Below are 61,273 nucleotides of genomic sequence, written 5' to 3' on the forward strand. Positions count from 1 at the left end.
AAACAATGTAAAAAAATAAAAAATAAAAATACCAGTCAAATGTTTGGACACACCTACTCATTCCAGGGTTTTTCTTTATTTTGACTATTTTGTATATTGTAGAATAATAGTGAAGACATACAAACTATGAAATAACACATATGGAATCATGTAGTAAGCAAAAAAAGTGTTAAACAAATCAAAATATATTTTATATTTGAGATTCTTCAAAGTGGCCACCCTTTGCCTTGATGACAGCTTTGCAACTCTTGGCATGCTCTCAACCAGGTTCATGAGGTAGTCACCTGGATGCATTTCAATTAACAGGTGTGCCTTGTTAAAAATTAATATGTGGAATTTCTTTCCTTCTTAATGTGTATGAGCCAGGAAGGGGTGGTAAACAGAAGATAGCCCTATTTGGTAAAAGACCAAGTCCATATTATGGCAAGAACAGCTCAAATAAGCAAAGAGAAACAACTGTCCATAATTACTTTAAGACATGAAGGTCAGTCAACGCGGAAAATGTCAAGAACTTTGAAAGTTTCTTCAAGTGCAGTCACAAAAACCATCAAGCGCTATGATGAAACTGGCTCTCATGAGGATCGCCACAGGAAAGGAAGACCCAGAGTTACCTCTGCTGCAGAAGATAAGTTCATTAGAGTTACCAGCCTCAGAAATTGCAGGCCAAAAAATGCGTTACAGAGTTCAAGTAACAGACACATCTCAACATCAACTGTTCAGAGGAGACTGCATGAATCAGGCCTTCATGGTCGAATTGCTGCAAAGAAGCCACTTCTAAAGGACACCAATAATAAGAAGAGACTTGCTTGGGCCAAGAAACACGAGCAATGGACATTAGACCGGTGGAATTCTGTCCTTTAGTCTGTTGAGTCCAAATTTGAGATTTTTTGTTCCAACTGCAGTGTCCTAGTGAGACGCAGAGTAGGTGAACGGATGATCTCCGCATGTGTGGTTCCCACCGTGAAGCATAGAGGAGGAGGTGTGATGATGTTGGGGGTGCTTTGCTGTTGAAACGGTCTGTGATTTATTTAGAATTCAAGGCACACAGCATTCTGCACAGATACGCCATCCCATCTGGTTTGCACTTAGTTGGACTATCATTTTTTTTTCAACAATACAATGACCTAACACACCTCCAGGCTGTGTAAGGGCTATTTGACCAAGAAGGAGAGTTATGAAATGATGCATCAGATGACCTGGCCTCCACAATCACTCAACCTCAACCCAATTGAGATGGTTTGGATTATTTGGACTGCAGAGTGAAGGAAAAGCAGCCAACAAGTGCTCAGCATATGATGGAATTCCTTCAAGACTGTTGGAAAAGCATTCCAGGTGAAGCTGGTTGAGAGAATGCCAAGAGTGTGCAAAGCTGTCATCAAGGCAAAGGGTGGCTGCTATGAAGAATCTAAAATCTAAAATCTATTTTGATTTGTATAACACTTTTTTGGTTACTACATAATTCCATTTGTGTTATTTCATAGTTATGACGTCTTCACTATTATACTACAATGTAGAAAATTGTAAAAATAAAGAAAAACTCTTGAATGAGTAGGTGTGTCCAAACGTCTGACTGGTACTGTATTTCAATGAGTTAATAAAGCTGCATACAAACATTGTCTCTTTTGTTGTTTTCTTGGTTAACGCAGCTCCAAAATACAGGTGTTTCAGCCTAGCTCAGTGCTTTCTATGGTGGTGGGGCAAGCCAGCAGAAAATACGGAGTGTTGCTTCGTGATTGGCTCAGTATTCCGTCACTCATAGGGACAATACGTCACCGCCAAGTTTAAGGGTAGACCTTGAAAATTCTAGCCCCTTGAGTGCTGCCATAGAGTTACATTAGAATTGCCCATCCAAGAAGGCTCAAGGTCATTGGCCACAGATAAAATGACGTCAAATCACGTTATATCTACAGTAGCTTTGAACTGATCATGGCAACATTATACTTTCAAAATCTTAGCTAGCAGTCACCATCATGAATCAAGTAAACAATCTACTGGCAAATCCTTTTTAATCCTTGTCATATGAAGAGAAACAATGAAGAGAAATTATAGATACAACGTATCGGTGCTCATTGGCCATTGGACATAAACATTACTCAACAAGTTGGAAATCGCAAATTCAACAATGAGTGGTTTAGAAGGAATCAGTGGCTAACTGCAATCATTAGCCCGCTATTCAGTGGAGTGGCTGTGTGGTCCCAAGTCTAAGATTAAGGGTCTCTTTTCCTAGTTGAAAATAATAAACATTCAACATTGACCATTCTGTCAATGAAGCATGATTTGTGCTGCACTCAAAACAACTGTTAAGTCGGAAGTGCAAAATCTGACTTTAGTGAGTTCAAGACAATTGGGAAGTTGAGAAAAATGAGCTACGACTGGGAAAATACGTTTTGAACTTTCATTGAACTCAGAATTGTAAATCGGAAACTTGGGACTCTTTCTAGAGCTACGACCTGAAGAGCACTGACGTTATCATGATTCAACCTTTTTTTCCCAAGTTCCCAGTTGTCTTGAAAGCCCCATAAATCCAGAGAATGCCAGACTTTGATGACAAAGTTTTATGACAAAATTTACCCACGAAGGACCGCCACACATCCTTCCTGTTCAAGTGAGCACAGCACAACAAGGTGAGTCCAAAAATGTATTGTATGCTGCTTCATAAATGATGTAATATGCCAGGGAGATATGTATACTGTAGCTAAGAAAGTAATACTAAGTGTATGTTGTGTAGTAAGCTGTAAGTAGCCCATGTGCCTCACCCTAATAATTTGGTCTATTTTCAGCCTCTTAATTTCGCCTACTGTTCTGACTTGGTGGTGCACATGTAGCCCATAACCTGTTTTTGAGAAATGTAATCATCAAATATTGCAAGAGCTTTCATTGTCTGCTTATATACCTGCTTTATTTATCCTACAGTTCTGACTTGGTGTACAGGGAGAACACTGTAAGAACGGCCCATGTTCTGAATTCTTTCACCGTACATTTCAAAAGTTCTAATCAAATAGTTATATTGACTATGTCCGTCTTAGCTCGCTCATGAATGTCTTAATTGAAATTCCGGATTGCCTCTTATCTGCTTGTTGTCCCCTTATGCCATAGTTTGTACATCTCAATTGTCAGTAGAAACCACATTTGTTTAAGAAAGTCAGCCATGTCAGCTATGTTTTTTTAAAGGCAGTAAATGAGGCTGAATGAACTGTTTCGCTGCCAGACAAGGCTCCGCTGATAGCCAGGTGTAGCAGTGGTATAGTGTAATTCATGTATTGTTAATGTATTGTTTAGTGTTGTGTAGTGGCTTAGGTGGCATGCATCCCACATGTTTTTTTCCCCTACCAAGATTTACAGGCGAAAATCGCCACTGGAACCAGCACACACACACACACACACACACACACACACACACACCAAAGTGCAGTTTCAATCCATGATCCTCCACTATAATTGCAACATTGAGACAAATTATTATTGTGTCAATGTGCATAACATAGCCTCCAGGTCTTTGCAACAGACAGTAGTATTGGAGAAGGAGAATATATTCAATGTGTGTGGTGTCCGTTCACGATCTATGTGGGGCCTACACTACAGGATGATGCCTCTGAGACGATGGGCTTGTCCATAATTGTGAAAATGTCCCATTTTATCGTGCAGATCTTGTTCAGGAAATTTCCATTTTCATTATATAAGAACTGTATGTTGGGCTTTACAAGACGACAGAGAGACACACCATTGTAAAACAAGTTAATTAGCCAGACCCATGGCTTGATAGGGGAAAAGATTGCTCTTCACTAAGGGCTCGATTCAATCTGTATTGCGGAAGAGCCATGGTATAGAGCGATTTAAATGTAAAGGTATTTTCCGATTGAGCCGATATATGCAGTGTTTACCGTGAATGCAGTCTCTGTGACAAAGGGGGAACATTTTGCCTTAAATGTTTACTGCGCTATCTTCAGCGATATGGACTGAATCGAGCCCTAAGACTCATTCCAAGGCCATGAAAACATCTAACAGCACACACATTGTTGTCCATAGATGTATCCCTTTTTTGAGGACACTTTCATACACTCTGTGCACTGTCGATGGTACAATGGTGCAATTCTATAGTGCATATTCTCTTATTAGGGTCAATTGGTTACATATCAGTGGAGGCTCCTCAGAGGAGGAAGGGGATGACCATCCTCCTCAGTGAATTTCATAAAAATACACATTTTAAGCATTTTAAAAGTTATCCTTTTTAGATAAAACTATACTAAATACAATCATGTCACCAAATAATTGATTAAAACACACGATTTTGCAAAGAAGGTCTACAGTAGCCTCAACAGCACTCTGTAGGGTAGCACCATGGTGTAGCCGGAGGACAGCTAGCTTCAGTTCTCCTCTAGTTCTCCTCTGGGTACATTGACTTCAATACACAAACTAGGAGGCTCATGGTTCTCAACCCCTTCCATAGACTTACACAGTAATTATGACAACTTCCGGAGGATGTCCTCCAACCTTTCAGAGCTCTTGCAGTATGAACTGACATGTTGTCCACCCAATCAAATGATAGCTAGCACTGCAGTGCATAACATGTGGTGAGTAGTTGACTCAAAGAGAGAGAAAGACAGTAGTTGAACAGTTTTGAACAAATTAATATCTTCCAAAATTAAGGAGAAGGAGTGTCATTTCCACTTTCAGTTTCACTTACTTAGCTAGCAAATGCAGCTATCTAGTTTAGCCTACTGAAACACCCTACTCAAACAGAGGGATGCTATGTTAGCTAGCTAACTATGACTCTCCAACACAACACATGGAACTCTTCCAAGTTAAGGTATACTTTTGGTTTAACTAATTTATTGCCACCGGGGCCCGCCAGTGTAACTGCTTACTGACTGTACACTGTAACATTACTGCTTGATTGTAGCGGGTTTACTACCGCGTTAGTTCTATCTATGCTGACTATGATGTTACTTTAGTTAATATGGTGACAACGATGTAGGCTGTATGTAGCGGTTTGGCTTGGAAGGGTTTTTCACCGGGTCACATGCAGCTGATGTGTTGTGCATTGAACTCCACATGGGGGTGAGGAGGAGTTCGCATAGATGCGAGAAGGAATACAACGTGACTGCAATGAAAGTGAACTGTGTTTACGCGTGATCAGGGGTGTATTCATTCCGCCGATTCTGTTGAAAAACATTATCTACATGGTGGCACCCATGTACTACTACACACAATCAGTCGTGGGAGAAGAAAGCATTTAATCGTGAAGAAACAAATGATCTGCAACCTGCTGACCAAATGTTATACAAACACATGATTATTGTGTCATTACTGTATTCTACCAATGCTTTATTCTTTGGATCTGGTCACATGTTGAGGTGATTATTGTGGGGTGACACTTTACTTAAATAGCCTTTGGTTATAATTTACTTCAAAAGCCTGCAACTATTATGTGCATTATTATGCCATTATAATGCATTGTATAATGTATAATGTAGACTATTATAATAGCCTTATATTAATCATGACTAAATAACCAATAGCCATTTTGAGTCAGTTGAAATGTTGATACATAAGAGACATAGACCTAATATAGCCTGTTATACAGCTTATTATGAGACATTATAAAGGTTAATAGCCTATGTGCGTATAACAAGTTATAAAGCATTACACAAGCAGTCTTTAAGTGTTAGCATTTGTGGCTTTGAATATTCTTAAACTGAAGGCTACCTGAGCATTAAGAGAGATCCTGTATACCAGGCTCAATTAGGCCTAATATTTACAGCTGGTCTGAGATTAACACAAAGCCACACAGGTGCAGCAGGCTAACATCATCTACTGTAACTATGACAACACTAAATGGATTCGGAGTTGTTGAAGGTGGGAATCCGGTTAGGATGAGGCTATATAAACAATAGTTGAAATCAGTGTTTTATAGGGGAAATGATGTTAAGGTTAAAATGGTGGCTTATACTTCATTTGCAGGGGATTTTTTTTATCTTCATTTGGTCATTTTACAGCATAAAATGGAGAGTCTAAATCATTGGAATAAAAAGTCGAATTAGATCATTCCCATATCATTCAAAAATGAAAAATAGTTGTAATCTATCCTCAGTGTATGACCAAAGCACAATAAACCCTTGTGACTATAAATTATCATATAATTCTAATAATGCAGCTGGCCTCGCGCTACGGCGCACCTATGGAACGCAATTGAAATGAGAATAGGCCTAATTCTGAATTACAAAATGGCTTGCATCGACTCTCTTTGACTAAACTAAACAAATGCAACAAAAAATAATGTTATTTAACATTAGGCAGGTATGTTACAAAATAAGCCGATGTATGATTCCAGCACCTTTTCGATTTGAATAAATGATCTTAAGAATGTCTTACAACACATTAGCTTTGATTTCCAACATTTTTAAATTGTAACCCAATGGTTCCCCCGATATTCATTTATACTAAGCAATTTGAGCAAATAAAACGGTAATGTCTCCACCTGATATACGCAGAATCATACCAAAATAACAAATAGGTTGACTACGACGGCCATTTCACCTACGTCCAATAGACCCATACCTTTCTGTTTCAATTTCTGGGGTGTGAGGTCGACGTTCTCTCTCCTTTCGTTCCCTCTCTTCTCGTCAGTTCCCCAACCCCTTAACTATCCCTCTTTTTCTCTTCTCTAAATTGATTAGCTCTCTTCCACGGATGTTAGCTCGGCTCTCTTGTCTTCCGCAGCACCAACGCAACGAAGGGACTTCATACACCGGATAGCACGTTCAACATAAGCAGAACCCACAAACTACACGAACAGGGTGAAGAAACGTACACATTAACATAGTTAAATCGCTATTCAGTTCAAATAAGAACGAAATCCGTAATGGATGCATCCGAGCATCTTCTCATCCTTGGAGACGCGCGCAGGCAGCAAACGAGACGGCGCCCGTTTGGCATAGTATTTTCGCACTCCAGCATAAGCGACAGTTTACGCACATTCCGTAGGTCTGCAGCTGAATGCCACGAAGTCAGCGTAGACCTCAACATGGACCACAGAAGACCAACGAACCATTGATTAAGGAAGGGCCATGATCAAGAAACTCGTCATTGTAAATAACAATTTGTTCTTAACTGACTTGCTTAGTTAAATGAAGGTTAATATATATATATATTTGTTATGTATTCCAAGACAAATGGCGGTGATGCACTAATGTCATTATGGTCTGCAATCGTTGTGCAGCCCCTACTGTATGTTGCCGGGTGAGTGGGCTATACTCAGGTCCAGTGGATTTGAGGGAACCTAGATACATCTACGGTCAGAGTGTAAAGTGTTTGATGTGACTAAGCACTCTATTCATCGAGTCATTCGGTACATTTCAGGAAAAGTTGCACCGGATTTCTCTGCAGTGTGGGGGTCTTGAGATCAGGATATCGCTGGTTCACAGTCACATCTCACAGTTAGTGAGCATATTGCCACTGGGCCTTTTTGGCATAGAATGCTATTTCACGAACCCCCTGGACATTTTCAGTTGTACTATTGGTGCTGAAACCTTACATATCAGACCAATCAACATTGGTTTAATGCACTATGAACATTTCCTAGACATACAAAACATTGTCTTTTCAACTAGGGTTTTAAAGTTTGGTACTTTATCTAAGGTTGTGGCATCATGGCATACGGCTTATTATGATAGAGGGGCAACGGACCAATAAAAAAACATGGACCATCTGAAAAGATATGACAGCCAATGGTTTTGTGGGGACATAGCAACCTTGGACAGCAATTATGTGTATTGGGATGCCATGTGTGGCATGTGGTCCCATTAGTCTGTTTTTTGTCCTTTCTTTCTCATGCATTGGCTCCTAATCTAAAAGTAATGGAGTTTAGAATAAATAGTGACACTGCTCCACCTGGTGTATACTATGCTCCTTGACTGTTGTTATGGCCCTTCACATCACTCAACTTTAGAAACCTGTTGTACAATGCACTGGATCCTGTCACTCTGTTTCCACGCATACCATTAAGATGTGTGTTGAATTATAAAACACAAGACTATAGCTTTTCTCAGCAATAAACTGCATATGGAATTTGCTCTCAATCAACGTTCAAGCTGCACCCACATTAACCCATTTTAAGTTCAAAAGCCGTAGCTTATACAACCACACACGCACTTCTCCTCACCTCCATCCCCCATCTATCTCCACAGTACAGGAGGTGAGTATTCACCTGAAGAACCCCTCAGATATGTACCTCTCTCTCTCTCTCTCTCTCTCTCTCTCTCTCTCTCTCTCTCTCTCTCTCTCTCTCTCTCTCTCTCTCTCTCTCTCTCTCTCTCTCTCTCTCACCCTCTCCCTCATTCGTTCACCCTCTCCCTCATTCGTTCACCCTCTCTCTCACTTTGACTCCTCCCCTTCCTCTCCCTGAATGCCGTAGTGAGCATAGTTCACAATTGATAGCTTTCGCTAAGAGCCGCACAGCAATGCGGTCTCTGTGCCTTTTGCCTCTCTCTTCCTCTCTCCCTCCCCCATCTCTCTCTCTCTCTCTCCCCCTCTACCTCTCTCTCTATTAAATTTCCAGTCACACAGTGGTGCAGAGGATATTCCTTCATTCTTTCTCCCTCTTCCCGTGCTCCCTTGCATTCCCCCAAGCTCCCTTGCATTCCCCCGTGCTTCTTTTGAAATCTTAGTCCTCTCCCTTCTCGCTCTCCTCTTCCTCCGTACATCTTTATCCCCTTACAACCCTAGCGCCATTTAAAATGATTCCACACACACCACCAAAGCCCACCCCATCCCACTCCCTGCCTTCCCTCTTGCCCCCCTCTCGCTACACTCTATCCTCACTGTGTCATTGCATGTGTGGCAGTGTGTGTGTGTGTGTGTGTGTGTGTGTGTGTATGTGTGTTTGCGCATTTGCACGTGTGTGAGTGTGTGTGCGCGTCGAATGAACAAACACTCATCGCTGTATTGCTTGTGTCATCAGTACAGAGAGGCTCTCTGACAGAAATACAGTTGAGGAGACTAATCCTGCTATTGAGAGAGGGGTGTGTATGGGCGCCATCTCCAATACAGCCAAACACATGAACTCTTAATGGTGTGTTAGGATCCACATGGTAGAGAGAGAGAAAGATAGAGGGAGAGGGGGATGGAGATTTGGCAGTGACATGCCATTGCGAGACACATGTAGCATGCTGATAGCTCTGGAAAGGTGCAGCTAGGACTGTGGAGACACACAGGAAGGTGCTGCTACATAATCATAATTTCCATGACACTTTGGATCAAGGATGTTGGATAGCTGTCCATGCCCTGTCTTTTCAGATATAGCCATTTGAGATTCTACTAAACAAAATAACAGTCTGCTTGATAAGCATCTGATGTGAGCTTGCTAATGAAATGACATTTTGGCACTTTAGACTTTTGGATCTGTTCTATTTATAGAACTGTGACTGAAAAGACAGAACACTGTTCAATGTCATCTGTAATAGAGAACGAGAGAGATACTGAGATAATTTAGTGCTATTCATGGTGACAACACTGTGTGCTGTGTGAGGGAGGGAGAGAGAGAGAGCAAGAGGAGAGATCCTAGTGTCACAGTATCTTAGCAACTGCCTCCATCTCCTTGGAGACAAGACCTGACATCATTTCCCGTTTGTGAAAAATCACTTTGGTTTGTACACTATGTGTTTGTGTGTGTGCGCACGTGTGTGTGTGTGTGTGTGCAAACACTCATGTTTTTGTGCAGATATGGGCATGTTGTGATTGCGAGCATTATGTACAGTGATGGGGTGGGGATGCATTCCAAGCAATATGGGTATATTAAATAATTACTTTCAGAAAATATTTTAAAAAGAGTCTGTTAAAACAATATAATATGGCAAATGTTACCAAAAATGCCTAACCTGAAAGTAATATTATTAATTATTTCTATGAAGTTAATTAACATAAACATATTTATTACAGGGAAAAATAAACACTTTTTCTGTACAGTATATTATTTTTCCCAATCAACAAAAAATACTAAAAGATAAAATATTATTTTCTAATTTGGGTTAAACTTTATAAAAGCTGTCAATATTAAACATTATTAAAACATTGATAAAATAAATATGTATTTCATAACTTTTACAAGTTTATAAAAATGTATTAGCGTTTATAAGCAATTACAAGTTTTCAAGTTTCAAGGTTTTTTTGTCACATGCTCTAGTACAATGATAGATATAGAGCTTTTCTTGCTGTTTCCCAACAGTGCAGTAATCAATATAAGTAGAACAAAAACACGAGAAATAGAAGCAACAGCCCCTTCAGAAAGTATTCACACCCCTTGACCTTTTACATATTTTGTTGTGTTACAGCTTGAACTTAAAATTTATTAAATTGAGATTTTCTGTCACTGGCCTACACACAATACCCCATAATGTCAAAGTGGAATTATGTTTATCAACATTTTTACAAATGAATAAAAAAATATATATATTTTTTAAATGTAACCTTTATTTAACTAGGCAAGTCAGTTAAGAACAAATTCTTATTTACAATGATGGCCTACACCAGCCTAACATGGACGACGCTGGTCCAATTGTGCACCACCCTATGGGACTCCCAATCACGGCCAGTTGTGATACAGCCTGGATTCGAACTAGGGTGTCTGTAGTGACCGCTGCGCCACTCGGGAGCCCCCTAAGTGAAATGCTGAAATGTCTTGAGTCAATAATTCTTAAGCCTAGGCGTAATTCAAATAAATAATCATAAAAATAATTAATATTCATCTTTTAGGTACATACAAGTGTCTTATATCGGTTGAAAGCTTATATTCTTGTTCATCTAACTGCACTATCCAATTTACAGTAGCTATTACAGCGAAAGCATGCCATGCGATTGTTTGAGGACAGCGCCCCACGTCAAAATATTTTTCCACCGGCACAGGTTTCATAAATTCACAAATAGCAATTAAATATTCACTTACTTTTTGAAAACCTTCCTCTGATTCGTCATCCAAAGGGTCCCAGCTATAACATGTAGTGTTGTTTTGTTAGATAAAATCATTCTTTATATCCCAAAAAGTAATTTTAGTTGGCGTCATCGATTTGAATAATCCACTCATTCAACATGCAGAGAAAGGATTCCGAAAAGCTACCCCTAATCTTTGTTTCAACAAGTCAAAATACATTTCTATTTACTCCTCAGATACCCTAAAATGTAATCAAACTATAATATTTCTTACAGAATGAAGTATGTTCAATAGGATTTTAGCAGGTGCGTTCTGTCTTCATTGCGCGCGCAAACACGAATTTCCAAGACTGTGTCCCTGTACTAAAACTGATATTTCTCCTTCGTTTTGAAGTTACAAGCCTGAAACTTTGAACATAGACTGCTGACACCCTGTGGAAGCCATAGGAATGGCATTCAGGGAGCTAAGTTTCAGTATGCCCTTATACTTTCCATTGTAAGAGCATGGTCTCTCTCAAAAAAAACTCTGGTTGGTTTTTCTTTGGATTTTCTCCTACCATATCTATTGTGTTATATTCTCCTACATTATTTAAACATTTCCACAAACTTCAAAGTGTTTTCTTTCCAATGGTACCAATTATATGCATATCCTGGCTTCAGGGCCTGAGCAACAGGCAGTTTACTTTGGGCATGTCATTCAGGTAGAAATTTAGAAAAAGGGACCTAGCCCTAAGAAGTCAATAAGTATTCAACCTCTTTGTTATGGCAAGCCTAAATACGTTTAAAGTAAAGTAATACTACAAAAATGTGGCAAAGCAATTCACTTTTTGTCCTGAATACAAAGTGGTGTATTGGATTTGCAATAAAAACATAACACATTACCGTGTACCACTCTCCATATTTTCAATCACAGGGTTTATGGATATGCTTGTAACTGTTAATTAAGGACTGGGGAGTTTTTCAGGATAAAAAAGAAACTGAATGGTGCTAAAGTCACAGAGGAAAACCTGGTTTAGTCTGCTTTCCACCAGACACTGGGAGATGAATTCACCTTTCAGCAGGACAATAACATAAAATACAAGGCCAAATCTACACTGGATATGCTTACCAAGAAGACAGTGAATGTTCCTGAGTGGCCAAGCTACAGTTTTGACTTAAATCTGCTTGATATATATGGCACCAGCTGCAAATGATTGTCTAGCAGTGATCAACAACCAATTTGACAGAACTTGAAGAATTTTGAAAACAATAATGGTGCACACTCTAGGTGTGGAATGCTCTACGAGACTTACCCAGAAAGACTCACAGCTGTAATCGCTGCTAAAGGTGCTTCTACAAAGTATTGACTCAGGGGTGTGAACACTTACATAAATTAGATATTTCTGTATTTAGTTTTCAATACATTTGCAAACATTTCTAAAAACATGTTTTCACTTTGTCATTATGGGGTATTGTGTGTAGTTGGGTGAGAAAATAAATAAATACAATCCATTTTGAATTCAGGCTGTAACACAAAAAAATGTGGAATAAGTCTATGGGTATGAACACTTTCTGAAGGCACTGTATATACAGGGTCAGTTCCATTACCATATGTACAATGTGCAGGGATACTGGAGTGGTAGGGTTAGATACAGTATGTATAGGGGTAAGGTGACTAGAAATCAGGATATATGATAAACAGAGTATATGATGATTGTATGTGAGTGTCTGTATGTGTGTGTGTAGAGTCAGTATGGATGTGTGTGCGTGTTATGGGTGTATGAGCAAATTAAGTGTGCGTATTGTGTGTTGTGTGTGTGTGTGTTGGAGTATCAGTGTGAGTGTGTGTGTAGAATGTGCATAGTGTGTGTGTGTGTGTGTGTGTGTGTGTGTGTGTGTGTGTGTGTGTGTGTGTGTGTGTGTGTGTGTGTGTGTGTGTGTGTGTGTGTGTGTGTGTGTGTGTGTGTGTGTGTGTGCATAAAGACAGTGCAAAAAAAAATAGAAGGGTCAATGCAGATAGTCCATGTAGCCATTTTTTTTTTAGCTACTTAGCAGTCTTATGGCTTGGGGATAGAAGCTGTTCAGGAGCCTGTTGGTGACAGACTTGATGCTCTGGTACCTCTTTGTTCATGACTGTTTGTGTGTGGACCATTTGAAGTACTTAGTGATTTGGATATCGAGGAACTTGAAGCTCTGGACCCGCTCCAACGCAGCCCGTTGATGTGTAGTCCAGGATCAGCTCCTTGGTCTTACTGATATTGAGGGAAAGGTTGGTCACTGACCGTCATCGTCACCGGCGATCAGGCCTACCACCGTCGTGTTGTCAGCAAACCTGATGATGGTGTTGGTGTCATGCGTGGCCACACAGTCATGGGTGAACAGGTAGTCCAGGAAGGGACTAAGCACAAATCCCTGTGGGGCCCCCTTGGTGAAGGTCAGCCTGGCAGAGGTAATGTTTCCTATGCTCACCGGCGGTCAGCCCGTCAGGAAATCCAGGATCCAGTTGCAGAGGGATGTGTTCAGTCCCAGGATCCCAAGCTTGGTGATGAGATTGGAGGGGACTATGGTGTTGAACGCTGAACTGTAGTCAATGAACAGCATTCTCACATGCTGTAGGTATTCCTCTTATCTAGGTGGGTGAGGTCAGTCTGGAGTGTAATTGAGATTGCATCGTCTATGGATCTGTTGGGGTGGTATGCAAATTGGAGTGGGTCTAGGGTGGCTGGGATGATGGAGTTAATGTGTGCCATAACCTGCCTTTCAAAGTACTTAATGATTATAGAAGTGAGTGCTACAGCAGTAGTCACTGTGGCAGGTAGGCTTAGAGTTATTGGGAACAGGCATGATGGAGGCCATCTTGAAAGATGTGGGGATTACGTGAACTGGAATACCGTCCAGCTCGTGTCCTTAAGAGTGTTGACCTGACTAAAAACCCTACTCACGTCGGCCTCGGAGAGCGAAATCACCCAGTCCCCTGGTTTGGCGGGGGCCTCGTGCACGCTCTGTGTTGTTTTTGTCGAAGCGTGCATAAAATGCATTGAGTTCGTATGGTAGAGAGGCATTGTAGGGTAGATCACGCCTGGGTCTTCCTTTGTAGGCACTGCCACATATATCAGGCATCGGAGCCTGTGTTATAGGATTCCACCTTGTTCCTATATTGTCGTAGCAGGATTTCTTGTACTTCAAGACCCCTTGACTTTTCCACATTTTGTTAGGTTACAGTCTTATTCTAAAATTAATTAAATGTTTTTTTCTTCTCACAAATCTACACACAATAGCCCATAATGACAAAGCGAAAAAAGTATAAATAATAAAAATCTATTACAAATAAAAAAACAGAAATAGATTATTTACATAACTATTCAGACCCTTTGCTATGAGACTCAAAATTGAGCTCAGGTGCATCTTGTTTCCATTGATCATCCGTGAGATGTTTCTACAATTTGATTGGAGTCCACCTGTGGTAAATTAAATTGATTGGACATGATTTGGAAAGGAACACACCTGTCTAATATAAGGTCCCACAGTTGACAGTGCATGTCAGAGCAAAAACCAAGCCATGAGGTCGAAGAAATTGTCCGTAGAGCTCTGAGACAGGATTGTGTCGAGGCACAGATCTGGGGAAGGGTACCAAAACATTTCTGCAGCATTAAAGGTCCCCAAGAACACAGTGGCCTCCATCATTCTTAAATGGAAGAAGTTTGCAACCACCAAGACTCTTCCTAGAGCTGGCCGCCAGGCCAAACTGAGCAATCGGGGGAGAAGGGCCTTGGTCAGGGAGGTGACCCAGAATGCGATGGTGACAGAGCTCCAGAGTTCCTCTGTGGAGATGGGAGAACCTTCCAGAAGGACAACCATCTCTGCAGCACTCTACCAATCAGGCCTTTATGGTAGAGTGGCCAGACGGAAGCCACTCCTCAGTAAAAGGCACATGACAGCCCACTTGGGAGTTTGGCAAAAGGCACCTAAAGACTCTCAGAGGAACAAGATTCTCTGGTCTGATGAATCAGACTGGGGCAAAGGTTCACCTTCCGACAGGACAACGACCCTAAGCACATAGCCAAGACAATGCAGAAGTGGCTTCGGGACAAGTCTCTGAATGTCCTTCAGTAGCCCAGCCAGAGCTGTGCAGCGACACTCCCCATCCAACCTGACAGAGCTTGAGTGGATTTGCAGAGAAGAATGCGAGAAACTTCCCAAATACAGGTGTGCCAAGCTTGTAGCATCATACCCAAGGAGACTCGAGGCTGTAATTGCTGCCAAAGGTACTTCAACAAAGTACTGAGTTAAGGGTCTGAATACTTATGTAAATGTGATATTCAAGTTTTTTATTTTTAATACATTAGCAAAAAAATCTAAATTTAGCTCTGTCATTATGGGGTATTGTGTTTAGATTGATGAGGGGGGAAAGAAACAATTTCATGTGGAAACAGTCAAGGGGTCTGAATACTAAACGAATGCACCGTACATATTTTTGACATGGAATTAAGCATAATGATTCTGGCTCTAGATTGCAAGAAAAAGCAGTTTCAGGTTTCAGGTGTTTGAAAATACAGCCAAATACAGCCATCTTCACGTACTTTGTGCCCCCTCAGGTTTTGGGGGTGCATGACGCCCCTACAGTCATGTATTTTGTTCCTTATTTCCAAATAGGATACGTATTTCAGAATATTTCTATTCAGCACAGGCTTCCTTCTTTTCACTCTGTCATGTATGTTTGTTTTGTGTTTTTGTACAACGTTTTTGATCTAATCTATGTTCAGTTTTCTCTTATCACAGCAATTAAACTCTGTAACTGTTTTAATTGGCCTCATGGCCTCATGGTGAAATGCCTGAGCGGTTTCCATCCTGAGGGTTTTTTTGTATCTTTGTAGTGACTAATAACTTTACCATGCTGAAAAGATATTCAGTGTCTGCTTTTTCGAGGCATTGGAAAACCTCCGTGGTCTTTGTTGTTGAATCTGTGCTTGAAATGTACTACTCAACTGAGGGACCTTACAGATAATTGTATGTGTAGGGTACAGAGATGTGGATGTCATTAAATAAATCATGCAACTTATTATGTGACTTGTTAAGCAATATTGTACTCCTAAACGTGTTGAGGGTTTACCAAAACAAACCGTTGAATACTTATTGATTCAAGACATTTCAGCTTTTCATTTGTTATTAATTTCTACTGAAAAACAAAAAATTCCACTTTGACATTAAGGGGTATTTTGTGAAGATCAGTGACATCTCAATTTAATCCATTTTAAATTCAGGCGGTAACACGACAAAATGTGGAAAAAGTAACAGGGGTTGAATATATTCTGAAGGCGCTGTATGTAAGAATGACATGTATTAGCTCAGAGTCACTCTATTGTAGAGATTCGATGTACAAGGGTAGTTAAAATGGCACTTACTGTATGTGAATAGTTGGGTTGTACAATCATTAGAGTTATGATTTTTGTGATTTATTATTCCATCCAACTAATGTTCACAATCATATTTTATCCCATCTGTAACGGTCACCTGGTTGAAGGCTGTTATATCCGCAAGACGTTGTGTGTTTTTTTTAATTCTTGCTTTGCATAAACAATAAAGTACAGTACTTCTTTAATTTTGGTTGCGCAAAGGCTTTTTTTGGCATTGTTCACTATGCCGCATCAACTTAGTTTTGTTCTATAGCGCTTCATCCCGTTGATCAAAGAGCACATCATGGATTAACTACAACTAAAGAAGCGCTCCTCTCCCGTCTCTCAATCTTTAACGGCTTTCAGTAACAGATAGGCGAATAGTATACTGTAAATATATATTTTTTTGTATATCTCTGTCATCCATAAAATGCATAGCGCGTAGCGTTTTATTTTATATTAAACAAGCACACAGTGATTGTCATCTTCTTGTTGACTGGAAGCTGCAGAGTAGTCTAACCACATTTCTCCTGACCAGGAGCATTGCAGTACCTAATTGCTGTGGGACACTCCTATACTGGCAATTTACTACACTTTTAGAAGTCACTCGTTCAAAAAAATCTAAATGTTACCAGACAGATATTATTTTTATAAGATGAATTTAAGTGTAAGTGAAACTCAGTAATGTTGTAGTTTTCTCCTTTGTTCACTAGATGACAGCAGAGAACACTGCTTGTTCAGGGGAAGTAGCAGAGACTCACTGTGTAAACCATCAAATGTATACAGTACATTAACCGTCAATAGTGAAATAAAAATAATAAATTAGCACAAGATTATTATAAATAATATGAACAAAGTATTGTCAAAAGTGTTATGCTTTTTTTTTCTCCAAATAAATGGTATTTATGGTCCCAGATTTTTGGTATGCGAGAAACATAGATATCTGCGGAAGCAAATTTGGTAAAGTTCCTTATAACTTTCATGAATAGGCCATGTCAAATCCTTTGCAAAATACAGTGCATCCGGAAAGCATTCAGACTCCTTGACTTATTACAAATTGTTACTTTACAGCCTAATTCTAAAATAGATAAATCGTTTTTTCCCTGATCAATCTACACTTTTTTAAACATTTATTTAAAGCGAAAACACTACAAGCTTGGCGCACCTGTATTTGGGGACTTTCTCCCATTCTTCTCTGCAGATCCTCTCAAGCTCTGTCAGGTTGGATGGGGAGCGTCGCTGCACAGCTATTTTCAGGTCTCTCCAGAGATGTTCGATCGGGTTCAAGTCCGGGCTCTCGCTGTGCCACTCAAGGACATTCAGAGACTTTTCCTGAAGCCACTCCTGCGTTGTCTTGGCTGTGTGCATAGGATTGTTGCCCCAGTCTGAGGTCCTGAGTGCTCTGGAGCAGGTTTTTGTCAAGGATCTCTCTCTACTTTTCTCCGTTCATCTTTCCCTCGATCCTGACTAGTCTCCCAGTCCCTGCTGCTGAAAAACATCCCCACAGCATGATGCTGCCACTACCATGGTTCACCGTAGGGATGGTGCCAGGTTTCCTCCAGACGCAACGCTTGGCATTCAGGCCAAAGAATCTTGATTTCATCAGACCAGAGAATCTTGTTTCTCATGGTCGGAGTCCTTTAGGTGCCTTTTGGCAAACTCCAAGCGTGCTGTCATGTGCCTTTTACTAAGGAGTGGCTTCTGTCTCGCCACTCTACCATAAAGGCCTGATTGGTGGTGTGCTGCAGAGATGGTTGTCCTTCTGGAAGGTTCTCCCATCTCCACAGAGGAACTCTGGAGCTCTGTCAGAGTGACCATCGGGTTCTTGGTCACATCCCTGACCAAGGCCTTTCTCCCCTGATTGCTCAGTTTGGACGGTTTGCCAGCTCTAGGAAGAGTCTTGGTGGTTCCAAACTTCTTCCATTTAAGAATGATGGAGGTCACTGTGTTCTTGGGGACCTTCAATGCTGCAGAAAGGTTTTTGAGCCCGTCCCCAAATCTGTGCCTCGATACAATCCTGTCTCTGTGCTCGATGGACAATTCCTTCGACCTCGTGGCTTGGTTTTTGTTCTGTACATACACTGTCAACTGTGGGACCTTATATAGACATTTGTATGCCTTTCCAAATCATGTACAATCAATTGAATTTACCACAGATGGACTCCAATCAAGTTGTAGAAACATCTCACGGATGATCAACGGAAACAGGATGCGCCTGAGCTCAATTTCGAGTCTCATAGCAAAGGGTCCGAATACTTATGTGAATAAGCTATTTATTTGACATTTTTTGCAAACATTTCTTAAAACCTGTTTTCGCTTTGTCATTATGGTGTATTGTGTGTAGACTGATGAGGGGGAAAAATGATTTAATTCATTTTAGAAACAGGCTTTAACGTAACAAAATTGGAAAAAGCCCTAGGGGGTCTGAATACTTTCCGAATGCACTGTATGTCGCTTTGGATAAAAGTGTCTGCTAAATGTCATATTATTGTTATTTGTATTATATTATTAATAAAGTAATTCTGCAAAGAAAGTGGCAAAAAACATAACTTTTTGTCCTGAATACAAAGTCTTTATGTTTGGGGCAAATCCAACACAACACACCACTGAGTACCACTCCTCATATTTTCAAGCATGGCGGTGGCTGCATCATACAGTACAGTGGTTCCTCAACTAAAAGTTTTGAGATTATGCCGCGGGACTTAGAGGTAATTTGTGGTTTAGTACGTTACCCTGCGTCACTGCTTCATTGTTCCAGACCACCGCAAGGGAGAGTTAGAGCACTGATTAGGCTTTTGGAAGCTGTAAAAAAATAAATATATATATTCCATGATATGCTTAAGATATCTGTGTTGACTGAATATAAGCAGCAAGTGATGTTTGCTAAATAATCAAGTTGATGGCGCAGTCATATAGCCTCGGCACCTACATAAAGCTGACTCATTCATTCATGGCTTTGGATCATTCATGGCTTTGGATCAAAATAAATAAGTACCAACATTCTTTCTGATAGTCTAGAAGTGAAAAATAGAAAACAGAAGTGACTATAAAAAGTCACGACTCTACAACTGATCGCTAGTTTTGGTCTCAAATAAGCACGGTCTGTGAAGAGCGTTTAACTAAAATAAGCAATGTTTGTTAAAAAACACCAGGAATATAGACCTAGGCCTAGGAACACTTAAAAAACGAGAGTCAGGGTTAGTGCTTTGTGTATATTATTGGTTATCCTGACCTGGATGCCATGTATTATAGTCTCGAAAAGGACAAATATTACAGTCTCTTGCCCATGTCATTTTCATTTCATAATGCATCCTTTTAGAGAGATAATTTAATTAAACAGCGACCTGTTTTATAAAATGTATGAACAAAAAATATTCAATTTTATTTGGAATGGCAAGCCAGACAAAATCAAAATGGCCTATTGTCTCACCCTGTAACGACCGTTGTCAGGAGAAGGAGAAAAGGACCAAGGTGCAGCGTGGTAAGTGTTCATATTACCTTTAATAAAATACGAAACAACAAAAACGACAAACGAACAGTCCTGTAAGGTGAACAAACAAAACAGAAAACAACCACCCACAAACACAGGTGGGAACAGGCTACCTAAGTATGGTTCTCAATCAGAGACAACGATAGACAGCTGCCTCTGATTGGGAACCATACCAGGCCAAACACATAGAAATACAAAACAAGGACAGCATAGAACACCAGACATAGAATGTCCACCCAAACTCACGCCCTGACCAACCAAAATAGAGACATAAAAAGGATCTCTACAGTCAGGGCGTGACACACCCCATGTTCAAGAATGGCCCTTTTCCCCTTTATTCAGATTACAACCGCTCACTTTCAGTTATTTGAAAAATATATAATCTCCAAAATATCGTTAATTTTTAAACAAGGTCTTGAACATGAGATTGTGAACTCTGCAAACAATGTTTCCAATCCGAGAATGAGAATGGTAAATGACTATATTTAATACATTCATTCAATACACTGGAATACAAAATAATCCATCCATCCACCCATTATGGGCTATTAGCAGGACAATAGACTCTTGCCAAGAAGGAGGGTAGGGGGAGAATTGTATCGTCAATTTCTCAAGCCAAAACGTATTGATGGCCTTCACCAGTTCATCTTTGAGTTACGGATGAATGTTTTCAGTTGATGCCAAACAAGTTTGTAGGTATTTTATTTATATATTTAACCTTTATTTTACCACATAAAGGTCTACTTACTCTGCTGGCGTTTTGACCCAGTTTATGCCCTCATTTGCAATGCAAACCCAGGCGGCAGTGTGTTTTGGTCCGAGCAGACCCTTTTCCGGCTTACAGACGTAGATTTCATCAAGCCAGCTTCTTTCTATGGTGCTGCATTCACCCATTCCAGGGTTAGGACTGTAACCACCAGAGGACTTGAAAATGAGCAGGAGCTGAGAGGATCACCAAACCTAAAGCTATTTTGATTCCAGTGCATTTAAAAATAAAATGTATATAGCCTATCAATGTGTAGGCATACTGTGTAATAAAATCAATAATTGTGTACTAAAAACGTGAATGTGTTTTTGCAGAGCATACAACCATGCCGACAACCATCCGTGGAGATCAGTGGACAAAGGGCTGGACAACAAGCCGCGCCGAAAAAACGCATGGTTCCACAGAATACCAACTGGGACGGATCCCGAGGCAAATTTGGCTTCTTCATCAACATCTTTATGCTTTCATTAATAAAATAATGATAAAAATACTCTTTCAAAATGCAGCTGTTTATTTCGTTAAGGATCCATAATGAATTACTATGGGAGTAAATATCACCGAATGACAGAAATATTGGAACAAAGTAGGCTTTGATCCATGCCTGTGCCTGCAGGACGCAAGGTTCTTTGTTTGTCAGACGAATCATTGGGTCAAAACTATAGAACAGTACAAAACAAGTGAACACACATGGTTAATGTTCTGAAAAATAATATATATATTGGCTACATGGCTCCCAAGTAGCGCAGCGGTCTAAGGCACTGCATCTCAGTGGTTCGAATCCAGGCTGTATCACATCCGGCCGTGATTGGGAGTCCCATAGAGCGGTGCACAATTGTCCCAGCATCATCTGGGTTTTTCCGGGGTTGGTCGTCATTGTAAATAGGAATTTGTTCTTAACTGACTTGACTAGTTAAATAAAGGTTAAATAAAATGAAATTCAAATATATATATAAATAATATGTGTTACAGAGCCTTTCCATAAATCCACTCAAGTTTCTCCAACTGTCTTCTGACTGTAATTAGAGCGATGTTGATGTTGTGCTGTGATGCCAGCAGATTCCAGACTGCATTTGCCGATTGCCCATCATCTTCAACAATCAGTGAGTCGATGGCTTGAAAAGTCTAGCTGGAAATTGAATACAATGTAGTAATGATGACCAGCATGGTCAAATAATGAACTCAGCAAAAAAAGAAACGTCCTCTCACTGCCAACCGTTTATTTTCAGCAAACTTAACGTGGAAATATTTGTATGAACATAACAAGATTCAACAGACATAAACTGAACAAGTTCCACAGACAGGTGACTAACAGAAATGGAAAAATGTGTCCCTGAAATCAGAAGTAACCACCAGCTGCATTAAGTACTGCAGTGCATCTCCTCCTCATGGACTGCACCAGATTTGCCAGTTCTTGCTGTGAGATGTTACCCCACTTTTCCACCAAGGCACCTGCAAGTTCCTGGACATTTCTGGGGGGAGTGGCCCGTGCCCTCACCTTCCGATCTAACAGGTCCCAGACGTGCTCAATGGGATTGAGATCCGGGCTCTTTGCTGGCCATGGCAGAACACTGACATTCATGTCTTGCAGGAAATCACGCAAAGAATGAGCAGTATGGCTGTACCACATGAGGGAGGAGGATATCTTCCCTGTAACGCACAGCGTTGAGATTGCCTGCAATGACAACAAGCTCAATCCGATGATGCTGTGACACATCGCCCCAGACCATGACGGACCCTTCACCTCCAAATCAATCCCGCTCCAGAGTACAGGCCTTGGTGTAACGCTCATTTCTTCAACGATAAATGCGAATCCGACCATCGCCCCCTGGTGAGACAAAACTGCGACTCATCAGTGAAGAGCACTTTTTGCCAGTCCTGTCTGGTCCAGCAACGGTGGGTTTGTGCCCATAGGTGACGTTGTTGCCGGTGATGTCTGGTGAGGACCTGCCTTACAACAGGCCTACAAGCCCTCAGTCCAGCCTCTCTAGCCTATTGTGGACAGTCTGAGCACTGATGGAGGGATTGTGCGTTCCTAGTGTAACTCGGGCAGTTGTTGTTGTCATCCTGTACCTGTCCCGCAGGTGTGATGTTCGGATGTACCGATCCTGTGCAGGTGTTGTTACACGTGGTCTGCCACTGCAAGGACGATCAGCTGTCTATCCTGTCTTCCTGTAGCGCTGTCTTAGGCGTCTCACAGTACAGGACATTGCAATTTATTGCACTGGCCACATCTGCATTCCTCATGCCTCCTTGCAGCATGCCTAAGGCACGTTCACACAGATGAGCAGGGACCCTGGGCATCTTTCTTTTGGTGTTTTTCAGAGTCAGTAGAAAGGCTTCTTTAGTGTCCTAAGTTTTCATAACTGTGACCTTAATTGCCTACCGTCTGTAAGCTGTTAGTGTCTAAACGACCATTCCACAGGTGCATGTTCATTAATTTTTTATGGTTCATTGAACAAGCATGGGAAACAGTGTTTAAACTAGAGGTCGACCGATTATGATTTTTCAAAAACCGATACCGATTATTGGAGGACCAAAAATAAGCCAATACCGATTAATCGGCCGATTTATTTTATTTTATTTGTAATAATGACATTTACAACAATACTGAATGAACACTTATTTTAACTTAATATAATACATCAATAAAATCATTTTAGCCTCAAATAAATAATGAAACATGTTCAATTTGGTTTAAATAAAAAAAACAAAGTGTTGGAGAAGAAAGTAAAAGTGCAATGTGTGCCATGTAAGAAAGCTAACGTTTAAGTTCCTTGCTCAGAACATGAGAACATATGAAAGCTGGTGGTTCCTTTTAACATGAGTCTTCAATATTCCCAGGTAAGAAGTTTTAGGTTTTAGTTATTGTAGGAATTATAGGACTATTTCTCTCTATACCATTTCTATTTCATATACAGTGGGGAGAATAAGTATTTGACACACTGACGATTTTGCAGGTTTTCCTACTTACAAAGCATGTAGAGGTCTGTCATTTTTATCATAGGTACACTTCAACTGTGAGAGACGGAATTTAAAACAAAAATCCAGAAAATCACATTGTATGATTTTTAAGTAATTCATTTGCATTTTATTGCATGACATAAGTATTTGATCACCTACCAACCAGTAAGAATTCCGGCTCTCACAGACCTGTTCGTTTTTCTTTAAGAAGCCCTCCTGTTCTCCACTCATTACCTGTATTAACTGCACCTGTTTGAACTCGTTACCTGTATAAAAGACACCTGTCCACACACTCAATCAAACAGACTCCAACCTCTCCACAATGGCCAAGACCAGAGAGCTGTGTAAGGACATCAGGGGTAAAATTATAGACCTGCACAAGGCTGGGATGGGCTACAGGACAATAGGCAAGCAGCTTGGTGAGAAGGTAACAACTGTTGGCGCAATTATTAGAACATGGAAGAAGTTCAAGATGACGGTCAATCACCCTCGGTCTGGGGCTCCATGCAAGATCTCACCTCGTGGGGCATCAATGATCATGAGGAAGGTGAAGGATCAGCCCAGAACTACACGGCAGGACCTGGTCAATGACCTGAAGAGAGCTGGGACCACAGTCTCAAAGAAAACCATTAGTAACACACTACGCCGTCATGGATTAAAATCCTGCAGCGCACGCAAGGTCCCCCTGCTCAAGCCAGCGCATGTCCAGGCCCGTCTGAAGTTTGCCAATGACCATCTGGATGATCCAGAGGAGGAATGGGAGAAGGTCATGTAGTCTGATGAGACAAAAATAGAGCTTTTTGGTCTAAACTCCACTCGCCGTGTTTGGAGGAAGAAGAAGGATGAATACAACCCCAAGAACACCATCCCAACCATGAAGCATGAAGGTGGAAACATCATTCTTTGGGGATGCTTTTCTGCAAAGGGGACAGGACAACTGCACCGTATTGAGGAGAGGATGGATGGGGCCATGTATTGCGAGATCTTGGCCAACAACCTCCTTCCCTCAGTAAGAGCATTGAAGATGGGTCGTGGCTGGGTCTTCCAGCATGACAACGACCCGAAACACACAGCCAGGGCAACTAAGGAGTGGCTCCGTAAGAAGCATCTCAAGGTCCTGGAGTGGCCTAGCCAGTCTCCAGACCTGAACCCAATAGAAAATCTTTGGAGGGAGCTGAAAGTCCGTATTGCCCAGCAACAGCCCCGAAACCTGAAGGATCTGGAGAAGGTCTGTATGGAGGAGTGGGCCAAAATCCCTGCTGCAGTGTGTGCAAACCTGGTCAAGAACTACAGGAAACATATGATCTCTGTAATTGCAAACAAAGATTTATGTACCAAATATTAAGTTCTGCTTTTCTGATGTATCAAATGTCATGCAATAAAATGCAAATTAATTACTTAAAAATCATACAATGTGATTTTCTGGATTTTCGTTTTAGATTCCGTCTCTCACAGTTGAAGTGTACCTATGATAAAAATGACAGACCTCTACATGCTTTGTAAGTAGGAAAACCTGCAAAATCGGCAGTGTATCAAATACTTGTTCTCCCCACTGTACCTTTGACTATTGGATGTTCTTATAGGCACTTTAGTATTGCCAGTGTAACAGTATAGCTTCCGTCCCTCTCCTCGCTCCTACCTGGGCTCGAACCAGGAACACATCGACAACAGCCACCCTCGAAGCAGCGTTACCCATGCAGAGCAAGGGGAAAACTACTCCAAGTCTAAGAGCGAGTGACGTTTAATACGCTATTAGAGCGCACCCCGCTAACTAGCTAGCCATTTCACATCGGTTACACCAGCCTAATCTCGGGAGTTGATAGGCTTGAAGTCATAAACAGCTGAGCTGCTGGCAAAACACACGAAAGTGCTGTTTGAATGAATGCTTACGAGCCTGCTGGTGCCTACCATCGCTCAGTCAGACTGCTCTATTAAATCATAGACTTAATTATAACATAATAACACACAGAAATACGAGCCTTAGGTCATTAATATGGTCGAATCCGGAAACTATCATCTCGGGAAAAAATATATATATTCTTTCAGTGAAATACGGAACTGTTCCGTATTTTATCTAACGGGTGGCATCCATAAGTCTAAATATTCCTGTTACATTGCACAACCTTCAATGTTATGTCATAATTACGTAAAATTCTGGCAAATTAGTTCGCAATGAGCCAGGCGGCCCAAACTGTTGCATATACCCTGACTCTGCGTGCAATGAACGCAAGAGAAGTGACACAAATTCACCTGGTTAATATTGCCTGCTAACCTGGATTTCTTTTCGCTAAATATGCAGGTTTTAAAAAAAAATACTTCTGTGTATTGATTTTAAGAAAGGCATTGATGTTTATGGTTAGGTACAGTCGTGCAACGATTGTGCTTTTTTCGCAAATTCGCTTTTGTTAAATCATCCCCCGTTTGGCGAAGTTGGCTGTCTTTGTTAGGAAGAAATAGTCTTCACACAGTTCGCAACGAGCCAGGCGGCCCAAACTGCTGCATATACACTGACTTTGTTGCAAGAGAAGTGACACAAATAAATTCATGTTAGCAGGCAATATTAACTAAATATGCAGGTTTAAAAATATATACTTGTGTATTGATTTTAAGAAAGGCATTGATGTTTATGGTTAGGTACCTTTTTCGCGAATACGCACCGCATCGATTATATGCAACGCAGGACAACTAGATAAACAAGTAATATCATCAACCATGTGTAGTTAACTAGTGATTATGATTGATTGATTGATTGTGTTTTATAAGATAAGCTAGCTAGCAACTTACCTTGGCTTCTTACTGCATTCGCGTAACAGGCAGGCTCCTCGTGGAGTGCAATGAGAGGCAGGTGGTTAGAGCGTTGGACTAGGTAACCCTCTATAACCACTACACATTACGTGTATGATCTTCATGTCTTAACAAAAGACTCCACTATGCAAATAACCATTTTGGGTGCGTCTGAGTTTGCCAGAGCGCAGAATAACTGATGAATTTACGAACGCTCAACACCTGTTGAATATGGCCGGTGTCAGTATACGTCGGCAAAAAAGTGTGATTAAATTGTTGCCAGCAGCACAGTTACAGTCACCAACACTCTGGATAACATGACAGCAGCCTAACCAGCTCTGTTAGGGCGAGTAAAATGGTCAGAGTGTGAATGATGCTGAATGGGTGTAGACTATGAAAAGCTCTCCAGTAGATACCAAAACATTCAAAGGCCATTTTCTCAAAAGTAAGGTTACAAGTTGATCAACTTTCAAAGCAGAATTACTTTCCGATTGTCCCTGAAATGCAGTGTATGATATACATTTTGTATCTCTGTGTCTCTGCTTTTATCCAATGTAAAAAACAGAATTTCTAATTTTACTACAAAAGACAGAATCAAGGCGGTCGGTCACATATACTACAGTTCTGCCATAGTGATATGTTTGCCGTGACTTCTGTCTTTCAAATTAGTATTTTCTGTGATTTTATTAAGCAGAGAATAGAGCCCCACAATGGAGATGTCATGATACCCATAAAAACTAGCGGTCAAACACGGAAATGGTTCCAATAGTTTTTTCACAATTCAAAACATTTAAAATAAGGTCTGTGTTTCATCTAGGCTTACCCTGGCGTGACGTTTTGATAATCGTATAAATCTCTCTAGGACAAGGTGACTTTTATTAATGTATTCACCTGGAACCCCCCCCCCAAATGAAATTAGCCCACATCCCCTGTTTGACCGGAAGGTGTTATGGGTACTTTGACTCATACTGTGGTACTCTATAGGAGATAAGAAAGGCATATGAGTGAACCAGCAGTGTATTGTATGGTGCACATTTTGTAGAGTAAAACACTCAAAACCACACCCGTCATAATCATATTTCCCAGCATGCTCTACTGCAGATGGATACTCAGAATTGTTTGTTTCAATTTGTGTATTTGCACTTACTTTGATTGGTTGATTGATTGTATGCTACACCAAGATAAATAGCATACAGATTTCTAAACTAATACAATCTGTTAGTGGTTGGATTTATTGCACCCATTACTGAGATTGTTGTTCCAGTTTAGATGATCAAGGTAGTCTCCTATCTTAACCTACCCTACTTTGGCAATCATTCTGAATGCAAATTTCAAAAGTTTCAGTTGTTGGATAGCTTCAATACACATCTCTTTTCAGCCAGCATAATGTGACTTGCAGGCCTGATGTGGCCTGTAAACCAGGAGTTTCCTAACGCCACTGTGTTAGTCAATAAAAATAAAGACCTTATGATATACTGTATAAAGAGTCTAATTTGAAAGGCTAATATGGCTGTTGGAACTGTTCAAAGAGGGTTCCTATGAATAAAAGGGTTCCTGGTAGAACCATTCATAATTCAGAACCATTCATAAAGGTTTTTAGGAAGAACCCTTCAAAGATAAAATGGATCTCGGTAGAATCAAAATCAAATGAAATTGTATTAGTCACATGCGCCGAATACAACAGGTGTAGACCTTACAGTGAAATGCATTCTTACGAGCCCCTATCCAAAAATGCAGTAACAAAAATTAAAAATACAGATAAAAATAAGAAATAAAGGTAACAAGTAATAAAAGAACAGCAGTAAAATAACAGTAGCGAGACTATACAGCTACCGGTACAGAATCAATGAGTGGGGGCACCGGTTAGTTGAGGTAAGATGTACATGTGGGTAGAGTTATTAAAGTGACTATGTATAGATGATAACAACAGAGAGTAGCAGCGGTGTAAGGGGGGGGGGGGGGGGGGGGGGCAATGCAAATAGTCTGGGTAGCATTTGATTAGGTGTTTAGGAGTCTTGTGGCTTGGGGGTAGAAGCTGTTTAGAAGCCTGTTGGACCTAGACTTGGCGCTCCGGTACCGCGTGCCGTGTGGTAGCATAGAGAACAGTCTATGGCTAGGGTGGCTGGAGTCTCTGACACCGCTTGGTATAGAGGTCCTGGATGGCAGGGCGCTGGGCCACAGTGTTGACTTGGGCCGTTCGCACTACCCTCTTACGGTCGGAGGCCGAGCAGTTGCCATACCAGGCTGTAGAACCTTTTGAGGATCTGAGGACCCATGCCAAATCTTTTCAGTCTCCTGAGGGGGAATAGGTTTTGTCGTGCCCTCTTCACGACTGTCTTGGTGTGTTTGGACCATGTTAGTTTGTTGGTGATGTGGACATCAAGGAACTTGAAGCTCTCAACCTGCTCCACTACAGCCCCGTCGATGAGAATGGGGGCGTGCTCGGTCCTCCTTTTCCTGTAGTCCACAATCATCTCCTTTGTCTTGATCACGTTGAGGGATAGGTTGTTATTCTGGCACCACACGGCCAGGTCTCTGACCTCCTCCCTATAGGCTGTCTCGTCGTTATCGGTGATCAGGTCTACCACTGTTGTGTCATCGGCAAACTTGATGATGGTGTTGGAGTCGTGCCTGGCCGTGCAGTCATGAGTGAACAGGGAGTACAGGAGAGGACTGAGCATGCACCCCTGACGGGCCGCTGTTTTGAGGATCAGCGTGGCGGATGTGTTGTTACCTACCCTTACCACCTGGGGGCAGCCCATCAGGAAGTCCAGGATCCAGTTTATTTTACCTTTATTTAACTAGGCAAGTCAGTTAAGAACAAATTCTTATTTTCAATGACGGCCTAGGAATAGTGGGTTAACTGCCTTGTTCAGTGGCAGAACGACAGATTGTACCTTGTCAGTTCGGGGATTCGAACTTGCAACCTTTCGGTTACTAGCCCAACGCTCTAACCACTAGGCTACCCTGCCGCCCCGGCCCAGTTGCAGAGGGAGGTCTTTAGTCCCAGGGTCCTTAGCTTATTGATGAGCTTTCAGAGCACTATGGTGTTGAACACTGACCTGTAGTCAATGAATAGCATTCTCACATAGGTGTTCCTTTTGTCCAGGTGGTAAAGGGCAGTGTGGAGTGCCCTTTGGTGGCGGTGGGGTTATGGTATGGGCAGTCAAATCAAATCGAATTTATTTATATAACCCTTCGTACATCAGCTGATATCTCAAAGTGCTGTACAGAAACACAGCCTAAAACCCCAAACAGCAAGCAATGCAGATGTAGAAGCACGGTGGCTAGGAAAAACTCCCTAGAAAGGCCAAAACCTAAGAAGAAACCTAGAGAAGAACCAGGCTATGAGGAGTGGCCAGTCCTCTTCTGGCTGTGCCGGGTCATAAGGAATAAGTCATAAGCTACGGACAATGAGCACGATTGCATTTTATTGATGGCAATTTTAATGCACAGATACCGTGACGAGATCCTGAGGCCCATTGTCGTGCCATTCATCCACCTCCATCACCTCATGTTTCAACATAACGCACGGCCCCATGTCGCAAGGATCTATACACAATTCCTGGAAGCTGAAAATATCCCAGTTCTTCCATGGCCTGCATACGCACCAGACATGTCACCCATTGAGCATGTTTGGGATGCTCTGGATCGACAGCATGTTCCAGTTCCCGCCAATATCCAGCAACTTCGCACAGCCATTGAAGAGGGGGACAACATTCCACAGGCCACAATCAACAGCCTGATCAACGCTATGCGAAGGAGAAGTCACGCTGCATGAGACAAATGGTGGTCACACCAGATACTGACTGGTTTTCTGATCCACGCCCCTAACTTCTTAAAATATCTGTCCCAGTCATGTGAAATCCACAGATTAGGGCCTAATACATTTATTTCAATTGATTGACTTCCTTACATGAACTGTCACTCAGTAAAATCTTTGAAATTGTTGCATGTTGCGTTCATATTTTTGTTCAGTGTACTTTGTACCTCTCATTTACTCAAGTGTTTTCTTTACATTGGAATGGACAGAGGCACAAAAAATAATAAAACATAATATTTCGCAAAAACATGGAGTATAATGTTGTGGATAAAGTTCGGAATAACAGTTTCATGTGTACAACATCTAACAACCTGCGTCACTAAACAGAGCTTTGCCGTTTCGAAAAGGACGTATTTGGGTCTTTTTTGTTGTTGTTGCCTTTGTTCATATTTTTTCAGGGCCCCATACTACACAAGTTAAATCACAGAAGAGGTGTCTGAACCCTTCTATAACATGACATTTACATCACAGAGATTTGGTTCTAAAAATAAAAGGTCTCCTTTAAATCAGACATTTTAATTTGAATCTTCAATTAACTTCATTATCAAAGACTTGAAGAAAAAGAGGCCAGACGTTTATTAAATCAGTGGACAGATTCCAGTACATTACAAATAAGCAAAACCATTTCTACCTTGATTTCCAGAAATTAGCCATAATAGAAAACAATATAAAAAAAAGACAACAAACAGTATGATGCCAAAGCAGTTTAAATATTTGATAACCAGATGTTGCTTATAGCCATTTCATGATGGGAATATCCCTAAATGGAGACTTCTCAGGTTTCTGCCATACCAGGGGTCCAGACACCAGATTCTAGTTATCATATCTACAGAAAGGGAAACAGATTGTTTGTGATTGTTACATTACATAAATCCATATTTATACTTAGTATAATGTTTGTCATTTGATTGTTTTCATCTAAATTCTTTGACATGGGATTTGTTTTTTAGTCAGGTGTAAACACAAGATATGTCTGACCAACACAGGTCAGGAAGGAAACAACATATTTGTGTTAGGGTGAGAGAACTCTGGGCCCTATATTTATAATGTTTGACTTATGTGACAGGGACAGTGCACATTAAATCAACATTTCAGTGTTCATATAAATGTCAATGTGCCAGAGTTAGCAAAAGAGCTCATTTTTGTCCATAGTCCTATACCTGTTTAGAGTGTGATCGTGGTCAGTGGTCCAGCCCCCTCAGGGCAGCGATGGTGGACACCAGTCTACGGGGTAGCAGTTTGGCTGTCAGTCTGTACTCCTCTGGCTTGGCCCTCAGCAGGGTCACTATCTGCTGCAGGGTCCTGGAGGGCTGCAAGCCCAAAGCATCCATCACGTTGCTCAGATAGTCTGTGGGGAGTTAGAAGACCAACACTGTTACAGACACACTGAAAACACAGTACTAGTGCCTTCAGAAAGCATTAACAGCAACTCGTGTAGATTTGGCCTTGTGTTTATTGTCCTGCTGAAAGGTGAATTCACCAGAGTGTCTGGTAGAAAGCAGACTGAACCAGGTTTCCTTCTAGGATTTTGCTTGTGCTTAGTGCCATTCCCTTTCTTTTTTATACTGAAAAACTCCCCAGTCCTTAACGATTACAAGCATACCCATAACATGATGCAACCACCACTATGCTTGAAAATATGAAGAGTGGTACACAGTAATGTGTTTTATTGGGTTTGCCCCAAACATAACACTTTGTATACAGGACAAAAAGTTAGATTTGCCAAAAATGTTTAGGTTTCACTTTAATGCCTTGTTGCAAACAGGATGCATGTTTTGGAATATTTGTATTCTGTACATGTCACGCCCTGGCCATAGAGAGGTTTTTATTCTCTATTTTGGTTAGGCCAGGGTGTGACTAGGGTGGGTATTCTAGTTTATTTCTATGTTGGTGTGGTTCCCAATCTATCGTTGTCTCTGATTGGGGATCATATATAAGTTGTCCTTTTTCCTTTGGGTTTTGTGGGTAGTTGTTTTCTGTTTAGTGTCTGCACCTGACAGGACTGTTTCGGTTTTCCCTCTGTTATTTTGTTCGAGTGTTTTGAGTATTAAATTTATCATGAACACTCACCACGCTGCGTTTTGGTCCACTCCTTCATACGACGATCGTTACAGTACAGGCTTCCTTATTTTCACTCTGTCAATTAGTTTAGTATTTTGGAGTAACTACAAAGTTGTTGATCCATCCTCAGTGTCCTCTTATCACAGCCATTAAACTCTAACTATTCTAAAGTCAGCATTGGCCTCATGGTGAAATCCTGAGTGGTTTCCTTCCTCACCAGCAACTGAGTTAGGAAGGATGCCTGTATCTTTGTAGTGACTGAGTGTATTGATACACAATTCAAAGTGTAATTAATAACTTCACCATGCTCAAAGGGATATTCAATGTCTGTTTGTTGTTGTATCCATCTACCATTAGGTGCCCTTCTTTGCGAAGCATTGGAAAACCTCCCTGGTCTTTGGGGTTGAATTTGTGTTTGAAATTCTCTGCATGACTGAGGAACCTTACATACCTTGTGTGGGGTACAGAAAAAAAAATATGTTAAACACTATGATCGCACAAAAAATGAGTCCATACAACTTATGTGACTTGTTAAAAAGATCGGACCCTTTTTTTTCAATTTTCGCCTAAAATGACATGCCCAAATCTAACTGCCTGTAGCTCAGGACCTGAGGCAAAGGACATGCATATTCTTGATACCATTTGAAAGAAAACACTTTGAAGTTTGTGGAACTGCGAAATTAATGTACATTAGGTAAAAGATAATACAAAGGAAAAAAAAATGTTTTTTTTTGTTTTACTTTATCATCTTATATGACTTCGGAATCTAGGTGCAATTTATATTTTGGCCACAAGATAGCAGCAGTGCATGTGCAAAGTTTTAGACTGATCAATGAACCATTGCATTTATGTTCAAAATGTATCAAGACTGCCCAAATGTGCCTAATTGGTTTATTAATACATTTTCAAGTTCATAACTGTGCACTCTCCTCAAACAGCATGGTATTCCTTCACTGCAATAGCTACTGTAAATTGGACAGCGCAGTTAGATTACCAATAATTTAAGCTTTCGGCCAATATCAAATATGTCTATGTCCTGGGAAATGTTCTTATTACTTACAACCTCACACATAGATCTTAAGCACATTTTTACTCCTGAAATTATTTAGGTTTACCATAACAAAGGGGTTGAATTCTTATTGATTCAAGACATTTCAGATTGTAATTTTTAATTAATTTGTAGAAATGTCCCAAAACATAATTCCACTGACATTATGGGGCATTGTGTGTAGGCCAGTGACAAACAAAATCTCAATTTAATCTATTTTAAAATTCAGGCTGTAAATTCAGGCTGTAAAAAGTAAAGCTGTGACTACTTTGAAGGCACTGTATATTATACCTATTAATTACTACATTATTACTATATAATTACCAGTTCATCTCTTGTGGAGAAGTAACATAAATGGTATCGCAGCGTCTGTCAACAGATGATTGTGGGATGTGACGACAACGACGAACAGTTTGCAGATTTGTTTTCCGGTGCTCGCATCTTTCGAATTTCTGAAAGGGAGGGGAACATCCTATAGACTTGAAGGGGGGTGGAGAGACTTCACAAGTCACGTCCGTACCTTTCTCTAACATCTCCCCCCTGAACTTAATCGAGCATATGATGCACTTACGCAACATTTTAGTTGTGAGTTTCCGAGATTACAAATAGATGTAGAGTGTACCTGCAAAGCTTAATGATAAACTTATTGATGCTTTGGCAAGTAGGCAAGTGGAATACTTGATGATGCTCTATTACTAGCAACATCAGTGTAGTTACAAATAACTTCATACTTACAACCAATGTGTGTATAAGTATTTATTGCTTCTTGGTTTACGTTAAATCGTCTGAAAATGTTATGACTCTGTAGATAAAAACCCACAGTAGAATTAGATTTTTTCTAAACAACCAACTCCAGGTGATCAAACGGCACACAAGAAGCAATGACATACTTATAAACATGTTTGCTCCATGTACAACATAGTTCTCTAGTTCTAGATCTATCAAGCACATTTTGTAGGTAAGTGATGTTGGTCAGGTACCAATGTCGGTGGCCAGCTGTTTGGTAGAGTGGGCCGTGAGCTCTGGGATGAGCAGGATGGCGTCACAGTACGTCTGCATCGTCGCCCTGGCGATAGAGCCCAGCCAGTAGTCTGCCGTGTTGTCCAGCTCCGGAAGGTCATCACCTCAAATCAAATGTTATTTGTCACATGAGCCGAATACAACAGGTTTACAGTGAAATGCTTACTGGAGGATCAAGTTTTGAAATCAGTGGAATTTGAGTATGATGGCTAAAGAGATGTAGAAAACACCTGTCTCCGGATTATATATTCAAACTAAGAGAAACCGTGGTATGGCATTCCTGACAGGGAGACACGTCCATCATGCATGATGATGTATACAGGTAAGATAGCTAGCTACAGATGTTACACATTTCTATTTTGACAGAAAGTGGTTTCATTTCAAGCTAAAGTGTACTGTTAGCTAGCTAGCTAACGTTAGCCGGCTGGCTCCCTAGCTGACGTTGTTATTCGTATCCCAGAGCCGTTTGCTTTTCTGGTTAGAGCCTAATGTTAGCTAGCTAACATTGAACCTGGTTGGTTAGCTCCCAACAGTGTGGCATTGTTGGCACGGTTCATTGTTGTTTCAATAGCTAACATTAGCTGGCTGGCTCGTTATGTGACGTGTACAGCACCCGTTGAATATGGCCGGTGTCAGTAAACGTCTGCAAAAAAGCATAGTGAAATTGTTGCCAGCAGAGCTGGTTAGGCTGTTTTCATGTTATCCAGAGGTAAACAAATAAAATCGGCCAGAGCGTCAACTGTGCGCTCTGAACGCTCCGAGAGTGAAACGAGATGGGTGGGGCTAAAGCTTAAGAGGGTGTGAATGATGCTGAATGGGTGTAGACAAAGAAGAGCTCTTCACTAGATACCAAAACATTCAAAAAGGCCATTTTCTCAAAAGTGAGTTTACAAGTTGATCAACTTTCAAAGCAGAGTTACTTTCCCATTGTTCCTCAAATGCAGTGTATGATACACAATGTTGTTGCTCTGAGCCTCTACTTTTATCCAATGTAGAAAACACAATTTCAAAGACAGATGGAGGGAGAGACAGAAAGAGAGCAGGCGAGAGAAGAGGAGAGACAGTCACCTTGCTCAGGAGGGAAGGGCAGTTTGCCTGCATGCAGAGCCAATTCCAGTGCCGGGTCCTCTTGCGTCACAAAGGGCTCCAAGTGGAGCGGCAAAGACATGATGTACTGTCCTATCTGTCAGGGAGAAACACAGGCAGTTAGCCACCTTAACACACTCATGTCTGCTAGCCTGAACATTCATGGTACTGTAGTAACACTAACTGTGAACATTTCTAATAGAAAACCCCACTATTGTTTTCTGAAGACAGGCTATGTATTACATAATACTGTCGTGACATGACGATCATTAATCTGATTACTTATTTATTGTATCAACTAACTACGTTTAATTGTTACTCGATTAAATTAATCATTTAACAATTAACTAATTAGGAATTTGGGGCACCACGGGAAAAGTTGTTTAACGAGTTACCATCTTAAACTAAAGATGATATCTCTTACATCAATAACAGTCACTTATTAACTCAGTCTCATTCTGAACATCGCATAATCCTTGGATCTGCAAGAACCCTAGCCCTTCTGAATATCCAGTACTCGATTTAATCATTTATTTACTAACCGACTAAATAACAACACAGAATACACATACATGAGATAAAAGTCCCTAGTGGACTGACAAGATATGACGGCTTGTTACACATATGGAGAGGGAGGGGTACAACACTTGGATACATTTGGAAGCTACACTCACAGAAATATTAATACTTAGCACCCTAACCACCGCTCATTCCGATTAGAAATGCAATATATATTTACACATAGCTGTCCCTGATCGTCATCTATCCATTGAAACCAATCGATCCGTCTATGGGTAGTGGCTATATGTAAGGCTATGGTGGTCCATCAGAGGTCACAATGTCCATCTTTGTAGAGTTTCTCTGGTAGTGGAGTGCTTGTTAGACAGATACTTCAGATGTACCAATGGTCTGTGGGGATTCTCCTTCCCAACTTGTGTCTTTAGTCAAAGTTCTTGGAGCACTTTTACATGCACAGCTGCAGACTGAATGTTTCTGGTCTCCTAGGTGAGGTTATCTTCTCGTGTTGAAGTTGAGAGCTCCAGATTCTCACCATTTGAACGTGTAGACGTGTAGAATAATGGTTGATTATTCAGGGTACAGCATCCGACCACTTTACACGCCAGTAGTAACCCTGCAATGTACGGGTCTCACCATTTTCAGCCATGTAGCCACCGCTCCACGCTGTCTGGTCTTGTAGTTTTAACCATTAGTAACGTTCAGCTCACGCTGTCCGTCAGGCTGGTCTCCTAGTGGTCTCAAGGTTGATTATTCAGGTTCAGGCTCCTGACCACTTTACATGTCAGCAGCAACTCGGCATATTTTGGTCTGCTGTGTTAATTCTTAGTGAGTTCTTTTAAGCACTCTGGTCGGAAAGGCGGTTCCATCTCACTGACATGCTCTTCTGACCTCATTAGGGGCGTGGCTTAGTGTGCAAGGGACATGAAAACCATTATCTCATTAGAAGATTAAAATCACATTTCAATCTTTTCAGAAATAGTTTCATCGTTCTTCATTTTCTATTAACATCCTATTGGATGGAAACTTTAAAGCTAGAATGTGTTTACTTACTAAGTTACAGCATTTCCGTTATATAGTTTTTAATGACATCACAAAATGAACAGCAACATGACAGGATTATTCTTTAAATCCCCACAGACCATTCCTATCTTATGAATATTGTTCCAAAGTTAATTCTCTTGGAGAAAAAAGGTTTTGGCGGCAAAAGTCTCTGGAACAAAGACATTTTTGCATTCCCATACTAGAGAGCCAGAGGGAGAGTTTGTGCCAACTATTTATGACCGGCTATTAAGTCATAAAACCGTCCCAACTCCCCCCCTCTCCTAACCTGTGGGAGAGAGGGGAGGGTCTAGCTATCTGTCAGCCATGTGCAAGGCTGATCTGGCACCTGTGATCCTCATCAAGGCGAGAGAGTCATGACAATACATATAAAAAAGTATATTTTACTTTAAACTTGAATTAGCCTGTAGATGTTGAGCCCATTGCAGGAAAAACTTACATTGGTGATGTACTCCTGTGGGGACAAGCTGAAGGTAGGCAGGTCTTCAGCATAGCTCTCTCCAAAACCTCCTGCATCTCGGCTCTGATAACAGCCATGGTACAAGATGGAACATACAGTGGCAAGAAAAAGTATGTGAACCCTTTGGAATTACGTGGAGTTCTGCATAAATTTGATCTGATCTTCATTAAGTCACAATAGACAAACAGTGTGCTTAAACTAATAACACACAAATTATTGTATTTTCTTGTCTGTATTGAATACATCATTTAAACATTCAGTTTAGGTTGGAAAAAGTATGTGAACCCCTAGGCTAATTATTTCTCCAAAAGCTAATTGGAGTCAGGAGTCAACTAACCTGGAGTCGAATCAAAGAGACGAGATTGGAGATGTTGGTTAGAACTGCCCTGCCCCATAAAAAACACTCACAAAATTTGAGTTCGCTATTCACAAGAAGCATTGCCTGATGTGAACGCCTCGCCTCGAACAAAAGATATCTCAGAAGACATAAGATTAAGAATTGTTGCCCTGCATGAAGCTGGAAAGGGTAACTAAAATATCTCTAAAAGTCAGTTCACGGTAGGAAAAATTGTCTATAAATGGAGAAATTTCAGCACTGTTGCTACTCTCCCTAGGAGTGGCCGTCCTGCAAAGATGACTGCAAGAGGACAGCGCAGAATGTTCAATGAGGTTAAGAAGAATCCTAGAGTGTCAGCTAAAGACTTACAGAAATCTCTGGAAGATGCTAACATCTCGAATCTACAATGCGTAAACACTGAACAAGAATGGTGTTCATGGGAGGACACCATGGACAAAGCCACTGCTGTCCAAACAAAGGAGCACCTGGATGTTACACAGCACTACTGGCAAAATATTCTGTGGACAGATGAACCTACAGTTGTGGAGTTTGGAAGGAACACACAACACTGTGTGGAGGTAAAAAAGGCACAGCACACCAACATCAAAACCTCATCCCGGTAGCCTAGTGGTTAGAATGTTGGACTAGTAACCGGATGGTTGCAAGATCGAATCCCCGAGCTGACAAGGTAAAAATCTGTCGTTCTGCCCCTGAACAAGGTAGTTAACCCACTGTTCCTAGGCCGTCATTGAAAATTAGAATTTGTTCTTAAGTGACTTGCCTAGTTAAACAATGGTAAAATAAAAATAAAAAATCCCACTGTAAACTATGGTGGAGGGAGCATCATGGTTTAGGGCTGCTTTGCTGCCTCAGGGCCAAGTTAAGACAGACACATCCGTGACGCAACCGCGCGTGTCCTTATCCAATTCCGAGGTGCATATTGAAGATATTCATCTATAAGTCACCATAACACCCATCCATAGCACGCGCTCCAGCAGGTACAGTGGGGCAAAAAAGTATTTAGTCAGCCACCAATCGTGCAAGTTCTCCCACTTAAAAAGATGAGAGAGGCCTGTAAATTTCATCATAGGTACACTTCAACTATGACAGACAAAATGAGAAAAAAAATCCAGAAAATCACATTGTAGGATTTTTTATGAATTTATTTGCAAATTATGGTGGAAAATAAGTATTTGGTCACCTACAAACAAGCAAGATTTCTGGCTCTCACAGACCTGTAACTTCTTCTTTAAGAGGCTCCTCTGTCCTCCACTCGTTACCTGTATTAATGGCACCTGTTTGAACTCGTTATCAGTATAAAAGACACCTGTCCACAACCTCAAACAGTCACACTCCAAACTCCACTATGGCCAAGACCAAAGAGCTGTCAAAGGACACCAGAAACAAAATTGTAGACCTGCACCAGGCTGGGAAGACTGAATCTGCAATAGGTAAGCAGCTTGGTTTGAAGAAATCAACCGTGGGAGCAATTATTAGGAAATGGAAGACATACAAGACCACTGATAATCTCCCTCGATCTGGGGCTCCACGCAAGACCTCACCCCGTGGGGTCAAAATGATCACAAGAACGGTGAGCAAAAATCCCAGAACCACACGGGGGGACCTAGTGAATGACCTGCAGAGAGCTGGGACCAAAGTAACAAAGCCTACCATCAGTAACACACTACGCCGCAAGGGACTCAAATCCTGCAGTGCCAGACGTGTCCCCCTGCTTAAGCCAGTACATGTCCAGGCCCGTCTGAAGTTTGCTTGAGAGCATTTGGATGATCCAGAAGAAGATTGGGAGAATGTCATATGGTCAGATGAAACCAAAATATAACTTTTTGGTAAAAACTCAACTCGTTGTGTTTGGAGGACAAAGAATGCTGAGTTGCATCCAAAGAACACCATACCTACTGTGAAGCATGGGGGTGGAAACATCATGCTTTCGGGCAGATCAGGACTGATCTGTGTAAAGGAAAGAATGAATGGGGCCATGTATCGTGATGCAAGGGCAAGGGCAAGGGCATTGAAGATGAAACGTGGCTGGGTCTTTCAGCATGACAATGATCCCAAACACACCGCCCGGGCAACGAAGGAGTGGCTTCGTAAGAAGCATTTCAAGGTCCTGGAGTGGCCTAGCCAGTCTCCAGATCTCAACCCCATAGAAAATCTTTGGAGGGAGTTGAATGTTGGGGCTGTTGCCCAGCAACAGCCCCAAAACATCACTGCTCTAGAGGAGATCTGCATGGAGGAATGGGCCAAAATACCAGCAACAGTGTGTGAAAACCTTGTGAAGACTTACAGAAAACATTTGACCTCTGTCATTGCCAACAAAGTGTATATAACAAAGTATTGAGATAAACTTTTGTTATTGACCAAATACTTATTTTCCACCATAATTTGCAAATAAATTCATTAAAAATCCTACAATGTGATTTTCAGGATTTTTTTTCTCATTTTGTCTGTCATAGTTGAAGTGTACCTATGATGACAATTACAGGCCTCTCTCATATTTTTAAGTGGGAGAACTTGCACAATTGGTGGCTGACTAAATACTTTTTTGCCCCACTGTATATCTCACTGGTCATCCCCAAAGCCAACACCTCCTTTGGCCGCCTTTCCTTCCAGTTCTCTGATGCCAATGACTGGAACGAATTGCAAAAATCGCTGAAGCTGGCGACTTATATTTTCCTCACTCACTTTAAGCATCAGCTATCTGAGCAGCTTACTGATCGCTGCAGCTGTACACGGCCCATCTGTAAATAGCCCATCCAACTACCTACCTCATCCCCATATTGTTTTTATTTACTTTTTTTGCACACCAGTATTTCTTCTTGCACGTCATCATCTGCACATCTATCACTCCAGTGTTAATTTGCTAAATTGTAATTACTTACGCCCTGCATTGTCACTGGCTGTTGTCATATCGATACCGGTAGCGGGATGCAGCCATAAGAAGTTAATGCATCTCATGGAAATTTTGTCCAACATTTTTTCAAATGTAATGATATTGAATATCGGCCATCGGCCTCCTTGACCCCCAAAAATTGGCATCGGCCCTAAAAAAAAAAACACTGGTCATTCTCTAATAAACACACACACTCACCTCCATTGTGGAGACCAGGCAGAGTTGATGTTTGATCTGCAGGAAGACAGAGTCGAAAGCCAGCTGATTGGCCTGCTGGTTGAGACGGGTCAGAGCCACTCGGGGCTCAGCCAGAAGACTGGAGTTACCTGTCCCCTTCTCCTACAAAGCAATGGCAACTTGAACATGCCAGACCTCACAACAGACCTAACTCCCTAAAAATATACTCACACTTAAATTGCATTACAAGGCTTTAACGAAGCAAAAAGGACAAAGTCATTAATCTCAAGACTATATTTTCTCCCTGATTGTACCCATTCTAAAAAACTAAAACGCAGACACAAATTAAAGTTAACAGTGCCAAGTCATCTCCATTTTCCATCAGCATCACCATCCATACCTTGAGGGAGTAGAGGACCTCCATCAGGCTGTTGTACTCTGCCATGTTGCCCCTCTGCAGGTAGTTGTATTCCTGCCAGGGGTTCCTGCCGCTGGTCTTCCTCTCCGTGGAGCTGGCCTCCTGGATGCCCGCCAGGCTCAGAGGGCTGTATGACTCAGACAGGTACTTCCCTGCCGTGGCCAGGATCCTATAGGATCATAATGTACGGTGTGTTGAGACCCATGCACTATATAATGCACATTTAAATAAAATGTACTTTAGTAAACTTCACCTATAGGACATGGCAAGAGAATGGGGGAAGTAAGAATGGATATCAGTCGGGGAGTCGGGTAGCTACGGAGTAGGGGCTGGGGGTTGATTTGGAATTCAGCAATTGTGATGATGTTGGTCTTACTTGTTTGACAGCTGCTGCTCATAGGCACCACACTGTCTCAGCAACTCCCCACAGGTGGCAATGATCCTGCAATGCAGAGGAAACATGGGGATTCAAAAAAAGTTAAATACAGTTCATGCACAGCTATATCCTTTTCAAACTACTGAGCCAAGCCCAGCCGAGCTGTACTGCACTGGCCTGGTTACACATTAACCATGGTTGTTGGAACCGTCCTGAAATTACAAATGGGCAAAGGAAAATATCAGAGTCAGCAGAGTTTGGTTTCAGTTTGCACAAAACCCACCTGACAGAGTTCTGGAAGGCGGTCCAATCCTCTTGGAACACAGCAGCACTGGGCGAGTCCTCCAACCTGCACTTCTTCCTGATTGACTGCAGAGTGGTGGAGAAGTCTGACACATACCTGTGGAAAATATGACCAAGACACATAGGTGAGGGCAATGGGCAAAAGTCAACAGGAATATTCACATTTACTGTGTAGTATATACAGTGGGGTCTGAAATTATTAACACCGTTGATAAAGACGAGCAATAATGACTGAATAAAATAAATAATTTGAATGAGTTATTGTATGCAAAAAAAATTGGGGGGGAAATTATATTATTTTATACTAATACAATTGATCACCTTTACTCTACACACAGAAACGCATACAATGCGCTCCCTCGCCCTCCCTTTGACCATAACTCTATCCTCCTGATTCCTGCTGACAAGCAAAAACTCAAAAGATGAAGTACCAGTGTAATGGAAATTTGAATGTTTGTGCTTTTCATGTGCTGTTCTATAAAAAAATTCTGTGTTCATGCAAGTGGTTGACTGAACAAATCCTCCTCTTATCAGTAGCTGCAATTTGGCAGTATGCCCAGACCTTGTTTTGAGAACAAACTAAATATCTCTCAGTCTCAGCTTAGAGAGGAGAAGCCTCGTGAGGTGTTGGTCTGTCACATGTTATGAAACAGTATTGGTCGGTCACATGAATGAAACAAAAGCAGTAATGATGAATTAGTCATGCTAAATCACGCAAATATAACTTGTCTGTGTATAGCCGTATATAAGACAACTGCTGGGACTGCCCCAGCAGAGCTCCTGATTGATGTGTACTATGGTGCATTGAGTTGGTTGGAACCTCTCCAGCTCGCTGACAATAAACAATGATTCATTTCAGATTTACTGAGTGTCCCTGTGTAAGAATTTCCATGACAATTTGGCGTCAACAAACAGCATGATTGATTCTGCCTGCGGAGCTTTCCAGTGAGGGTCTGCGAGGAAAACCGGTGGCGCATTTTATGAAGCGTGAGGGAAATTCCCGTCTGACCAAAAGAGGACGAGAACCCGCCCAGACCAGTCCCTTAATGTGAGCTGTCCAGGAGGAGACACATCATCCATGAACAATTGAGGGACGGCAACTGATTTCAGTAAGTCAATTTAAATGAATGTATAAAAATATATATTTTTATAAAAACACCAGCGCGCTGACAATAAACAATGATTCATTAAGATTGACTTTGAGTGTCCGTGTGTAAGAATTTCCAAGACACGCTGAATAAGGAAGTGGTCCAATGAAGCGAATGCTAAGCTACCGGACTGTTGTTTCGCTAGCACATACTGGAATATGTTCCAGGATTAATCCGATAACATACACTACATGGCCATGCAATCTCCATAGACAAACCATTTCAGTAGAATATTCTTACTGAAGAGTTCAGTGACATTCAACGTGGTACCGCCATAGGATGCCACCTTTCCAACAAGTCAGTTTGTCAGTTTGTTTGACCCTCGTATTATTTATCTTGAATTGTTTTGCACCGACTCGCTTGCACTGGCTCTATGCACACCCACACCCACTAGGCCTACCTTCAAACTCAGTGCCTCTGCTTGACATCATGGGAAAATCAAAAGAAATCAGCCAAGACCTCAGAAAAAAAATTGTACACCTCCACAACTCTGGTTCATCATTGGGAGCAATTTCCAAACGCCTGAAGATACCACGTTCATCTGTACAAACAATAGTACGCAAGTATAAACACCATGGGACCACGCAGCCGTCATACCGCTCAGGAAGGAGACGCATTCTGTCTCCTAGAGATGAACGTACTTTGGTGCGAAAAGTGCAAATCAATCCCAGAACAACAGCAAAAGACCTTGTGAAGATACTGGAGGAAACAGGTACAAAAGTAACTATATCCACAGTAAAACGAGTCCTATATCGACATAACCTGAAAGACCACTCAGCAAGGAAGAAGCCACTGCTCCAAAACCGCCATAAAAACGCCAGATTATGGTTTGCAACTGCACATGGGGACAAAGATAGTACTTTTTGGAGAAATGTCCTCTGGTCTGATGAAACAAAAATAGGACTGTTTGGCCATAATGACCATCATTATGTTTGAAGGAAAAAGGGGGAGGCTTCCAAGCCGAAGAACACCATCCCAACTGTGAAGCACGGGGGTGGCAGCATCATGTTGTGGGGGTGCTTTGCTGCAGGAGGGACTGGTGAACCTCACAAAATAGATGGCTTCATGAGGAGGGAAATGATGTGGATATATTGAAGCAACATCTCAAGACATCCGTCAGGAAGTTAAAGTTTGGTCGCAAATGGGTCTTCCAAATGGACAATGACCCCAAGCATACTTCCTAAGTTGTGACAAAATGGCGTAAGGACAATAAAGTCAAGGTATTGGAGTGGCCATCACAAAGCCCTGACCTCAATCCCATAGAAAATTTGTGGGCAGAACTGAAAAAGCGTGTGCGAGCAAGGAGGCCTACAAACCTGACTCAGTTACACCAGCTCTGTCAGGAGGAATGGGCCAAAATTCACCCAACTTATTGTGGGAAGCTTGTCGAAGGCTACCCGAGACATTTGATGCAAGTTAAACAATTTAAAGGCAATGCTACCAAGTATTAATTGAGTGTATGTAAACTTCTGACCCACTGGGAATGTGATGAAAGAAATAAAAGCTGAAATAAATCATTCTCTCTACTATTATTCTGACATTTCACATTCTTAAAATATAGTGGTGATCCTAACTGACTTAAGACAGGGAATTTTTACTAGGTTTAAATGTCAGGAATTGTGAAAAACTGATTTTAAATATATTTGGCTAAGGTGTATGTAAACTTCCAACTTCAACTGTACATACTGTATTACCTCAACTACCTCGATCCTCTGCACATTGACTTGGTACTGATACTTCTTCTAAATAGCCTTGTTATTGTTTTTATTTTGTTACCTTTAGCAAATATTGGACTTACTTTTTAACTCTGGACATTGGGAATTGGCTCATAAGTAAGCATTTCACTGTAAAATCTACACCTGTTGTATTCGGCACGTGACCAATAAAATTTGATTTGAGAGTATGGGTAAAATTATTAGACCAAAAGGTGAGGACAACAGTTCACCTGACAAAACTGAATCCAGACATTACACTGTTGATTTTATGTGAATTTTACATTTACTGTACTTTTCGCTGCATTTGTTGATAACAAATTCTGAAAATACCCTGGATATATTCAGTAACATGATAAGAACATTCCAGGAAAATAGGGCCGGAACGATACCAGTATCGCGATACTCGTTAGTATCGTGGCAAGGAAACAAAACATGAAGCAGATTTAAGTTCTTTAGGAAAACAGCCCTACTGTTGGACACTAACGTCATTATGTTGTCATCCAGAGTCACATTTATTTATTTATTTTCGAAGCTATAGCATACAATATTTTATATACAGCAGGTTTTTAAAGGACCAAAGAGTTTGGCCTGATTTGTGTTTTCATTTTTGTCATAAAAACATTTCAAGGATGGTATGAAGGATAACGCCCAACCCTATACAGACACACACGGTCAGATGACGAGCAGTTGCCATTAAAAGGCGGTGATGCAACCGGTCAGGATGCTCTCAATGATGCAGCTGAAGAACTTTATGAGAATCTGGGGACCCGTGCCAAATCTTTTCAGTCTCCTGAGGGGGAAAAGGTGTTGTCGTGCCTCTCTTCACGACTGTCTTGGTGTTTGGACCATGATAGTTTGTTGGTGATGTCGACACCAAGGAACTTGAAACTCTCGACCCGCTCCACTACAGCCCTGACGATGTTAATGGGGGCCTGTCTGGCCCTCCTTTTCCTGTAGTCCACGATCATCTCCTTTGTCTTGCTCATGTTGAGGGAGAGGTTGTTGTCCTGGTACCACACTGCCAGGTCTCTGACCTCCTCCCTATAGGCTGTCTTATCATTGTCGGTTATCAGGCCTACCACTTGTGTCATCAGTAAACAATGATGTGTTGGAGTCGTGCTTGGCCACGCAGTCGTGGGTGAACAGGGAGTAGAGGAAGGGACTAAGCACATACCCCTGAGGGGCCCCGGTGTTGAGGATCAGCGTGGCAGATGTGCTGTTGCCTACCCTTACCACCTGTGGGCAGCCCATCACGAAGTCCAGGATCCAGTTGCAGAGGGAGGTGTTTAGTCCCAGGGTCCTTAGCTTAGTGATGAGCACTATGGTGTTGAACGCTCAGCAATCTCACATAAATGTTATTTTTGTCCAGGTGGGAAAGGGGAGTGTGGAGATTGAGATTGCGTCATCTGTGGATCTGTTGGGGCGATATGCGAATTGGAATGGGTCTAGGGTTTCCAGGATGATGGTGTTAATGTGAGCCATGACCAGCCTTTCAAAGCACTTCATGGCTACGGACGTGAGTGCTACCGGTTTGTAGTCATTTATGCAGGTTACCTTTGCATTCTTGGGCACAGGGACTAAGGTGGTCTGCTTGAAACATGCGGGTATTACAGATTTGATCAGGGAGAGGTGCATTTTTAAGCTCTCCTACCTGTGCCGTTGAGGAACGGCAGCAAGCACACTTGTAGGTATTTTGTTTTGAACACAACCCTGCATCCCCGCCATCACACACTTACTGTTGTTCTTTACGCAATCCAGAAACGGTCCATTATAAATCACAATCTGGGTCAGGTGGGCATGATTTGAAAGGTTATTACACTGCCAACGTAACTAGCTAAGTTATAAAATACAATCTTACAGTGTTGGGCTTTGACAAGGCAATTCATACAGCGCTGTGCTGTGCAGAGCACGTCTGACGTCATGTATAGCATGCAACTGTACAGCCACTGCTTTATAATTTAGACATTTTCAACTCATGTGTATGAGTGTAAAGGGTAAAACAAAATGTATTTCACTGAGCAATTGTATTAGTATAAAATAATTTCTGAATTTTTTAAAAGCATACAACATAGCTCAGTAATTAAATGATGTTGGTTATACAGTCATTATTACTCATCTTTATCAAGGGTGTCAATAACTCGGACCCCACTGTAAGTGTTTGTACTTTGTAGCCGTGTACTGTGTAGTGTAATTAAGTGTGTGCAAGTATGAACTGAAGTGTATAATTACTTGGTGAAGAGGGCTTTGAGGGCCTTGAGGAGGCCACACACGGCCAGGCCGTCGGTCAATTTGACATAGCGGTCCACAGCAACACTGGCCAGGCCAAACAGCTTCCCCACTGAGTGACTCAGCTCCTCCACACAGTCTATCACCTCCCCACGCTCCTGATAGAGGGAGGGTGATAAGGAGAAAGAGGTAGAGGGAGAGGGAGGAGAGAAAGTGTAATGAAGAGAGAAGGAAAGAGGTACACAGTCAATGGTCACATGGTCCTTTCCACCTGCCTACCCCAGGTATGACACTAAAATATGAAATTACCATTGTATCAGGGTTGGGGTGTGTGTGTGTGTGTGTGTGTGTGTGTGTGTGTGTGTGTGTGTGTGTGTGTGTCTGTATAGGGTTGGGCGTTATCCAGATTTTCATACCACCCTTGTGTCATACCGGGGTATATGGTATTACCAGCACTGCACACAAAAAAAGCCTAATGAACGTTATCAGAATGCAAACAAAACACTAACAAGTACATGCACTACCGCCTGGTATGGCGACTGCTCTGCATACAACCGTAAGGCACTACAGAGGGTGATGCGTACGGCCCAATACATCACTGGGACCAAGCTTCCTGCCATCCAGGACCTATATACACTAGGTGGTGTCAGAGGAAGGCACGGAAAATTGTCAAAGACTCTAGTCACCCAAGTCATAGACTGTTCTCTCATGGCAAGCTGTAACGGAGCGCCAAGTCTAGGTCCAAAAGGCTCCTTAAGAGCTTCTACCACCAAGCCATAAGAGTGCTGAACAATTATTTGCATTGACACACTCCCCCCCCCTTTGTTTTTACGCTGCTGCTACTCGCCGTTTAATATCTATGCATAGTCACTTTACCCCTACCTACTTGTACAAATTACCTTCACTAACCTGTACCCCTGCACATTGACTCAGTACCTGTACCCCCTGTATATAGCCTCATTATTATGTTTAAAAAATATATATAATAATTACTTTCGTTTAAATTGTTTTGAGCATACAATATATCTCAGTAATTGTATTATTTATTTTATAGTCTTTTTTGCTCATCTTTATCAAGGGTGCCAATCATTTCGGACCTGACTGTACGTGTGTCTCACCAGGGGCATGGCGCTGATCTGGATGAGGAGGTGGGACTTCTCCAGGTCGCCATATTGCAGCTGGTAGGGTTTGTAGGGGTCGTACAGGGAACTGACCAGCTCATTCACCTTCAGCAAGTTGTTCTCACCTTAGAGGTACAACCACAACGTAAATCTACAGTACCTTGAGGTCTGAACTGTGAGCACTGAACTTTTCCCCCCAAATCGCTCATTTAACATCAATCCTAAGGAAGTTTGAATTACGTGGGTGGAGCTAAAGTCAGGATTCATCCTTATACATCATTACAATTCATTAGTCATTATAAACATGTAATGAGCAGATCTTTCAAATACTTGAGCTGCATTTACTTTAGTTTCCCTACTATAATTATGTTACCTATGGAATAGTCCCAAAAGTGCAAACGTCAAGCCAAATCAAGGGCACCTTAAATACTTGCAAGTATTTGACATGTATTTAACCCAGGTCTTTTATGAATACAATATTAACATCTATATCATCACTCTCCCTGTTGACAACTGATTAAGGAGGAAAATAAGCTGCCTAGCTAAAAACCCAGCACTATTTCGCAACTCAGCATTGACTGACTTGTTGATGAATATGCACCGTCCCTGTTAAATAACAAATGATAGGCCTAAAACTACATATGAGTAGTAGCAGGTGAACAGACCCAGGTGTGGCAGCATAGCTTGCTCCAGGCTCCTGCCGAAGGTGGCAGCGGTGTGGTGGAGCTCCAGCAAGGTGTCCATCCGCTGCTCCTGGGGGGCGCGCTCCATGGCCGTGCTCAGACACACAGGGATGGAGGGCACCATGGCCCCCAGGGTCTGGATCAGCAGCACCGTCACCACCTCGTACGGGTTCTTAAATACCTGGTGGGGGGGTAGATGATACACAGTCAACTGGGGACATGGGGTTAGGCTGTAGATTGCAAAATAAACATGGATATAGTGTATCCTTGACGCTCTGCAGACATGTTCATTAAAGCAAAAGGCAAATGTGTGTTATTGTACAGCCAACCAGCGTAAGTTATGCTATGAAAATGGTGTATAACTTATGGCGTGAGTGTGTGAGGATACCTAGGGTGTGTGTTGCTGTACTTAGTGTGAGGATACTTAGCTGTGTGTTTTACAGTGAGACGAAGTGTGTGAAAGATGCCTAGGTGTGCGTGTTACGGTATGAGACAGCGTGTGTGTGAGTATACCTGGCTGCTCCACTGTAGCTGTGAGTGCCAGGTGGAGAGCAGGGTGTCGTAGAGTTCAGCCAGCTGCTGGTTCAGACTCAGCTCACTCTGAGACAGATCCTGCCACACACTCACCAGCTGACCCTGGAAACAAACACACACTCCTACAGATCAACCCTGTAAGACCCTAGCAATTACAGTCCCTCCAGGATTCCGCAATTCCGCGACCGTATAATTCATGCAAAAATCAAACAAACCATGCGAAATATGAAAGAGCTCGCAATTTTGACCAATCACGCACTTTTACTGCATAAAAGGTCCGATCAAAAGAGAGTTCGCAATTTCGACCACTGTTACCGCAGAAAACAGCCCAATCAAACCACTCTTCAAACTTTTTTTCCCTGCCAGTGTGTGAATCTGATGGTTGATAACTGACAGATTACAACTGACAGGCAGAACAATGAACAGGAATCCATTTTATTTATCGAGAAAAGTCACAGCTAATTGTTTTGCACTCCATGCAACGCTGTGTTGGAACACAAGAGAAAGTCATGCGAAGCATGTGAAAACTATGTCCGAACAGCCACCACAGCAGCGGCAGATCACCCATGACTGAAGCCAAAACAGAGAAATCTGTGATAGTGATGGGCAGCTTGCGAATAACTCATTATTTTTGAATGACCCGTTTTACTGACTCGAGAATCATTATTCCTTTTGTTTCAACTGCTGGCCGCAACGAAGGATCGATTGATTTTACGCTCCTCCGGCTCAGCGGCTCCAGAACTGTCTATCATGTGTTCACGCAAGAAAATAGATCATGCTGCATGCAGGCAGCTTAGAGACGGAGACTATTCGGCTTAAAATACTAGAACTGAGCACATACGACTTTTTAATTGCTTTATATGAAATGAACACGATCAAAACAAAAATCTGTAAAGCCGCCGTAAAAGTAAGCATTTTTGGCCGCAGACATCACAACAACAAAAAAACATTGAGAAATCCTGGGGGGACGGATGAAATGAATCAGTGATAAATACAATACATACCTTATGACACTTGTAGTAGTAGGCAAGGAGCTGTGGCATTCTGTCTATCTCTGTGAAGACTTTCACAAACAGCTTGGCTTGGTCTACAGGGAAGAAAAGCACGAAGAGGAGAAATAGGAGTTTAGAAATAATATAAATACTGGATTTGGGTTGAGGCAAACACTTAATTTCAACAGTATTCAGTCCACAGTTTAATCAGCAATTACCTAGGAGACCAATGGATATGAAAACCACCATAGACCTTGGCATGGTCTGAACCGGATGTCTAAACTAATGCGGATTCAATATTCAAATTCTCAATCCCATCCTTTACAAAACAGTATCTTACCGACAGACATGGAATTGAAGGTGGCTACTATCTGGGGGCTGGCCAGGGCCTCCAGCCTGTTCTTCAGAGCCTCCAGGTAGACACATTTCTCAGAGTAGTCTGGCGTATCCACCAGCATGGCTAGGCTGTTCTGCATGGCGGTGAGCTTAGAGGAGATCACTGTCAAATCCTGGGGAACAAGGGAGCGCTGGAGGTTTAGGTTAAAACAAAATGGAGGTTTGGTTGAAACAAAATGACTAAGCACACGCACAAGACTATACACAAAGTCTACAAAACATTAAGAACACCTTCCTAATATTGTGTCGGTCCCCCCCTCAGAACAGCCTCAATTCGTCGGGGCATGTACTCTACAAGGTGTGGAAAGCGTTCCATAGGGATGCTGGCCCATGTTGACTCCAATGCTTCCCACAGTTGTGTCAAGCTGGCTGGATGTCCTTTGGGTGGTGGACCATTCTTGATACACACGGGAAACTGTTGAGCGTGAAAAACCCAGCAGCATTGCTGTTCTTGACACAAACCGGTGCGCCTGGCACCTACTACCATATCCCGTTCAAAGGCACTTAAATATTTTGTCTTAGCCATTCACCATGTGAACAGCACACATACACAAGCCACGTCTCAATTGCCCCAAGGCTTAAAAATCCTTCTTTAACCCATATCCTCCGCTTCATCTACACTGATTGAAGTGGATTTAACAAGTGACATCAATAAGGGATCATAGCTTTTACCTGGATTCACCTGGTCAGTATATGTCAAGGAAAGAGCAGGTGTCCCTCACACACACACACACACACTACACTGACACAAAACCCAGATCCATTCACATACGCACGCACATAACACACACGACAACACAAACAAACGTGCATACCGACACAAGTCCACACCCACTGTATTCGGTGCATGCGACAAATACCATTTTATTTTATTTGAAATTAAAATCAGTAGACCCTATGGCTTCCCATAAATGCGGGATCTCTACCCTGACTCTATACCACCGAACATACATATGTAGTTCTGCCTTTTGAGGAGTTAGAATTTTGGGATCTCTGATACTATTAATTGAGGAGTTCGAATTTTGGGATCTCTGATACTACTAAAGAACACCAAAAATGCAGGATGTGTAGTGCTCTTTGTAGAACAAGAATAATATTGTCATAAATAAAATATGTGCCCAATTATTTTATTGTGCCCCAAAAAATTATAATTCTGAATCCTAAATGTATGAAATCTGTACAAAGAGTGAATCGCCAGTCACAGGATAGGAGAGCAAAAGTTTTAGAGGTAGTTTGACGCTACCTGTGTCTTGAAGGTCTCCTCAATGTCTGAACTGAGCGTGCTCCATTTGTCTGCTTCCTGTAGTGCATCGGCAGCCAGGTGCATGCGAGACTTGACCTGATCAAGCTCCACCAAGACCTGCAGCACAGAATCAAGAACAGTAAAACATACAATTCATATTTTGCACATTGTGAGATTGTTATACTATTTGGATAGTATGATATCCTGTCCAGGTGCTAGATCGTAGAGTATTATGCGCCTGTGTATGTGGCCATGAACGGACTGTGCTGCATCGGTGTTATGGGTCTTTGCTTAGTACAAGTCACTTCACCCGGACTGTCTGTGTATTTATAATATACAGTGGGAAGAAAAAGTATGTGAACCCTTTAGAATTACCTGCATTTCTGCATAAATTGGTCATAACATGTTCTCTGATCATCATCCAAGTCACAACAATAGACAAACAGTCTGCTTAAACTAATAACACACAAAAAATTATTATTTTGCATGTCTTTACTGAACACACCGTGTAAACATTCACAGTGCAGATTGGAGAAAGTATGCGATCCCTTGGATTTAATAACTGGTTGACCCTCCTATGGCAGCAATAACCTCAACCAAACGTTTTCTGTAGTTGCGGATCAGAGCTGCACAACGGTAAGGAGGAATTTTGGACCATTCCTCTTTACAAAACTGTTTCAGTTCCACAATATTCTTGGGATGTCTGGTGTGAACCGCTCAAAGTCATGCCACAGCATCTCAATCGGGTTGAGGTCAGGACTGACTGGGCCACTCCAGAAGGCGTATTTTCTTCTGTTCAAGCCATTCTGTTGTTGATTTATTTCTGTCTTTTGGGTTCAAATCAAATGTTATTTGTCACATACACATGGTTAGCAGATGTTAATGCGAGTGTAGCGAAATGCTTGTGCTTCTAGTTCTGACAATGCAGTAATAACCAACAAGTAATCTAACCTAACAATTCCACAACTACTACCTTATACACACAAGTGTTGCGTCACCTAACTTCTGTTGTGCTTCAATTGTCAGACAGATAGCCTTAAATTCTCCTGCAAAATGTCTTGATAAACTTGGGAATACATTTTTCCGTCGATGATAGCAAGCTGTCCAGGCCCTGAGGTAGCAAAGCAGCCCTAAACCATGATGCTCCCTCCACCATAGTTTACAGTGGAATTTTTATTTTACCTTTATTTAACTATGCAAGTCAGTTAAGAACAAATTCTTACTTTCAATGACGGCCTAGGAACAGTGGGTTAACTGCCTTGTTCAGGGGCAGAACGACAGATTTTTACCTTGTCAGCTCGGGGATTCGATCTTGCAACCATCCGGTTACTAGTCCAACACTCTATCCACTAGGCTACCGGGATGAGGTTTTGATGTTGGTGTGCTGTGCCTTTTTTTCCTCCACAGTGTTGTGTGTTCCTTCCAAACTCCACAACTGTAGGTTCATCTGTCCACAGAATATTTTGCCAGTAGTGCTGTGTAACATCCAGGTGCTCCTTTGTTTGGACAGCAGTGGCTTTGTCCATGGTGTCCTCCCATGAATACCATTCTTGTTCAGTGTTTACGCATTGTAGATTCGAGATGTTAGCATCTTCCAGAGATTTCTGTAAGTCTTTAGCTGACACTCTAGGATTCTTCTTAACCTCATTGAACATTCTGCACTGTGCTCTTGCAGTCATCTTTGCAGGACGGCCACTCCTAGGGAGAGTAACAACAGTGCTGAAACTTCTCCATTTAGACAATTTGTCTTACCGTGGACTGACTTTTAGAGATACTTTAGTTACCCTTTCCAGCTTCATTCAAGGCAACAATTCTTAATCTTAGGTCTTCTGAGATCTCTTTTGTTTAAGGCATGGCTCACATCAGGCAATGCTTCTTGTGAATAGCAAACTGAAAATTTGTGAGTGTTTTTTTATAGGGCAGGGCAGCTCTAACCAACATCTCCAATCTCATCTCATTGATTCGACTCCAGGTTAGTTGACTTCTGACTCCAATTAGCTTTTGGAGAAGTCATTAGCCTAGGGGTTCACATACTTTTTCCAACCTACACTGTGAATGTTAAAATTATGTAATTTTCTTGTCTATATTGAATACAATCATGTGTGTGTTATTAGTTTAAGCACACTGTGTTTGTCTATTGTTGTGACTTAGATGTAGATCAGATCAAATTTAGGCAGAACTCCAGGTAATTCCAAAGGGTTCACATATTTTTTCTCTCCACTGTAAATAACCTCTATACCTGCATGGACTGTACAGTGTCCTGCTCAAACTTCCTAATGTCCTCCTTGACCAGGACCATCTGCTCCTTCAGGAACGACGCCTCCTGCTTAAGAGCCTCCACATCCCGCAGCACTCTGGGCATGTTCTGCAGGGCCTGGTTACTGCTATCTGAAATATAATTCAAAAACTAAATTAATTTGTGCCAAGGACTGGGCCCTGGTCAAATGTTTTCTGTTGTGTCCGTAAATAGTCAGAGAAGCTGGCGACATGGCATTGGTACCACAACACAACTGCCAGTGCCAAGTCAGATGGAAGAGGTAGATCTGCACTGACTGAGATAAAGGAATTACATTTAATTAGTTAGGAATATGTATCCTATGACTCTTGGTTCTTCCAGTTCAGTTAACAACTGAACCTGGAATACTTTACTTCCTTAAGAGCTTTGTGGAACAGGCAGCAATACAATAACATGAAACACAAGAATTAGAGTATGTCTAGGCAGGGCAAACGCGTTTTGGTGATTTCTAGTATGTCATCAAAATAAATCAATCACTGCACGTTTTTGGACTCACACAGCAGTTTTTACCTGATGAAGTACAATACCATTGGAAATTAATGTTGAAAGTTCCATTTAAATTCCTAAAACTTAAGTTGAAAATGGTGTCGCTACTTCCTGTTGACAAGACATATTGAAAAATAGCCCCATGTCACAGTTTTAAAATGGCCAAATCAATATGCAAAAACATTTTGTGATATTGAAAACCTAAAAATAAAAAAATGTACTATCTAGACATACACAACCATTCAAAAGAAGGCCAGCATCCCGGAGTCGCCTCTTCACTGTTGATGTTGAGACTGGTGTTTTGCGGGTACTATTTAATGAAGGACTTATGAGGCGTCTGTTTCTCAAACTAGACACACTAACGTGCTTGCCCTCTTGCTCAGTTGTGCACCAGGGCCTCCCACTCCTCTTTCTATTCTGGTTAGAGCCAGTTTGTGCTGTTCTCTGAAGGGAGTAGTACACAGCGTTGTACGAGATCTTCAGTTTCTTGGCAATTTCTCACATGGAATAGGCTTCATTTCTCAGAACAAGAACAGATCGACAAGTTTCAGAAGGAAGTTCTTTGTGTCTGGCCATTTTGAGCCTGTAATCGGACCCACAAATGCTGATGCTCCAGATACAACTAGTCTAAAGAAGGCCAGTTTTATTGCTTCTTTAAATGATCAATTAACCTTTTAAATTATAAACTTGAATTAGCTAACACAACGTGCCATTGGAACACAGGAGTGATGGTTGCTGATAATGGGCCTCTGTACGCCTATGCAGATATTCCATTTTAAAAATCTACCGTTTCCAACTACAATAGTTATTTACAACATTAACAATGTCTACACTGTATTTCTGATCAATTTGATGTTATTTTAAATAGACAAAAAAAGAAGTGCTTTCTTTCAAAAACAAGGACATTTCTAAGCGACCCCAAACTTTTGAACGGTAGTGTACGTGCGCAACAACAGTAATCATATTACTTGAATGGCAGCACCTTAAACTGAACATGCACAAATGGCAATAAATCACACAATGGGTTGGGGGGGGATATGCGCTGTTGAGACTACCACAACTCAAAAAACACAGAGCAACTGGAGATATTTTTACACCACTGGTTAGAGGACAACCTGCAGAACACAGTCAGCTCCATTTTGGAATTTTGATATTGGAGAAAGGCAACACTTCTGTAAATCAGTCATCGATTGTCACATTGAAATCAATTGCGCGAGAGGGGGAGATGAGCTTGCACGTCCTGTTAAAATTAACACTGTTTAAAAACGAATAATGTGTGCACCACTGATTAGAGAACAATTTGTAGAAGACAGCTAACTACATATTGAAGTGTTGCATTTTGATTAAAGTGGGTTGCTAACATAATGTAAGTGTAACGCAACACTTTTTGTGTGATATCACGCTGAAATCAATAGAACAGGGGGGTAAACGATTGAACCGTTTAAACAGTGCTACACCCAAAAGGCCACATGGAAGAACCTATACATGGTTGGTTAGATGAATGGCAGATGTTGATTTCAGAAGGCTGCCACCACAGAAAAGGTAAGAAACCACTTTCAGTAAGTTATCCTCAACGAATCGCGACCCGCCATAAGACATCAACAGTGACAACAGTTGGCTGCTATTTAAGTCATAGTTGACTGTCAAATCAGTTTATCGGTGTGGCCAGTGACTTTTATAGAGACCATCCTGAATGATCCATGCCATTTCAGAAAATTATACCTGCGTTCTAAGTCCTGCGACCCCAGCGCGTATGACAAAAATCAAGAGAACAAAAGATATTGATCTGTTTTAAGCAACTGATTGTGTAATTTTGTAGACTTTTAAACATCACCAATCTGAGGTAAAAACTATGTGCAATTCCCCCAATTTGATGTGGTGAAAACATCTGCTTGTGATGTTACCGAGTTACAGTTCATATCAGGAAATCAGTCAATTGAAATAAATGAATTAGGCCCTAATCTATGGATTTCACATGACTGGGAATACCGATGTACAGATACCTTTAAAAAAGTTAGGGGCGTGGATCAGAAAATCAGTCATTATCTGGTGTGACCACCATTTGCCTCATGCAGCGCGACATATCTCCTTTGCATAGAGTTGATCAGGCTGTTGATTGTGGCCTGTTATCCCACTCCTCTTCAATGGCTGTGTGAAGTTGCTGGATATTGGCTGGAACTGCAACACGCTGTCGTACACGTTGATCCAGTTCGTCCCAAACAGGCTCAATGGGTGACATGTCTGGTGAGTATGCAGGCCATGGAAGAATTGGGACAATTTCAGCATGCAGGAATTGTGTACAGATCTTTGCAACATGGGGTTGTGCATTATCATGCTGAAACATGAGGTGATGGCAGCAGATGAATGGCACAACAATGGGCCTCAGGATCTCATCACGGTATTTCTGTGCATTCAAATTGCCATCGATAAAATGCAATTGTGCTCGTTGTCCGTAGCTTATGCCTGCCCATACCATAACCCAGGGATGTAAACAAATGTGTGCACAACATTTGAGAGAAATAAGATTTACATGTTGCTTTATTATTTTGTTCAGCATACGCAGGGCCGGTCCTGGCCGACCTAGGTGAGACAAAATTGCCACCCCCTAAAAATGTAAAATGTCAGACCAAAAACTAATGTCCATGGATGTGGGAAATCAAGGCTGGTCCAGACTAAATCAAAAAGACATCCAAAAGGCGTCAGTCCGTGCTTACTAAGATACAGCCTACAGTGTCAGCTGAAATTACATTTTAGGAATGCCCATCTGTGGTAGGCCTACCGTGTGTAAAACACCCCAAAAAAGGCAGGTCCAGACAGGACCAAAAGAAAATAAAAGACTTCAGCCCATTCTTACTGGGATGTAGCCTACCATGTCTGCCTGCAATATAATTTTTTGAATGCCCATCCATGTGGTAGGCTCACCGTTTGTAAAACAGGCCGTTGCATTGGCTTTATCAGTCCTGATTCCTGTGACTACTCTATTTGGGTATTTAAGATCTGAATATCTGCTACCCAACTTTATCAGGAGTTATCCTGAGCCTATTTGCAATGTGTTTACACAGTGGGAAATGCAGAAGTATTCTCTTTTTCGCTATGATCAGCTCGTAAAAAAATTTACTGATACAAACGTGAAACTACTGATCATGACAATTAACCCACGGGATGAATCTCCTGGACAGCAGTTGTGAGTAGCCTGATTGTCCATTCCATGTTGTCCATTTTACTTGTTTATTAACATGTCAGCACATTTTTTATTTGACTGGGCACCATTTAGGTTAGGCTATTCAATCTGATTAACCAACATGATGTAAAAAGTTTCCATCTTATTACATGTACAGAAAAGGCCACATACTCTTTCTACCATATGCTATATCTGCTACATGATTTATGTTAGATGTTTGTTTCCCTGCCTTTGGGCTCTAGTTATCACATGGCGGTATCAGCGCTCACCAAAAATGTGCAAATGCCACTGGTTGAGAGAAATTGTCCTTGTTTTTGGGCAGAATTGTGTGAGGTTGCATGTGTTGTTGGAGGTGCATCTTGTGCAGTTTCTCTGCCGCCCTCATCAATCTGCTGCCATAGATGGCCGCCTAATCCTGCCTAATGAGCAGTCCAACCCCGAGTATATGTCCCGTCACAGTGTGAAAAACTATTTTCACGCCACTTCGATTCAGCTATGACCGGAAGTTACTTTTTCCACGGCAGATTAGGGGAATTAGCTAGGAGGTTTGGAAAAGGGTTAACGAATCATGCACCGTTAACCTGCTACGAAAATCACTTCCGGTCGTAGCTGTATCGAAGTGGCATGAAAGGAGTATGTCCCATGTCACAGTTAACCAATTGGTTAAAGTTAGTTAAACAAATATTTGGTTACCCTCTATTGCATTGTTAACTTCCTGGATGAACACCTGCAGTTTCATGACCAGCGTCGCCGCGTGCGCATCTGCCTTCCCAGGCGCATCCTTCTGCATCTTGAAGGCCCCATTCACCCAGTCCTTCACATCGAAATCATCGTCCAGAAATTTTGAGAAGTCCATTTTGCTGTCCGAAAAACTTCAGATAGCTGGTGAATTAGGTCAAGAGAACCCAACGCTCTGTGTGGGGATAAAAACAAATTGGACATTGACAGCTTTGACAGCTTCGTTAACTACCAATAACATTCACTATATGGCTCATATATTTATCAAATAGTAGCTACATGTATATTACAAGTAACACTCACCATTTCACTTCTGAATGTGACATTCACATAGACTTCAAATGCAGGTTAACGTTAGCCAAGTCCGAGTGATGAAGATCTGCTTCTTTTCATTTGAAACAATCTAATATCTCCCCATTACAGGTTTAGAAACGAACAGAAAATAAACAGCCCATGAGAATGAAATGACCATAATAACTAAATAGAGTTCGAGCAAAGCAACTGCCTCCTCCAGAGTTAATTTGAATGGACTAAAACATCAACAACAAAAAAAATCGAATTTTCAGTTTTGATGACAGTTAATTCCGGTTTGAGCTCACTCAATGACCTTCCCCTAGAAACAAATGAGGATAAATGGTTCCTATGTCGCGTGCCCATTGCAATGATCTCTGCTCGATAATGTATCAAGATTATATAAAATATTTTATTAAATATTAATTCAAAGCATCCATGAGGTTAACCTTCACCATCAATTATAACATGTGTAGATTAAAATAAAGTACTGAGGAACGAATTTATTTGTGTTACACTCGAAGTCCCTTACCAAATCCTGCTTCATGGAGGCCTTTTTTGATGAGGTTTAACGGCAGCTGCCATCCAACTGGACTGGAGTATAATTCCCTTATACTTTGCTCGAAAAAAGTAAAATAAATAAACAAATACCCAACCATTTTACCCTAAATTTGTTAAAAACACAACACCCTACTCCAATATTTAAACCTGTCTTGTCCTACTTCAGGCCAACAGCCTGAAAGGGCAGGACACCATCACTTAAGACACCCTGTAACTCTTCTGGCGTCAAATCTTGTACACCCAGATACTTATCTGCAGCTGCCACCACAACCTCTATTTTCTGCAACTTAAGTTCCATCCCTGCAGTACAGTTGATAACCATTGCTATGAATGGTAAAAGTCCAATATGACTGAAGCATATATCACTCGTTGGCCTATCCCTCTGTGTTGATACAGATCTACTACTCACACGAATCCTCTCAGGATCCCTCCACCATGGCGCCGGAGGGGATGGCTGACGTTTTTCGGGCTCCTAACCAATTGTGCTATTTTGTGTGTTTTTTTTCACATTGTTTGTAATATTTTTTTTTACACAATGTTGATTCTACCATCTCTTATGACCGAAAAGAGCTTCTGGATATCAGAACTGCGATTTCTCACCTCGAACTGGACAAACATTTTTTCTTTGAGTCGGACACGAAGGATATAGTGTTGCTCCCAGATAAGGCCCAAATCCCTGTCATTCACATTAAGAAAATAATGAAAAACGGGGCGGAGATCAGGGTGCCTTGTGAGAATTTGTTGGCGATTGGGTAACCCGCCTCTACCATCCGTTTTATTAGCCAACATGCAATCACTGGAGAATAAACTGGATGAGCTTCGTTTGAGACTATCCTGCCAACGGGACATAAAAACGGTAATATCTTATGTTTCACTGAGGCGTGGCTGAACGACGACACGGATGATGTACAGTTGGCTGGGTTTTCCGTGCATCGGCAGGATAGATCAGCTCCATCTGGTAAAACGAGGAGTGGGGGTGTGTGTCTGTTTGTCAGTAACAGTTGTTGGGCGATGTCTAATATTAAGGTAGTCACGAGGTATTGCTCGCCTGAAGTAGAGTTCCTCATGATAAGCTGTGAACCACACTATCTACAAAGAGAGTTTAACTATATTTTTTGTGGGAGTCTATTTACCACCACAAACCGACGCTGGCACTAACACTGCACTCAACTAGCTGTATAAGGCCATAAGAAAACAAAAAAATGCTCATCCAGAAGCGGCGCTCCTAGTGGTCGGGGACTTTAATGCAGGCAAACTTAAATCCGTTTTACCTCATTTCTACCAGCATGTCACATGTGCAACTTGAGACCACCTTTACTCCACACACAGAGATGCATACAAAGCTCTCCCTCACCCTCCATTTGTCAAATCTGACAATAATTCTGTCCTCCTGATTTCTGCTTACAAGCAAAAACTAAAGCAGGAAGTACCAGTTACTCGCTCAATACGGAAGTGGACAGATGGCACGGATCCCACGCTAAAGGACTGTTTTGCTAGAACAGACTGGAATATGTTCCGGGATTAATCCAATGGCATTGAGGAGTATACCACCTCAGTCACCGGCTTCATCAATAAGTCCATCGACGACGTTGTCCCCACAGAGACCGTACGTACATATCCCAACCAGAAGCCAAGGATTACAGGCAACATCCGCACCGAGCTAAAGGCTAGAGCTGCGGCTTTCACGGAGCAGGACACTAATCAGTACTCTTATAAGAAATCTATGCCCTCAGACGAACCATCAAACAGGCAAAGCGTCAATACTGGC

At 41.6% G+C, this 61,273-nt stretch overlaps 1 protein-coding gene across 1 annotated transcript; it reads right to left on the reverse strand.

The window, feature by feature from the left end:
- Nucleotides 1-30,671: 30,671 nt before the first annotated feature.
- On the reverse strand, nucleotides 30,672-59,254 carry LOC120060908 (conserved oligomeric Golgi complex subunit 7-like). The gene is made up of 19 exons (XM_039010337.1): nucleotides 58,957-59,254; nucleotides 58,609-58,828; nucleotides 54,192-54,340; nucleotides 51,953-52,069; nucleotides 50,654-50,822; nucleotides 50,326-50,408; nucleotides 49,301-49,423; nucleotides 48,770-48,968; nucleotides 48,102-48,229; nucleotides 46,987-47,141; nucleotides 41,875-41,991; nucleotides 41,592-41,657; nucleotides 41,198-41,384; nucleotides 40,819-40,959; nucleotides 37,352-37,435; nucleotides 35,317-35,431; nucleotides 34,209-34,352; nucleotides 31,280-31,467; nucleotides 30,672-30,945 (listed from the first exon to the last, which is right to left on the reverse strand). The coding sequence occupies exons 2-18, from the start codon at nucleotides 58,769-58,771 to the stop codon at nucleotides 31,301-31,303; spliced, it is 2,307 nt and encodes a 768-aa protein (XP_038866265.1). The 5' UTR covers nucleotides 58,772-58,828; nucleotides 58,957-59,254; the 3' UTR covers nucleotides 30,672-30,945; nucleotides 31,280-31,300.
- Nucleotides 59,255-61,273: the final 2,019 nt, after the last annotated feature.

The sequence above is a fragment of the Salvelinus namaycush genome, chromosome 16 (assembly GCF_016432855.1).
Source record: "Salvelinus namaycush isolate Seneca chromosome 16, SaNama_1.0, whole genome shotgun sequence".
Lineage (NCBI taxonomy): Eukaryota > Metazoa > Chordata > Actinopteri > Salmoniformes > Salmonidae > Salvelinus > Salvelinus namaycush.

Coding starts and splice junctions, on each gene's coding strand:
- LOC120060908 (XM_039010337.1), bottom strand. CDS start 58,771: ATGGACTTCTCAAAATTTCTGGACGATGATTTCGATGTGAAGGACTGG. Junction 52,070..54,191: donor ACACTGTACAGTCCATGCAG/GTATAGAGGTTA, acceptor TCTGTGCTGCAG/GTCTTGGTGGAGCTTGATCA. Junction 49,424..50,325: donor ACTACTACAAGTGTCATAAG/GTATGTATTGTA, acceptor GTTTGTTTCCAG/GGTCAGCTGGTGAGTGTGTG.